The sequence below is a fragment of the Euprymna scolopes genome, chromosome 8 (genome assembly GCF_053919585.1).
Source record: "Euprymna scolopes isolate OS-2025 chromosome 8, ASM5391958v1, whole genome shotgun sequence".
Lineage (NCBI taxonomy): Eukaryota > Metazoa > Mollusca > Cephalopoda > Sepiida > Sepiolidae > Euprymna > Euprymna scolopes.
In genome coordinates, this window is record NC_136489.1 from 111006823 (window position 1) to 111078911 (window position 72089).

Sequence of the window (72089 nt, forward strand, 5' to 3'; positions counted from 1 at the left end):
TTTCAATAAAGGTCAATTAGTTCTCTGTCCATCATGAGCAAGTTTCTTGAGTATGTGATTCATAGAGAAGTGTTTAACAAAATCAACCTTTTCAGTGACAAGAATATCGTTTCCGTTCTCAGAGATCAGTATCTTTTGGGTTGATAGTAATACCATACAGGATGAGTATATTGCGGATAATCTCGTTTCTAGAACAATAGCTCCTGACATATCTAAGGCATTTGATAGGATTTGCATAAATGTCAACTTCACAAGATCTCTAAGGAATAGCTAGAAATATCCCCTCAACCAGCAAATCCGTTTTGTCAGTTTATTAAAGTATTCATTGATAAGCAAGAGTCAAACATGTCTTAATATGGAGTACTGTTGCCACGCCAGTGGACGAGCTTCTCAGAGCAGTTTTCCTGCCTAATACTAAACGAGAATAACACAAACAAATAAAGTCTATTTCTGTCAGTAGAACACAATCCCTTTATTTTCTATTATCACCCGAGCATTAAGTTAGATTTTTATGTTTGTCCTCTAAATATTTTGCTTTCGAAATCTGTTCTTTTTTTACATATCTTAAACTTCTCCGGAGCATCAATAGCTTCTTCAATATATGTTTCTATCTCTTCTATTCAATTTTATACGGCAATGAATTCCCCAGGTATGAGTGATATATTTTGTTTGATATTGAGTGGATATTCAAATTCTACACTTGAGGACTCCTACACCAAGTATATCAGATTTCATCTGTCTCGACGCATCAGCATCTCAAAGTTTTTACCCGTACACAGCTGACCAAACCTGTTAGAGTCTACTTAAACGATAGACCCCACGTTCCTCGGAGAATATGACTTCGTTTACTATTTACCAAATCCACCGTGCTACTATTGGATTATTATGTAACCTCATGTAACAACTTTTTCCCCCAAGGTTTTAAAATTTGTATGTCTTTTCCTTGCCTCTCTTGTAAAATTTATTCGGTATGTTATCCAGATGTGTGTACCGTAAGGCGGGTTTAACCATATAAATTGCACGACTGTATATGTTATTATTACTAGTTCTGAGGTGTTTGTATGAGTTCTCATTTAGTTAAGATCAGAGCTATTTGTGCTTATTATATTGCTTTCAGAATGATGCGGTCAGAGACTGTTCATAGCTATATTATATGGAATTACATTAGATGTTTTTCTCTTTCATACACCCTTTCCCCTCTTAGCTCATTCTAGTTCACTTTTTAAAATACAATCAACAGAGACAACTCGGGAATATGATTCAGTAAGGCCAACACTTAGTGATTGTTTTGATGAGAATTAGGCAGCATTGGACTATGTAAAGGAAACGTGATAGCAAGAACTTTTAGTCAACTGGAAAGCAAGCTGGTTAACTAAGTATCACAGGCATATTATATTAAAAGAAGATTAGCATATTGAATTTGCGTTTAGATCAGTCACTGATATATATAAAACAGTTTTCAACTGTTATATCCAGACCTGGCTAATGCTTCGTTATCATATTTTTCTTACTATCAAATATTTGTTCATTGTAAGATTATCTGCATCTTTTCATTGAGATGCTTGAGATAGTAGATTTTTGTCTCTGAGCCTGGATGATTAGTTATATAATATAATATAATATAATATAACGCTCAATTGAGTATGGTTTTTCTGCATTATAAGCTAATTTAAGTGTTATGGCTTGCAAGAAGCCACAAAGAAAACAGAAGAACCGAATAGAGTTTAAACAGTGTATTACTATACCAACAACGTAAAAAGGTTAAAACTTAAAAGAGTAGTAAATGTCACCGAGCAGGCGAGGGTCGCTCTGCTGTTTAATCCACACCTGGGATCAAAAGGTCTATGGTTTATATAATGGATAGAACAGTTCATTTGGAGGGTGATTCCCCCACAACACCCCCCTCCCAAACTGATTTCCGCGGTTGTGAAAATCAGTATTTCTTCCTTTTGGGGCAGACCACCAAGGGGTCTGTGCGATTCATCTTTCTGCCGGAGCATCTCGGTTCTGACATCCCTTTTGGAAGGTCTATGTCAAAACAGTCATACACAGTTTCAATCGCCTCACAACCGTCCTGTGATGGTTCTTCTTGATCCTTGTAGAAGCGATTCCTAATTTGGTTCAGGTGCCTCTTATGTTGGGACTTTGGGCCCTGAATGTAATATAGCCTATTCTTTGTAAGATCGTGCCCTGTTCCCAAAAAGAAGCGTTATTTCTAAAATGTCTTAAATACACGTTATCTCCGCTGTCAAACCGTTTCGTTGGCATTGTAGAGGTTCTGTTATCTACTATGTGTTTGGGTAGCAGTTTATCAAATACGGATTTTATTTTTCGTCCAAACATGATTTCTGTTGGGAATCCCGCATCTGCTTTGTTCGGATTTCTCGTGATTCTGTAAACCTTCAGAAATTGCTGAAGGGCCTTTTCTGTCGGTTTACCGGACGCCTTTTTTAATGCCCTTTTAAGCCCATCGACGAAACATTCGGCCTGGCCTTTGTATCTGGCGTGGTACTGGGTTGTCGTAATATGCTTGACTTGATATTCTCGCCGAATTCTCCTACTCTGTCGAGGTTAACTGTGTAGCGTTTTCGCAAATCAAACAGTCTACAACCCCAAACCGAGCAAACAATTCCAATAAAAAATTTGTCGTTGTTGCCGCGGTCGGTTTCTTGCATCTTAGTACCTCTGGCCATTTAGAGTAAGAGTCAACTACTATCAGGTGGTAAAAATCTTCCACAGGTCCCGCATAATCGATGTGGATCCTCGACCTTAGGCCAAGCTTTATATGTTATCGGTGATGTTTTTGCTGCCAAAGCACAGCTTTGCATCTGTTCACCATATCGGTAATATCTTGGTCCATAGCTGGCCAATAAACAAAACTTCTCATTAGGCTTTTCATTCTGTTTATTCCTGGATGTCCCATGTGAAAATCGATGATAATTATTTTTGAAGGGTTTGGGAGATGACAACACTTCCACCGTCGCAACCAGAAAAAATGTCTGAACTGGTGTCACCCAGTGCTAATTTCTGCTTTGTGGTTTGAATGAAATTGTCATTTACAGATTAATTTCCTGAAGTGTGACCGGCAGTTCGTGGATAATATTGTTTATCATGTTTTGTTTTGTTTTGTTTTTTTGGCGGGGGGGGGTTACACAGGCATCACCACATTATCAAGGCCAAGAGGCCACTCAAGGATAATGGTTAAAGAGTGTACAGTAGAAAGTAGACAATATAGTAATTAATTCGGTAAATTTGTAAACTTATATGGAACGGCTCATCAAGAACTTGTTTACGTTAGACTTGAAGACAACCATAGTGTAGTCAGTCTGAAAGCAGGGAAACGGAAGACAATTGCACATGCGTGCAGTTCTAAGAAAGAAGCTTTGTTCATGGAATCTACGTTTAGGTTTAAGCACAGATAAAGAGTGGGGGGAATTGTTGATAGTGTTTTCAGCTAGACGAGTGTTTCTTGTGAAAGTTTAGCGAGGGGAGACCATAGACTGAAGCTCAGTCGAACACTTTCCATGAAAATAACGATACCTCAGATACAAACTCGCAACATTTCTTCTGTGAGATAGAGGTTGCAGGGAAGAGAAAAGGAAATCTACGAGGCTACGAAGTCTATTTTGAACTCTATCAAGGCAGGACAAGTCCTTTCTGGCAGCTCCTGCCCAGATGTGGCAACAGTATTCCATCCTTGGACATACCTTGCTCTTATATAGATAGAAAATTGCAATCTACCGGATCGATAGAAAGATCCCACCATTTTTTTAGCGGCCTTGGCAACACATTTGATGTACGTGTTCCATTTCAGATCAAGAGTAACGATCAAGCGCAGAAGCTTGTCTAAACTTGAGGCGTCCTGAAGACGTGGGCCATTCATTTCAATTTCAGATGGGGATCAGAGTGTTGATAATGTAAAGAGAGAAGCTTGGTTTTTATATGCATTAAAAGTAACCAACCACTTCTTTCCCATTGTACCACGTGCTTTTTTACATCACTATTAATACGTACTGCCGCGATTACTGAATCTTCAAGAGGTTCCATTTTGGCAGGAATCAGTCTCGATAGACCGTCTGCATGGGCTAGTTGTTTTGAGGGGAGAAATTGAATTGTAAAATTATAGTTCAGTAGAAGTTCCCCATCTTAATAGTCGGTTCGCATTGAATTTTGGAATTCCTTTTTTATTCAAAAATAGATATCAACGGCTTATGGTCGGTTTGTAGAAAAAATGTCTTCCGTACAAGAACCGGTGGAATTTTGAAACTGCAAATATAATTCCTAGGGCCTCTTTCTCGATCGGAGAATAATTCTTTTCTGCTGGCAAGTGAGTCCGTGGTGCGAAAACAATAGGCTGTTTCGAGCCATCCGGCATTCCATGTAGCATGCACGCCCCGACGCCATATTGACTAGCATCGCTAGCTACTATTATGTCATACTGCGGGTTGAAATGCGCTAGGAATAGTTTTGAAGTTAGGATGCTTTTTATTTCTTTGAATGATGTCTGCCAATCTTCTGTCCACTCGCAGCCGTATCTTTTTTAAGCAATTCATTAAGTGGTGCGCGCAATTTGTGCATATTTGGGATGAACCCTGGTAATAATTTGCCAAACCTAAAACACTCTGCAATTGAGTTATGTTTACTGGTGCCGACATTTCCTTAATAGCGATCGTCCTATCTGGGTCTGGGCGTTTGCCATCTTTATCGATTATCTGACCCAGGTATTTAATTATTTGTAAAGATAACTCGAATTTATCTGCTTTGATCTTAAATCTATAATCTTGTATTCTACTGATTACTTGTCTGATATGTTTTTCATGTTCCTCCTTGCTTTTGCTCGCTATGATAATGTCATCAAGATACGCGATTGCGGTGTCCAAGCCGGACAGCATAGTATACCAAACGCGAGTCTTTCGTATCTGTACAAACCCCGATGAGTGTTAATACAGAGGAGGTTAGCGCTTTTGTCGTTTATCGGAATCTGTAGATAAGCGTCGCTTAGATCGATCTTAGACAAAAAACTTGCCGCCATTTAATTTCGTGAACACTTCTGGACTAGGTAATGAATAGTGAAAATTTTCTAAGGACCCGTTGAGTCCGGTCGCAGAGTTGGCGCAAACACGAATTACCCCGGACCTTTTCTTTACGTAAACTGCCGGAGCATCCCACTCACTATATTCAATTTTAGTCAGATACCGATGCTTTCTATTCTGTCTAGTTCCTGATTTATTTTGTTCAGGGAAGCGAACGAGACATTATGTTTCTTTTTAAACGCCGGTTGTGCGCCAGATTTCAACTTAAAATCTGCGAGCATTTTTGTACATCTCACCACGCCAGGAGTAAATACGTTTGTGAATTCTTTTTTAAAACAAGTTATAAGTTTCTCCGTTTCTGCTGGGCGGGTATTTATTTTCTTGCAGAATGTTGATATAGGAAGATCCCAGAGACGAAACTCCTCCATGCTGTCAGAACTGAACAGGTTCTCACTATCTTTTAGCACATACAATCTTTTTTTTTTTTTTTTTTTTCCCGTAAAGTGACGTTTGTTATGAAATCACTTTCAAAATAAATTTTTGTACCATTAACGGCCGTCACCGTTCTGTTAGTTTTTTACATAGTCGACTTTCGTAATATTTTCCACGTTTTGAGATTTATTATTGAAAGATCCGATCCACTGTCTAATTGGATTTTAATAGCCTTGGCGAAAATGTTAACCGTTACATAGTTGCGTAGATTTTCATCTACGGCGTCCATAGTTCTGGTTTGACGTACACGGCTTCTATTCTGAGTTTTCCTACTGTACAAACTTTTATGACCGATCTTATTGCGTAAATAACATCTTTTTTGTTTAAAATGGGCAATCCTTACCCAATGTATTCCACCACATCTGAAACAAGCGCTCGGTGCTTTTAGTTTTTCTGCGTTTCGGTGGTTAGTGTCTGTGTGCCATTTCGACGGTTTTTTCTTAGTTACTTTTTTATATTCGCGATGCCTGTGTCGATTTTTCTTGCATCTATTTTTATAATTTCGACTTTTTGACAATCCTCAGTCAATTTTTGAAGTGTTAAGTTCGGTTCATTTTCTAATTTTGTAAGGACTCTGCACCTGACTTCCGCATCTTTTCCCAATGTTAACCCTTGCGAAAACACAAGGCATTTAAACTTGTCTGCTGTTAGTTCAGACAACTTAAATCATCACAGTGTTTGTTCACTACGGCTGGCAAAATCGTCATTATCGTCTTTTACCACATTCAAACATCTCCAACGCTTATCGAAAAGAGACGTTTTCGGCGAGAAAAGTTCGGTTAACAAATTTACCGTTCCATTGAATGATAAATCTGCTGTTTTCCGAGGTAAGATGTAATCCACGAATTTATCGTGCTCAATCGTTTCCAATTTTCGTAGTAGAAGTCTGGTTTTCTTTTGATCAGACCAGTTGCTGCAGTCAATATTAAAAAAAAATCTTAATAACGCCGAAAGTACGCTACGAATGATTTTTCCTCTTCCTCGTATTTAAAATTGCCTATTGCGGTCCATATTTTATTCTAAGTAAATGTTGAATTGCTTTCCGCGTTCGCATTATTTTTTTTAAATTTCTGTAAGTAACTCCTCTGTTCGTAATTGACGTTCGGTAACTGTTTTGAACTTCCTTTTGCTGTTCCTCGGTTCGTATTTGACATTCCGCTAACTGTTTTTTGCAATTCCTTTTGCTGTTCCTCGAATCGTGACTGACGCTTTGCGGCATCGATATGCAACTTGTTCAAATGTTCCAACGCTACTTTCAATTCGTCCATTTTGCTTTGTCAACATTAGCAATTTCAAAACGTTCGCTGAATTTTACAAAACCGTTTTATTCTTTCTTATCTCTTCCTCCAGACAATAAAACGAACAGAAAAACCATAAATATATAAAAAGTTCATTGTCTAAAGAAAAAAACTCAAGTGCATATTTTTCTCCAGAGAAAAAAAGAATAACGCCCGATTTTAGCAGCGAAAACCATAAGTGACGAATTCGTTTTCCAAAAGTATAAAAATTTACCTTTCTAATTTCTAAGTCGCGACGAACCTTTTTTCTTTTTGCAAAATTACAGCGCTATCTTTGAAAGTCGTGACGAACTTTTTTTCTTTTCAACTCTTTTTTATTTCGTAATAATCTGCGTTTTTTTTAGTTACCGTGAAACTTTCAGATGTAAGTGTTATGTAAGACACTTCCTTAGGCTTGATAACATTTTAGTCCGACGTCGTTAGTATTTTTAGAATACTATTTCAACGCGATTTTAGATTTAGATTTTTTATTTTCGATTTTAGTATGTCCCTTGAGTCCCATGTCGTCAGTGTTTAGTTTTTTTAGAATACTGTTTTTAAACGTGAGTACGTACCCCGAATCCAATATCGCCAGTGTTATGACTTGCAATAAGCCACAAAGCAAACAGGACACCGGAATAGAGTTTAAAATGTATTACTGGAACAACAAGTAAAAAGGTTACAACTGAAAAGAGTAGTAAACGTCACCGAGCAGGCGAGGGGTCGCCCTAGTATTTAATCCACACCTGGGATGATAAGGTCTATGGTTTATATAATGGATAGAAAAGTCCATTTGGAGGGTGATTCCCCACAACATTAAGTATAATATCTAGAAAATATATTACTTTATATTAAATATCAATAGTTATTCTTTAAACCATAGTTATTCAATAAATAATATACATATACCACTCGGTACGAACCCGACTATGAAAGATCAGATAATAAAAAAAAACATGAATTGATAAGACCTAAAATTCTACCTTGATCACTCTTCGGGGTCCGTGGCGCAGTTGATAGAGACGTTGAATCTCTACGGTTCCAGGTGAGAATTGTCTGAAGATAGCGGTTTCAATTCTATCCAAAGTTGGCTAGGGGCTTACTTGGTCAAAACGTGATGAGACGACAACAACTACGGAAGGCAGTAATTGCTGTGGATGCAGTTAGGAGATTCGGAGTCCCTATCCGGTCGCGGTTCACATCTGACGAATGCCAGAGGAATAATTGTCCGAAACGTCGTAAAAACAAAAAGGAAAAATGAGGATAATAGTCCGCAATGAAATAAAAATCACTGTTCAGTTTTATTTAACTTTCGGTCACCAGACTTTACAAATAACCCCGTGATACCTCTTTATAAACCTTTTTTAAAATATAAAACCCCACCAGTTTTGTTACTTGAGCTCAGTTGGGAGATTCATCGCAATATTAAATTAAGTTCCTTATTATTCTTATTTAAAAATTATTGTTGTATTTATTTAGTGTCCTCTTATATAATAGTACAATTCCAATTCAACTTTATTTTCGTCTTACTATTCACTAATTCTAAAGAACTGTTTAACAATTTCGGGAAATTAGTGGATAATACAACTCTATGGCAAATATAAGAAACTTACAGTTCCTTACTTGTAGTAATGTTTCAAATAGACTGAGGAATTCTTCCGATGATAACCATAAACTATGAGTTATCTTATTTTTAATTTTCTGCCTAAAACTATCTATTTTACTAATTACTCAATGTATGGAATATAGAGTTTAATTGATCTAATGATAGGGTTGTGAATGTCTGCCTTGTGGTTCTTTAATTAAACCCCTGGGACCTTCGGCGTATAAATTTCAATGTTTGTATGCATATTCATTTTAAACACATGTTAAAAGCTTACGAATTAATAGCGTGTATGTTGTTTACATTTACTACTTTAAATTTATTTTCTCATTTCAGTCATAATTAATTTATTATAAGTCACGAAACTGATAAGTCTTCATTGCCTTGTCAGCTGGAACTATTTAATTAGGATTATTACGTATTTTTGTAAATTTCTACTCATTTTATTTACTGCATTTTTATTTAACTTTCTAAGTCAAAGTTTTATACAAATTTGAAGAGGAAATGTTTACCATGATTAGAAATTTAAAGGCTTAATCGAAATGCAAATACTCTAAGCAAATGATAAATGAAATTTACAGAATTTTGTTCAGGTCATAATGATCCTTATTCAATATTTTCTGTTAAGAAAGCAAAAAAATATGACATGAGTTTCAGCTTACTAACTTAATTATGAATGAATTAAGAAAATAGTATGAAGTTGCAAATGTAAACAATATAATATTAAGTACTCAGCTTGCTTAAGATAATAGCTTTTCTCACTTTTTTCTCACAATTAAGTTATGTCTGGAAGGATTTTTTACGATTACTGATGAGAACTTCCCTCCAGATAGTAGCATTGGCAAATTCATAAACAAATACACAGTAAAATGATCAACACAGATTAATAAAGCTAAATTTATTATGGGTTCAAATATTGCAAAATAGATAAATAAAATTAAGGAAAGTGGAAGAGATATCATCCAGAATACTGGTGAAGAACTACTTTATAACTGTAAACCAATTAATCAATGCCATTTAGAAAGTGCATATGTTATTTTCTACGTTGTATATGAATGCGATGTCATTGAAACACTAGAAGAAGAGCATACATACAGACCATGAGTGCAGGTTCAAGGAATTATTCCGTAAATATACATCATCACTGAGAATACCTAACGAAGAAGCGAACAAAAAATCACGAATTTTACCTAAGTTGGTAAAGGAATTACGTAGAAGTAACAATTAACATGAGTTGAAATTGTCAATATTAGGAAGTGTAATAAAATATAGACCAAGGCGACGCAACCCTTGCATCCTAGAATCATATAATATATTTGTAGCCAATGAAATTTTATTTCATAAAAAGAAAAAAGTGCCCCAAAGTTGTTTTCATAGAACCAAGTATGTACCCCCTCTTAAAGCTGACTAGTCAACTAAATTACTAATTTATATACAAATTATTTCTTTATAAAATATGAGGTAGATTGGAAAGTAGAAGTAGGTAATACGGAGATGCTAATATACTAATTATAATATATGTCTTTTTACTCAAATTAACATAGTAGAATTTAGTAAAATAAAATTAAACAAGAAATTAGTAGGTCATTACATAGGATTATTTATTAAAAATAAACAAACCAATAAAGATACAGACTTGATATATCTTGACGCTTGAATATTATTTTAAGAAACCTGGTTAAAAAAACTTATAATTTAAATATTCCATAAATACAGTATAGTGGAACTCTCTTCCGTTTGCCTGTTTCCCACCTGACTACAACCTGGATGTCTTCAAGTCCAAAATAAACAAATTCCTGATGAACGCCCCCTTAAGTAAGGCACTCTATCAAATCTCCAATACTAACAATTACTGCGATAGTATCCGATTGATTGGTATACACTCAATAACATTTATCCCCGAGTGGCTTCCGGGCCTTGATAAGTGGTGACCTCGCTATAAAAAAATTATAATCTAAAAATGAAACCCCTTTCACTGACAACTTAATGAATAAGAATGAGTTCATTTGTTGAGGGCAGTCAATTTTAATTGCATGGAAATATCTGTGTAAATTTCAAAGCTAGTTATGTCCCTTGGATGGTGATTAATGAACACAATTATTGTGATACTAATTAACTCGGGTTGAGACGTGGATGTACCTCTAAATGTAGCTCTAACTAGCTTATAATAGACAACGTTCATTTATTTGTATATGAATACATTTTTAATATATCTCTTTTAAACCCTTTAGCCAGGAGAAAATAATAAACAGTACAAAACTCCTGGCAAAAATAAAAAAAATACCTTCACACTATATTCAAAATGTATAGAATTAGTTTCGTAATCACATTTGAATAAACTCCTCGTAGCTAAAACTCCAGTTAGTAGAATAGATAATAATTATTATTTCAAAAATAAATAATATTTGTCAATAAAAATAACATAATTTAAAGCTGTAAGGAAATAAAATTATAAATAGTTTTACACTTAAAACTAAGATGGCTACCTTAATAAAGAAGTGACGTGAATTAGTTTATGTCTCATTCCTAGAATTATATAATTAAGCTTCATATCTTTCTAAAACAAATCTCCATTATTTCTGATGGATTTACGTCAGAAACATCCAATATTCTCATGAGAATGTTGATTGTTCTACGTAAACAAAACATCTCTGCAAAATGTCTCGAAGTATTGATAAGTTTAAAGCTTCATACCGGAAAAAACATTTAATCTATGGCTAAGATATTTATATTAGTATTATAATAATCTCTGTTCAACGTATACAGTTTTAATATTTAATTGTTACGAATATCTGATTCTTAAACCATTGTGGGCTTTGCATGGCGAATATTGTTTCAGCCTCCTTAGTAATCAATACGAAACGGAAAAGCCACATTACAACAGCGATGCGTGACATTAACAGTTGCTATAAATGTCGGTACTCACATTAAGCCAGACATTAATCTTAGTTTCTTTCAAGTAATGTAGCATTGCTGACTACTCATAAACCATATTAAAACACGACGAATTTACCATGTATATAAGTAACTTTTTAGTTGAGAGTCACCACTTATCAAATTCTACAGGCCACTCGAGGATAAAAGGATTAAGGTTATACTGTAGTAATCGTAAATAGTGTAAATTGGGTAGGGACGGCAGAACAAGAACCTTTTTACGTTGGATTTGAAGAACACCCCTGTTGTATTCAACCGGGAGCAGGCTAGCTGAACAGTATTCCAAAGGCAGTTTTAAGCAACATTAGAAGAGCATATCTGTAAAAATGTCCTGAAATATCCAGTATAATTTAAATCGTGATTTCGTTTATCAACATCTAACACAATCTTATACCCTGCAATTTTTAAAACAGTTCGGAATATGTAATATAATTGCAAAAAAAAAAATGCTTACCTTAGTATCTTCGGAATATGTAATATAATTGTAAAATAAAACATAAATAAAAAGGTTTACCTTAGTATCTTCGTAGTATCAGTTATGCTCACATGAACATTTAATTATTTTGTACATCCCGTAAAGAAAGAAAGAAAGAAAGAAAGAAAGAGAAAGAAGATCAAAATTTATTCCGACCGACAATGATTTTTAAACATCTTTAACTTTGGTTTTCTTTAGAATTTTAGAAATAGTGACTATTACAATAAAGTGGTGGGAGACATATAATATACAATGGATTGACAGCATCATTTCATATAAATTATTCATTGTACACACAAATTTAGCAGGCGGGTTTCGCTTAATTATGTTTTAGTTTGGCAATCAGAAATTATCTCAGGTTTAGTCGACATAGGTTGTTTCCCTGCTGCGATGATAAGTGTCAGTTTGAAGTCAGTTTTCGTTGAAGATCCTATTTGTTGAAACTAGTGTTACTTAAAAGCGGTTTTCGTTGAAGACTTGTAGTACTTATTCTGTTCGTCTGTCGAAGTCAACCAAAGCCTCGTAATTCTCGCTTCCCTTATTTTGTCCTTAAATACTCCCATTCCATGAGCGACGTTTTTGACAAAGTGGGGAGAATTTTGTAGATTGGAAAATTTCAAGCTAAACCTTATAGTTTGCTAGTTTCTTTTTTGTCTTGAAGTAGTCCGTTTTGAAACCAGGCTGCTTCTTACCTTGTCTGGAGCTGTCCCCATATACAAACTTTCCTGCAAGTCGATCGTTAATGTTTTGTGGTTATTTCTATTGATTTGTACTGGTTTATGCTAGTGTTTTCACTGTGCCTTTTATTTAAATTTAGTCGTCACTATTCGACCAAACTTTCTTCTCTATTTAATAATTTATTCTTTAATGAATATCCACCGAAGGAAATTCTCACATGATTGTATTTTCGTTCTTTATTTACTGTTTGTTCTTTGTTAAATGATCGATATTTTTAATCAAATTCGATTTTCTCGTGGAAATTGTCCGTCAGGAATAAATATACGATTGGGCATATCAATCAGACTATCTACGAAATGATTGAAGAAACCTTTTCCAATATATATATATATATATATATATATATATATATATATATATATATATATATATATATATATATATATATATAAGAACACACAAAGGAAGAGGTTGATCCGAAGGTCAACTGGGCCTTTTCCTACTTATTAGCTGATTAGGAAGGGAGCGGTGGAAATTAGGAAACTGGTTGACTAACTAAAACCTTAATATAATGTGCGTATAAAAAACGCAAGACAACCACAACTCTTCGCATAAGCCTAACGAATCCTAGCGTGGATGAAACGAGGAATGTTTTGTGTAGCTAAATTGCCATATATATTTTAATAACTTCCTATATATATGTTTGTGTGTGTATGTATTTATGTATTATGTATGTATGTAAGTATATATATGTGTATGTGTTTATGTATATGCATGCGTGTTTTGTGTGTATGTGTGTATAACCACGTTTGATTAAACAGAGTGTATTGTTTAATCTACTGAATAGTCTTAGTTGCTTACAGATGTGTACTCTAGTTGACCGTTTCAAACTGATAAAAAAGAAACTAAATTTAAAATATATATTTTTCCATTTGTAGTTGCTCTATTCCCTTTATATTGTTTGTTTATTCACAAATTCCTTTTAAGATTTAATAACCTTTTTTTTTAAATAACATTACTAAGTGTACTTGTATTATTAGAGTTCATTCCAATAATATGTGTTACAGTATTCTCGGTTTTTATTATTAATGGTAGTAAAAGTAGGTAAGTAGTAATAGCAGTGGAAGAGGTATTGACAGGAAAAATAGTAGTCGCACTGTCGTAAAATGTGTAAATCAGTATGATTGTTTGTACTTGCTTGGCTCTCCTGTTCGGATTTGTTAAACCAGATTCTTTCTAAAAGAAGAAACTTGACATAGATTGGACCTGAACTTGTCACTATAAGATTATAGTTAACACTATTCCCTTCGCACTGCAATGCCTTTCATTTTTTACACATCGTCTTCATAATCGCTCGTCAATTACATGTCTAAAACAGCGCAAAAAAATGTGTATCGAAGATGTATTTTTTTAATGTATCGTATATAATTTTTAATATATAATATTTAATATATCATATTTTGTGTAATGTTTATAAACAGTAAATAGTATTTGTCTTTGTTGCAATATTTATAAGAACAGATGTTGAGTTTTTTTCCTCAGGCCCATCACCGACCCAGATAATGTATCCTGACGAGTGACGACGCCATTTTTTTGTAAGTACTGTTCGTTCATATATAGAAGAATAGAATTCCGTAATATGAGAATATTCATAGCTCAGCCAATGAAAATTCCCGGAATTTCCGCATGGAGAAATTATTATATTTGGAGCGGGGAAAGGAAAGATAATCGTGTGTTTATGAGTATATATTCCAGTTAAGAAGAATGCCTAAAAACATAGTTATAATTTGTATATATCTTTCTGGTGGCGACTGGGGGTGGTATAAGGACTGTAGATATAGAGGGAAAATATTAACTACTTTCTCTAAAGAGGTTGGCAATTCTTGCGATGCTTCACCTATGATGCAATGTAGGATTTTATTATAACGAATAAATGTGTCTAAAACGACGTTCTAAAGTCACATAAGACAGTGGATAATTGTTTAGACGGAATATTTTTTTTATGTGGCATCTGTTGTTGCAAACCTACGGTAATTTGTTCGAGAGGGAAAATTACTGCAATAAAAATTTTAAATACTGGATATATATAAGATTGAACATTATTTTATTTGTAAATAAACAAATGTATCACCTTAAAATAGGTACAATTATTAATATAAAAGTTTTGTAAATTTCATTTCCGAGCGCCGATCCTATACCCAACTGAGAAAAAACTGCCGGTTATCCATTAGATTTTTGTAGAGATAGCTGTTAGTTTAGTCGAAGTGAAAACTTGTAATATAGAGAAACTGAGTGTATTTAGATGACTACTTATCTATAAATAAATTCCAAACTATAATCGTTCTGCTTATTGATTGCCACTCCTTTTTTTACACAGGAATAACCTTTTATCAAGGCCCAGAGGCCACTCAAGGACAATGGTCAATTGGTATACATTAGTCAATGTGATTTTAGCGTAGTAAACATAAGTCGTGAAATTTTTATAATTTGGATTATTTAGGGGGGGCGGTTCATCAAGAACTTGTTTACTTTGGACTTGAAAACTATCAGATTTTTGTCAGCTGGAAAACAAGCCAAGGAAAAGAGTTCCATAAGGGTGCAGTTATAAGAAAGAAGATTTGTTTATGGAATCTACATTTAGGTTTATGTACAATTTAAGAGTGTGGGGAATTATTGGTAGTGGTTTATGCTAAACGAGTGTTTTTCGTGAAGGTTTGGCGGGGGGCAAAGATTGAAGACAAGCACCTGACATGAAAATAACGATAAAGCAGTGACGGGCTCGAAACGTCTCTTCTGTGGAAAGAGGTTGCAGGGAATAGAAAGAGCATCCCCCATTTTACGAAGTCTATTTTTGAACTCTGTCAAGGCAAGATAAGCTGCTTCTAGCAGCCCCAGCCAAGATGTGGCAATAGTACTTCATCATTGGCCGTTCCTGGCTTTTATATAGGTAGAGAATTGTATCAGGAGTGAGTTATCTACGGGAGCGGTAGAATGGTATTACCTTTCTTCCAGCGACCTTGGGAATGGATTTGATATATGTGTTCCATTTCAGATCGGGAGTAAAGGTCAAGCCCGGAAGCTTGTTAAAACAGGAAACCTTCGCAAGAATAGAGCCATTCATTTCAACTGATGCCAGATGGGCATCAGAGCGTTGATGACGTAAAGATAAAAGTTTCGTTTTAAATGCATTAAAAGTAACCAGCAACCTCTTTCCTCATTGTACTACATGCTCAAGATCAGAGGAGAAACAATCATAGAAAACTTGAGTCGTACTAACAGTATAATTGGAAATTACTTAAGACATCTACCCGAGCATTGCTGACGTAATGACTTAAATAAAGATCTGTCGAAATTACGTGCCGATTCCCAAATTCGCTCCAACTCATGTGGAAGACGTTGGATATTTTATCGGTCAAAATGTGTTAATGATATTTAAGATCAGAACAGTGAGTCGAATAATTTAAGATTATGAATATATTTATTAAAGAAAATTAAAGCTTTTGAAGTATTCATCTGTTTTGAAGATTTGAAAGAAAATATATTATGGATACATGACTTCACCACATATATGTGTATACTTTTTATTTGGAATATAATTTTAAAGAGTTTGAATGTATATATATATATATATATATATATATATATATATATATATATATAATACACGATGACTATTAAGCCCCTTTCCTTAGATTGAACACAATTACAAATGTATTTTCACCCGATGCTTTGTTTGCCTATAGAGCGAAGCTCACTATCCGTTTGTTTGTAGACAAACTAGTAGTTTGACCACTGTGAAAAGCGATAGGCAATTGTATATTTAATAGGCACTTGATGAGAAACATTTGCAGGCACCGATTCGTGGTCCTGTGGTTAGAGCTGCCGACTGTCAACTTGATGATTGTAAGTTTGATTCACGGCTGCAGCAAAGTGCTAGTCTAGCTGCACTGATGAGTTGTGGTACAACGAAAAAGTACTATATGTGGATGCCTATATATATATATATATATATATATATATATATATATATATATATATATATATATATATATATATATATATAGAAAGAGAGGGAGAGAGGAAGAAGAATCGAGATTACACACCCTGCATTCAATTTTTATTTATCTTGGGGCATAGCGCAACGATTTACACCTGTTGAGTTTGTTGGTAAAAGGTGCCTCTAGGGGTTTGCCGGCTATTTTCTTTAAAGCAATATATATATATATATATATATATATATATATATATATATATATATATATATATATATATATATACAAACGTATTATCTTTAGAAGAACAGAAAATAGATAATAAATATTTTTACATGCCTTTTTCTCTTTTCATCAAGACGAAGACTTTACAAGATAGCATCCTAATAAACTTGACGTTGCTCCGAATAGTATATTTCTAATGCACCGGAAAATTAAAACGGTTTTTTACATTCGTATCTTGAAGGGCCTATCATCTGTAGAAAAGTTTTTTTATGATTCGTGCAGTACGGAAACAGAGTCCCCTCCCGTTTACAAATTAGACAGACTACAAAATGAAATTTCCGGCTAAGTAGTTAATTTTTTTTTCATTTAGCGAACCAAGTTACACTGCCGAAGTTACCGGGAGATTCCGAAATTCTTTACCGCGCAAAACAAATGAGTAAGTGTAGTTTCCTGTTAGTGGTTTTCCGATAAGGTAAGCTAAAAAGCGTCAACTCTTAGGTCGACGACTATCGCCTATAACTAGATAGATTGGTGCAAAATTGCGGGAAAATAATTTGTTCTTTCTTTATCATTAGATGAGGATCGGTAAAATGTATTATTTGGATTAATAAGACCATTGTTATTAGCGTGCATTTCATTTTCAAAACTCCGAATTTTTTCAGGTGTAATCTGTCGAACTCGATAATCTGTACAAAATTTCGAACTAAATCTTTTATTTACTCTCTGGGTTCACATGCTCTCATTCAGTCACTTAAGTCTTAAGTTATTTGTTTTCTTATCATCGCATTCAATGACCCATTGTTTAACGGATAAAACACGAAGTGGAAGTGTAAGCAACACTCTTCTGAGGCGTTAAGGTTTAATCCGAGGTTCAAGGTTCAAAGTGTGGACAATATTTCGAATACGATTTCGAATTTCGTTTATTATGGTCGGAAAGTAAACATTATTGGAGAAAGATGAAGCCATTATGGCTGACGACACGAGAGTCCGCTAGTACCGTGGATTAAATAAAACGATCTGTTAGGAATTCCTTTCAGATTTCTGAGTCCAACATAAACATTCGCGAGTTCGAAAGATATATTTCAAGTAGGTAGAAATGTTGTCAGATTAATACTGAAGATGAGAATAGCTGTCGAAATAATTAAAATTTTAAATATTTCTTAGATCTCTCCAGGATTGAGATCAGTGTTTATAATATTAAAGGTATGACCACCTAAGTCGCCTAGATTGCAAGTGCCTTAACTAGTAGCTTTAAATTGTCTATTGCATCCATCGTATTTGATTCATTTTAGAAAACTCGACAATAATGACAGGAAATTATAGGGTTTTTGCGGCTACCATTTGTTCATAATCTTTCCCACTCTGATTCAGCCGAAGGATATATTAGCTGATCAAATCTGTTCGTCCACGTCGATATTAAAACACGAGCTAAATATACAATCTAATAAATAAGTATTAAAGAAAAATAACAGCACTGGTTGTTTTATTGATTTCATTGGATCGGTTACGATATGCAAGCATGTGCACCAATTTTCGTTTATTAGGGTCGGAAAGCAAGCATGATTGGAGAAAAATGAAGCCATTATTTATCAGCAACAAACAGAAAGGAATTCCTGGTAAATAATTTAACACTCGCCAGATCAGACGTGACGAAAGTCATCCATTGAAAATAAACCGGCAATACGATCTAATTAAAATTAAATGAGAAATAAAATATTTCACATTATGAAAACCCTCATACACACGCATACACATATATGTGTGTGTGTGTGTTTGTGTGTGTGTGCTTATGTGTACGAGTGTACATATATTTTCATTTCATTTTTTGTGGTTATTGATTATATATAAAACAATATATGGAAGCACAGATCCAAACAAACATACGTATACCCATCTGAATATATACGTACGCATGCACACACTAACGCCCACACAGTACCACAGACGCACATGCATATATATATATATATATATATATATATATATATATATATAAGAATACATCATTTAGCTTAGGAAAAAATTAAATTACGGTAGGTAAATACATGAAGTTGCCCTTTATAATGCGTGTTTCTTGTATTAATTCAAACATCCCTGTATATATATATATATATATATATATATATATATATATATATATATATATATAGAGAGAGAGAGAGAGAGAGAGAGAGAGAGAGAGAGAGAGAGAGAGAGAGACGGCGGAGAAAGTGAAAGAGAGATAGATAAACTGATATACACATCTATACAGCTATAAACACACACGCACACACACACATATATGTGTGTGTGTGAGTGTGTGTGTGTAATTGCTTCGACCATAACAGCTACTATTACAGCGTGAGCAAAAAAAACGGGCCCCAACTCTAATTAGGCCCCGTTTCTTAGTGTTTTGTCCGTATGAAATGAAACTTTGGTAATCACTAGTTTATTATATTCAAAACATCACATCAAAACACTAGGGTCTTTGACCTTTTTTTTCTCCGTTCTACAGCATATGTTCTAGATGGCCTCTATTTAGCTACGTGCATTTCTTGAGGCGCAGCAACTAGTTGTCCATGACATTCTTACCGACCGAATTGGTAATGGCTCTCATCTCCTCCCTAATGGCTTCCTTGAGTTCCGTGATCGTTCTGGGTTTCCCTGCGTAGACACTGTCAAAAAATTCGGTGGGGGGGCTTAAGTCCGAGCTATGGGGTGCCCACTCAAAATGAGTCTTGAGACTGATCACTCGGCCTCCGAATTTCTCTTTCAGCCAATCTCGGGACAGGTTTGAAATGTGAGAACTTGCTCCGTCCTGCTGGAACCAAAACTTGCTCATGAGCGACGGGTAGATGGTCTGGAGCTCACTCTTAAAGGTTTTGAGGACCTCCACATACCGCTCCTTGGTTTCTGTCACTGCTGCGCCAGAGTCGTCGATGATGATTGGTCCGATGATGCCTCTGGCTGAGATTGCAGTCCATACCGTGCACTTAGGAGAGTACAGGGGCTTGTTGTCTACGTCATTGGGTCTGGAAGACGGCCAGAAAACATTTGTCTTGGAGTTCGCTTTTCCATCAAGATGAAAGTGGTATTCATCTGAGGCCCAAAGGAGGTTAAGGAAACTTAGTGTCTCCTCAATCTTCTCGAGCATCTTGACTGCCATAACCCTCCTCTGCTTCTTGTATGAGGCTGTAAGGATCTGCAGCGTCTATATTCTGTATGGGTAAGTCCTGATATCGTTCACCAGCACTCTCCCGCAATTCTCACGGGACATACCGAGGGACTGACCGCTTACACACAGAGCGTTTCGGACTCTGCTGGAGAGATTCCTTCACTCTTTCGACCAGCTCGGCTGTTCGCTTCTTGGGGCATACCGAGTGGCTTGGGCGGTTCTCTCTGGCAGTGTTGAGGTTCTCCACGATTCCATACTTCTCGAAGTTGTCCACCCAATTCTTAATTCTGCTTTTGGATGGAGCCTTTTCACATTCGAACTGACGCATGAAACTGTCCTGGGTTTTCTTAAACGAGCCTGTCTTGTAGCAAAATTTAACACAGTGTATTCATGTCCCAGCTTCCAATGGGGTCTTGGTGTACTCGCGGTCGTTGATTCTGCCATGTCCTGTAAAATACGGACAATCGGTGAATAAATAATGGAGATACAACATAAAGTGTACACGGGGCCCGTTTTTTGGGGGGTCACCCTATATATAAAAGCCACAACGCTGAATGGACTGTATATATTCAGTGAATGCCCGTAATAGATGTTCTGTGAGTGAGAAACAAAAACAAGCTACGCAATGGATACTGTATTGTACATTTGTGAAAATATTGCTTCTACAGAGACACGCTCTTTTAAACTTGATTTTCGCAATAGACAAAACTAATGAGCACATATCTAAGTTAATGGCCAAAGGGGAAAACTAATGAGCACATATCTAAGGTAATGGCCAAAACCCTAGAGCAAGACCTTCAGTCTGTAGTGGAATGGGGTCAAAAATGTATGGTAACATGCAACACTGCCAAGACAAAGCTCGTTTCCTTTAATAATTACATGAAACCTTACCAACAACGAATAGCCATGGCTAGCGATACTTTACCTGAGAGCACTTCGTTCAAGCTCCTTGGCTAAACGTGCAGAGGAAACATGAGTTGGAATAGATACATCGAGATTATTGCTAAGGCTGCTGCAAAGAAGGTGGGCTCTCTCTATCGTGCTAGAAAGTTACTTACGCCTGAAAGTATTCTGTACATCTACAAAGCCACCATTCGCCCATGTATTGAGTACTGCTGTCACATTTGGGCTGATGTATCTACTACTAGTCTCTCGCTCCTGTACAGGGTTCAAAAGAGAGTAGCCAACCTAATAGGTCCCGAACTGTCATCTAAACCTCAGCCCCTATCCCACCGACGTAATGTTGCACCCCTCTGCCTGTTTTACAAGTATTTTAATGGTGGATCCTCTGACGAAATATAAACCCTCGTATCCCCTCGACAAAAATACCCCCGACAAACCTGACAAGCAGCAAAGTCACGCCCCTACACAGTTGAGATCCTTAGATGTAAGAAAGCCTTTTACTCTAATAGCTTCTTCTCCAGAACTGCAGGAATTCTTTTCCGGTATCCTGCTTCCCCAACTGTACTGACATGCAGAAGTTCAAGTGTAATGTAAACAGACATCTTGCTGCTCAACTCCCTACATAGTATCCCAGCAACTTATATCCCTGATAGTAGCCCCCTACATCAAAGTGGTAACGTTCCTTGTTTGGGGTTAAAGTGTAACAAAAAAATATGCACACATATTTATACACACTCACAGACACACAAACACTCACCACAGACACACACCCACACACACACACACACACACACACACACACACTTCAGTTCCTCCAGCCATAATCGAAACTGAAAGCAAAAGGTTTTGATAAATTTCTTTTTAAAAAATATTATATTATTATTTATGAAAAATATTTTACTGAAGTGACTTAAACTATAGTCGAAACCGAAACCAAATCTTAAAGAAGCATTATTTATAAAATTATATTAAAAAATAGATGACTTAAGTGCTATCAGCTATAATCGAAACCGAAACCAAAACTTTAAACAGTTTTTTGGTTAAATTATTCATTACCAGAAACGGAAGCCAATAAAAATTACACGACTCGGACATAAGCGTGACATTGAAAATAAATAAATAGCACACACGCTATTGCATAAATATAGAGATTCTTGGTAAAATATTTATATAAATAATAAATGACTTGAATGGCATCAGCTATAACGGAAACAGAAGCTTAACTTTATGAAGAATTCTTGGTAAAATTATTTATTACAAGAAATGGAAGTTCATAACAATTAAACGAATCGGATATGAGCGTGACACAGAAAATAAATAAATAACACACACGGAATCATATTAATATATATAGAGTGTTAGGGGAAATTTTTTATAAAGAAATAAATGACTTGAGTCTCATCAGTTATAATCGAAACCGAAACAGAAAATGGAGAATTCTTGGTAAAATTATTAGAAATGGAAGTCCATACCCATTAAATGACTCGGATATAACCATGATACAAAAAATCTATGTCTGCATAAAAGTGGAAATGTGTGTGTGTATGTGTGTATGTGTGTGTCTGTCTGTCTGACTGTGTACATTTCCCTACAAAAAAACTTTACAGACTCGGAATTTGTACGTACGGGGTATCGAGGTTTCGGAACATATTTTAAATCGGTTTTTGGCAAGAAATTTTGCTGTTAAGGGCACAAGGTTCAACGATTTGTCTTTGAAAACTCTACCAACTCGTCTGCCAATTTTGGGTCTAAAAACTTGAAATATTATAAATAGTTTACTTGGAAATGCATCTAACTTTATAATTTGATTTGAGCCCAAAACAGTAGATGTTAAAGGGGTCAAAATTGGGTCAAAGTTCCAAAAAATTTATCTCTAGCAAATAACTCAGCAAATTTTTGGTGTATACATTTGAAATTTTACATAAAAGTTATTCAGACATAGATCAACTTTTTAATCGTTTTTTTTTTCGAGGAAAATTTGGCTATCAAGAGATCAAAGCTCAAAAGAGTTGACCTTTGCGGTCTCTAACAAACTATTAAGCCAATTTTGTGTCTAACCATTTGAAATTTTACATAAAGGGTATTCAGACTTTCAGCAAGCTTTTTAATCAGTTTTGGGGCGAAAATTTTGCTTCCAAGAGATCAAAGTTGAAAAAGTTGACCTTTGCAGAATCTACCAAACTCCTCTGCCAGTTTTCGGTCTAGACATTTGAAATTTTAGATGTAGGTTATGTTGATATGTGACGGACATTTTAATTGGATTTAGGGTCAAAACAATAAATATTAAAGGGTCAAAATTAAGATCAAAGTAAAAAAACAATTTGGACCCTGCGGTCTCTAGCAACTTTTCTCTATGGTAGTTAAGGAAGCCTATTATATAGAAAGGCATTACATACATATGCACACTTTTTAATGTATACATATGCATACATAGTTATGAACAGTACATAGGGCCCGAGCAAAGCCGGGCTGAACTGCTATGATATCTATAAAAGTGAAAATGTCTGTATGTGTATGTGTGTGTACATTTCCCTACCAAATAACTCAATTCTCGAGGTTTGACATAAGTAATATTGAGATTTGGGAAAACATTTTAATCGGTTTTCTGCCAGACACTTGCCAGCGAAGGGGTCAAAGTTACAACGATTTGTCTTTTGAAAATTCTACCAAACTTCTCTGCCAATTTTGGGTCTAAACACTTAAAATTTTAAATGTAGGTTACTTGGACATGGATCAAACTTTTTAATTTGATTTAGCCCCCAAAATAAATTTTATAGGGTTAAAATTGGGGTCAAAGTTTTTTAACAAATTGACATCTGCGGTCTCTATTAAATTACTCAGCCAATTTCTGGTCTAAATATTTGAAATTTTACATAAAGCGTATTCAGACATAGGGCAAGGTTTTAAATTAGTTTTGGTCGAAAAATCGAGCTGCCAATGTGCCAAAGTTCAAAAGATTTGACCTTTGCGATATCTAGCAAACTACTCAGCCATATTTGGGTGTAAATATTTGAAATTGATACATAACGCTTATTCAGACGCGCAGCTATAATTTTAAGCTTTGGAGTCGAAAATTTGGCTGCAAAAATGTCCAAGTTGAAAGAGTTGACCTTTGTAGATTCTTCCAAATTCCTCGGCCAATTTTGGGTCTAAAAACTTGAAATTTTAGATGTAGGTACGTTGGACATATGTAAAACTTTGTATTTCATTTCAGACCAAAATAATTAATGCTTAGGGGTCAAAATTGGGGTACAAAGTTTAAAAAAATGACCTCTGCCGTCTCTGCGAAATTACTTAGACAAGTTATGAATAGTAGGGCAAGTTAGGAACAGTACATAGGGCCTGAGCATAATAAAACAATCAATTCCCTGGAACATGAATGCAAGACAAGATAAAATTATCCAAGCAAGAAAACAGCATGACATCATAGTGAACATGGAGAAGCACAAAGAAAGTATATGATCAGTAACTACAAATACAGTTTTAAAAAATAAATAAGAGGTTTTAAAATTAGAATCAAAGTGATGATAGCAATGACAAAAAAAACACCGAAAGTTTTAGGAAAAATCATCGAAAGTGGTAGGGAACTAACGAGAAACAGCAGTAATAATTAGCGCAAGGAAACTGCTATAAGAAATAAACCCGACCACGAGAATTGAAACGAAAGATACTCAACTTTTATATATACTAGCATTTCAGCCCGGCATTGCCCGGGTGTTTGGGTGTGTGTGTTGAGCAAAAACAAAAGTGTAGTAGGTAGGCAGGCTCGAACTCATACTGCGAAGGAGGAAAAGAACAGAGAAAAAAGCTGAAGTCTTTGCTGTTACGATTAACCCAAAACCGGAAGTGACATAGGTTTTAATTAAGGCTAGACGATCGGAAGAATAGGATGGCTTTCAAAAATATCGGCGAAAAAACGCCCCCCCTGTAGAAAAGTGCCCAGTTTTAGGTAAAGATATTAATGTTTTTAGCCATTTTTTCGATATTTGTCGTCTGAAATATCGAACTTCAAAACGATACTGATCTTGTAAAAATCCGTTGACTCTGTCGAAAGTTTTAGGAAGACATGCAAACAGACATACATACATTTATACATTTGTAACTAAAAATTCTCGACTCAAACCGATTAAAAAGCTTGCTCTATCTCTGAATGCCCTTTATGTAAAATTTCAAATGTTTAGACCAGAAATTGTCTTAGTAATTTGGTAGAGACTGCAGAGGTCAATTTTTTTTTAACTTTGACTCCTATTATGACCCGATAACATTTATTTTGGGGGGCTAAAACCAAGTTATTAAGTTAGCTCTATGTCCAAGAAACCTATTCTAAATCTCAATTGTTTATACCAAAAATTGGCGGAGGAGTTTGGTAGGGTTCTCAAAGGTCAACTCGTGGAACTTTGATCCCTTAACAACCAAATTTCTGGCCGAAAACCAATTACAAAGGTTTTCCCAAATCTCAGTACCCTGTATATCAAATTTCGAGTCTGCAGACTGGAAATTGACAGAGTTATTCCGTATGAAAATATACACAGACATGCACAGACACAGATACACACAGATACGTTCTCTTTGATATATATATATATATATATATATATATATATATATATATATCAAAGTGAACGTATCTGTGTGTGTCTGTGTCTGTGCATGTCTGTGTATATTTATATAAATGTATAAATGTATAAATTGTATATTTATATAAATGTATAAAGTGTATATTTATATAAATGTATAAATGTATAAATTGTTAAAAAGCAAATAAATATTACAGACTGGAATGCTTTAGTTGTCGTCCTAAAGTTAAAAACAATACTACATATTTATTTTCAAACTTTGACTGAAAAAACAAATTTAAGTAGCTTGAGTATGTTGTAGAGCAGACCTCTATTTAATGAAGCCTCCTTCAGCACAATCACCGCCTCAATGTGGATCAGAAATTAGTACCACGCATTTTTCACAATGGCGGCAATCAGCTGGCTTGCTGTTGTAGAAGGATATGATCATGATGTTCTCGACATATGACCAACCTAAGTAGTTCTGCGGGTCCAAAATGGGGGAGGAGGGAGCCAATGGGAGAAGGGTACAATGCCGTAGCATTCTTTATGAAGCCAAGCCTTTGTTTCTTTGTATTTGTGAGCCGGTACCATGTCCTGCTGCCACACCCAGGATCTGCCAGCTTCCATCTGATTACACCTAATGTGGGGATCACCACACCCTTCAGTACATCCAGGTAAACTTTAGTGATGACATTCCAGCCCAATCCATCGATGCCTGTTGATGGTACTTGCAATGGTCCTGTTTTCATAACTTGGATCGTTAGAGAACATGAGTTTTTCAGCAGTGCATATCAGATCGCGCTCGTTGAATGTTGTGTCACTTTCAGGCACGAGGGTAGCCTCCTATTGCTATTGGGATTTGTACACAACTGGCCAACTTGTAAATGATCTTCAACAAAAGAAAGGAAATCGTTTTTCATCAAACAGAAATGGAATCATGGTGTCTTTTTTAAGGCGGCGATTTTATTGTTCATCCCTGTATAAATATATAAAACGCTATCAGTCTCCACTTATACGACGCAAAACGTTTGTTAATGTTCATGGAATATGAAAAGATCAAGGAGAGAGGGAGCACAAATAAAGATTCTACTGAAAAAGTGAGAAGAGGACTAAGAGATTAGGAAGCTTTATCGCCACACAGATCGTAGTGAAAACCAATGGTTTCGACTAGCGAGAAATCAATGGTAAACGGTTGTTGTGATAACACACGTACATTAGCAAAGATATTCGAAAGAGATTCGAAAGAGAGGGCTTGTACTGGAAATTTGTAGAGACGTTTATCACTCAAAATCCGGGAAAACACTACCAGTTTCTATCAGTGAGTAATCTTTGATGATGACCTGTGTGAGAACTCCCAATGATATATTATTTAATTTGAATTCATTATTGAGATGAGTATTATTTTTCAATTTTATTAATTGCGGACTATTATCAAAATCCTTTTTAGTGGTTGTTTGATAACGTTTCGGCCAACTATTCCTCTGGCATTCGTCAGGTGGTAATCGTGACGAGATAAGAACTCCGAATCTCCTAATTGCGTTCACTGCAATTACTGCCTTCCGTAGTTGTAATCGTCACACTAGGTTTTGACTACGTAAGTCTCTGGCCGACTTTGGATAGGATTGAAACCGTTATCTTAAGACAATTCTCACATGGAACTGTAGATATTCAACGTCTTTATCCATTGCGCCACGGGCCCCTGAAGATAGCGGTTTCAATCCTACCCAAAGACGGTTAGGGGTTACTTGGCCAAAACCTGGTTAGATAATAACAACTATGGACAACAGCAATTGCTTTGGATGCAGTTAGGAGATTTGGAGTTCCTATCCCGTCGCGGTTACCACCTGACGAAGGTCAGAGAGAATAGTTGACCGAACCGTCGTGAAATAACAACTAAAACAGATGAGGATAATAATCCGTAATAAATACAATTAACTCCTTATGGGCATAGATTAATTATAATAAGTAAAATAAAGCACTATGAACAGTTTTTCGTCAAAGTCCTACAAGATTTTGATGAAACACACCTTAAATAATAGGCATCTTTGTAGAGAAAAACTAATATCTTTCTAGTATCAGTAATACTATAACTGCTACTTTTGGTGATATTGATAATTTTAAAAATAAACGCTTTTCAACGAAACAGATTCAGTAAAATCATAGAAAATCCCATATGAAAACGGCAGAAAATGTATCATTAGATGCATTTATGTTTAAATAAAACATAACCTTCTCCCAACAGCTCTCAAAGAAGCCATGGTCATTATGACTTTTTCCCAAATATCTATTTCTCTTATAACTAGGTAACTAAAAATAAATGTCCATGAACGAGTGTGTTTCTGGGGCACAGTGAATATGAAACCATACATATGGTCTGATGAAGCTATCAACCGTTTTAGTGTTTACATGGGTGATATCTTGATTGACATCCCATCAGCTTGAAAATCCAATCTGAAAATCAAACTGAGATTTGTATATAACGAGACGTTGTGAATAAAGGGGTTGGGATCACTTAGACAAACATGTTCCACACTGGACTGAAGGGACACGTAATAGCACGCCACATTTCATTCACAGAAATATAGACTCTGTATTGTTGAAAACATTGCATGTTACAAGCAAACCAGTCACTTGAGGAAACATCCAGTCCGAAACATAAAGGTCTACTGGTGATTACAAGAATTCCTTAATGAACATAGCAGTGTAAGCTTGCATAAAAATTAAATATATAGGGGGCATATCTGAAAGATTAATGTTATCCGTTAAATTGGGCTCATCTATATGTTATTCAGTCTACAATTCCAAAACACGTAAAAGTCATATCTAAAAGATAACGCCAATTTAATATCACCAACCCGCAAGTTGAATCATCTCCTAACAATAATAAAACATAATCATGGTTAACTTTGGCTTACACAGAACGCTATAAACGAATATGTATTTAAGAAGTCACACAACATTTCAAACGCAACTCTAAAATTAGTTAATATCGAGAGTCAATATACGCAACGAGATACTAATTACAATAACTGTAATACATAATCAAATAAAAGACAGATAACTATTGTCTGGATTTCAGCTCACTATGACCAGATGCTCAAAATAAACCTGCTGAGAAATTCGAAAATCTCGTCGTATAACACATTCCGTTACTAATCTCTTCAATAAAATATTCAATAAAAATAGCTTAAATTTAGTATACAGTTGTCGGGAATCTTAAGAACTATGATATAAATCTCAACTGTCTATTTAAATGTGTGTATGTATGTATGTATGTCGAAAACTTCCGCAGAGCCGAAGGATTTTAATGAGATCGGTATCATTTTCAGCCTCGACGTCTCGGACGACAAATGTCGAAAAATTGACCCAAAACATTAATTCCTTTTTCCTCAACTGGGCAGTTTTCTACAAGAAGGGTCGATTTTTGCGCGCTATGTTTTCAAGTTATCGTAGCCGTTGAATTCACTTTACCTAATTTTAATGTTCCGAAATTCCGGCTGCGTCAGAGAGTAGCGGTAAGATGTCAGATTTTCTTTCATTTCTTCTCTGCCTTCGTATCACGGGATCGAGTCTGCCTGCCTACTACATTTTTTTATATTTTTAAAGAAAAAGAAAGGATATTTGAAAAAATATAATTTTTTAACTTAAAATATTGCAGCATTAAGTATTAAAAAATTATCAATTTATCATTATATATAAATTATTTGCTGTAATATTTTATATTATAAATTTATTATATTTTTTTTTACGAGAAGATCTTGTTTTTTTTCTTTTCCAGTTTCCACACCTAGTCTATTTTTCTAAGTTTAGTCACACCCATATTACTTTTCATGCTCGCATTTTTCTATGTAATCCATGATTTTTCAGGTTTTGCTTTAAAATAATATTTTCTTTTTTGTGTTCAATGCATTGTCAACAAAAAGAAATAGGACCAACTTATTAAATTTGCGTTGACCAAAAAAAAGTGGTAGTAGGAAGGCAGGCTCGAACACGTACTGCGAAGGAGTAAAAGAACAGGGAAAAACATGACGTCTTTACTGTTAGGACCACCTCCAAACCGGAAGTGACGTAGATTTAAATTAAGGTTAGACAATCGAAAAGAGGGGATGACTTTTGAAAATATCGGTGAAAAAAGTGGAGGGTGAAGAAATTAATGGTTTTAGCCAATATTTCGGTATTTCTCGACTGAAGATCAGTATCGTTTTGAAGATCAACCTTTCAGAAGATAAATATCAAAAATTGGCTAAAAACATTAATATCTTCACCTTCAACTGGGCACCTTTCTACGGGTGAAGGGGAGTCGATTGAAAGTGCCTGTCTGTGTACATTTCCCTACGTAATAACTCTGTCAATTGTAATTCAACAGACTCGAGATTTGATCTACAGGTTAGTGCGATTTGGGGAAATCTTTGTAATCTATTTTCGGACAGAAATTTCGCTGTTAAGGGGTCAAAGTCCAACGATTTGACCTTGGAGAACTCTACCAAACTCCTCCGCCAATTTTTGGTCTAAACACTTCGAATTTTAGATATAGGTTCCTTGGGTATGGATCTAACTTACTACCTTGATTTAAGCCCAAAACATTAAATGTTAAGGGGTCATAATAGAGGGCAAAGTTTAAAAAATGACCGCTTCGGTATTTATCAAATTACTCAGACAATTCCTTGTCTAAACATTTGTAAATAGACTCGACACTTTTCTACTAAGGGGGGGGGACTTTTTCGCCGATATTTTCGAAAGTCATCCTCTCTTTTCAATTGTCTAGCCTTAATTAAAACCTACGTCACTTCCGGTTTGGCAGTGGTCGTACCAGGAAAGACGTCAAGTTTTTTCTCCATTCTTTTCCTCCTTTGCGGTACGGGTTCAAGCCTGCCTTCCTACTACCACGTTATTTTACTAAACATACACCTCCAAACACCCGGGAAACGCCGTACACCCATGCAATTCCATCTATATATCTATAAAAGTGAACGTGTCTGTGTGTGTGTGCGTTTGTGTGTCTGTGTGTGTATGTGTACATTCCCGTACGCAATAGCTCTGTCAATTTTAAGTTTAAAGATTTGTGTCGAAAATTTGGTTGGCCAATATATAAATGTATGTATGTATGTTTGCATGTCTGCCTAAAACATACATACATAAATACATACATACACACATTTATATATTGGTAACTCAAATTTTCGACTCAAACCGATGAAAAAGCTTGCCCTATCTCTGAATACCCTTTATGTAAAATTTCACATGTTTAGACCAGAAATTGTCTGTGTAATTTGGTTGAGACCATAGACGTCATTTTTTTTTAATTTTACCCCTATTATGACCCATGAACATTTATTGTTTTGGGCTCAAATCAAGTTAAGTTAGATCCATGTCCAAGGAACCTATATCTAAAATTCCAAGTGTTTATACTCAAAATATCTTTATATGTATGTATGTATATATAGATATATATATATATATATCCTTCATTTATTCACATAAATTTAATAAACGAAAGTATAGATGTATGCGTAAACTTTAAGTATTTACTTCAAAAGTGCTCAATACGTAGGTAGAGCTAGTTAGTAATTTATAAAATATATATGGCGATTAAGCTGCACTGAATATTCTGCGTTTCATCCAACTATAGGATTCGTCAGGCTTATGCGCGAATTCTGTCATTGCTTCTTGTTTTTATATATGTTGGGGATTTCTAGTTGGCCAATCAGCTTTCTAGTATCCACCGCGCCCGTTCCTATCAGCACATGGGCATAAAATTAAAAACAGAAGAAAAAGAACTATAATTTGGTATACGACCCCATACAATCAAATGTTAAAAACAAAACTTGGCAAGAAATTTCTAGATCTTATTGAAAAACACTTTCCCGCAACCAATCCCTTACACAAAATCTTCAATAAAAATACCTTGAAGTTATCTTACAGTTGTTGCGAAAATTTAGAGATGATAATTAAGGCACGTAATAACAAAATACTAAATGAAAACAATGTAAACAGCAACAAAATAAACAATAAAAAAGTAGACACCATGACAGAAATAAAACCAACACTAGCAGAAATAATAATAATAATAATAATAATAATAATAATAATAATAATAATAATAATAATAATAATAATAATAATAATAATAATAATAATAATAACAAACCACCCCCGGACAAGAACAACCATACCATAAATAAAAATACTAATAACGAACAAGATAAATGCAATTGTAGACACCGCACACTTTGCCCAGTCCAAAATAAATGTCTAACAAAAAGCGTAGTTTATCAAGCAACAATATTTGCGAAAGAAAACCCGAATAACAAGAAATATTACATAGGCATGACTTCCTTAGATTTCAAAACCCGATACTATGACCACAAAAGCACATTCAAACATAAAAAACACCGTATAAAAACAACACTAGCGAATAAATACTGGGAACTCAAAGAAAGCGGACATTCGCCGGTAGTCGAATGGAAAATAATGAGACAAGCTACCACATGCAGACATTTAGACGACCCATGTAAATTATGCCTCCATGAAAAATTTTCTATCCTGTACTTTAAAGAACCTCAAAATCTATTAAAATGTAGGCGGGAAATAGCAAACAACAGTGTTCACAAAATAAAACTTACTCTAGGATAGCGATACAAAATAGCTTTAAAACTAACAATAACAATAGAAAACAAACAAATAAATAAATTAAATAAACATGAATATGCATAAACGATCACACACATATATGTATATATATATGTATATATGTATATATATGTGCATTATTGTGTACACATAGGTATATTATATGTATAAAAAAAAAGAAAAAAAAGATAACGGCCACTTAAAACCACTAACCTAGTTCTAAAACAGATCCTTTGTTTGATAAAATGCATGCCCATTGGCTGATAGGAAGGGGCGCGGTGGATACTAGAAAGCTGATTGGCCAACTCGAAATCCCCAACATATATAAAAACAAGAAGCAACGACAGAATTCGCGCATAAGCCTGACGAATCCTATAGTTGGATGAAACGCAGAATATTCAGTGTAGCTTAATCGCCATATATATTTTATAAATTACTATATATATATATATATATATATATATATATATATATATATATATATATATATTAGCAGGCTTCCTGGAATTGCCCGGTCGTAAAATTCGCTTAAATGTAATTATGTACTAATGCAGATGTATTTATATAGTAATTTTTGAAAAAAAAATGAAACGTGCACCACCACCGAGAATCGAAATCAAAGTATTTAGCTTACGATTGACATTTTTCTTTTGACTGAGCTGTGAAGACATGTTTGTTGCAAGGCTAAAAATTAAAACATGAACCAGTAGCTTTTACGTTACGCATGCATATTCTAATCCCGTCATTCGACAAATTCCATTTTTTTTCATTTTTACATTTGGCCCCGATATTTTCTCGGCTAAAACAAAAATATAATATTTCGCATTTGTTCAAATTACCTATATATTAAGTATCATTTCTCTAAGTCAAGAAATGACAGAGGAGTATGGTAGGCAATAGTTCTTTTAAAAATATATACGCATGCATTAATATATATATATATATATATATATATATATATATATATATATAGAAACAGGTTTGTGTTTATATAAACATTTTACGCCAATATAAATCATGTAGAATATCTGCATGGACATTATTACGGGTAATACTTAACTCATTATGATTATCTAACGAGAAAACCGAACCAACTTATAGGGAATATTTCAAATAGATTGTTTAAACGAATATGCAAATAAGCATGAACTTTTTCAGATGAATGCAATTCCACGACATATATATAACAAAGTCGTATTTTCTTATTAAATAAATAGAAAAAAGGGGGTTTAATACGAATATTAATAAAAAAAAAACAAATATATGGGAGTATATATATATATATATATATATATATATATATATATATATATATATATATATATATATATTAAATTAAAAAAATAAGGGCGTAAAAAGTGGTATGGTTAAGAGTACATTTATAAATATAAAGGATTAGTTGTTAAAACTGGAAAAAAAACACAATATATTCTAATAAAAATGACAATACCTTTATAACTTACAATATTGCAGAATTAATAATTTTTAAAAATTCAATTTACTATTATATAAACCTTAATTGTGCTGCAATATTTTATGTCATAAATTTATATTTTTTACTAGAATATCTTGCTTTTTTATTTTGCCACTTTTAACAACTATTCTTTTTTCTTTTCTAAGCTTAATATAAACCATATTACTTTCCGCACTCGCATTTTTTCTATGTAATCCATGATTTTTTTCAGAACTTGCATTGAAATGATAGTTTCTTTTCTGTGTTCGATACTATACGCATTGTCAACAATCCATAAAACATTAATACCAACTTCTTAAATTGACTAAATTAAAAAAATCAAATAAAACCCGTATGTAATAAATAAACAGAAAGAAGGGACAAAAAAGAGAGAAACAGAATTAACAGGCGCCATCGTAAGTGAAATTTTATCAGCCCTAGCACGACAAAGAGCGTCACTTTTGTTAACTATCTCTATATATAACCCAAATAATATGGCACGTGAGCGACGTTTTCGCTATGATTTATGAAGGTGTCGACGACAGAAAAAGTTGTTATGGTAACCAACAACTAATCAGAAGAAGTTATCTCTAAAACGTCAATGTTAAAAAAGTAGCTATGATTACCAAGAGTCAATCAGAAGAAACCGTCTCTCATGTTCATTACTAATTTTGAGGATTTTTGAGCAGGAGTAATTTTATTTAATTGGAATTCATTATTGAGATGAGTATTATTTATTAATTTTATTTAATTCTGACTATTATTATCATCTTCTTCTTCGTTGTTATTTCACGACGTTTCGACCAACTATTCCTCTGGCATTCGTCAGGTGGTAGGAACTCCGAATCTACTAAGTGTATCCTCAGCAATTACTGCCTTCCCCGGTTACCACCTGACAAAGGCCAGAAGAATAGTTGGCCGAAACGTCGTAAAACAACTAAGAAAAAGATGAGGCTAATAGTCCGCAATAAATAAAAATTAATAACTAATACTCATCTCAATAATGAATTCCAATTAAATAATATATATACCATTCGGTACGGACCTCACTATGGAGGTTGTTTGTTTGTTAGTTTTTGTTTTACAACATATCAACCCTTTTTAGGTTATTTAATGCCGAATCCAAAGATATATTTGTTGTTTTCAAGTCGGTTTCTATTTAACCCATAGTTGGGACCCCAACAGGTACTACCACTCCGGGTCAAAGTGGACCTGGGAGCAATGGTAATTAAAGGGTGGCTCCACACCCCCCAAAGCCCACAAGCTGGGGCCTCACCACTGGATATAGTTTAAGGTCATATCCAGGACCCCCATTGAGGGACTTTTACCCTCTGCAGGGGGGCAGTCGGCGTATTCTAATGCCCCCCGCACTATGGAGGATCAGATAATAAATAAACATGAATTTGTTAGACCAAAAATTCAACCTTAATCGCTTTCTGGGCGCAGTTGATAGAGACGTTGAATCTCTACGTTTCCAGGTGAGAATTGTCTGCAGATAGCGGTCTCAATCCTACCCGAAGTCGGCCAGAGGCTTATTTGGCGAAAATGTGGTGAGAGGATAAAAACTACGGAAGAATGCAGTTGGGAGAATCGAAGTTCCTATCTGTCTCGGTTACCACCTGAAGAAGGCCAGAGGAATAGTTGGCAGAAACGTCGTGAAACAACTTTGAAAAGGATTAGTATAATAGACCGCAAGAAATAATATTAAGCTTTAATTTTATTATAACTTTGTTGTTTCATGGACGAAAATGGAAAATGTTTGTTTCAAAATAAAGAGGAGAAGGTGACTCATGAAATGCAAAAATTGTTGGAAAGTTGGTCGCAAAATGAGTGAGTGATGAAGCTTTAAAGTAGTTCTAAATGAGTAAAGCTAAACTTCATCATATATCCAAACACTACCGGGTTTGAATTATATATATATATATATATATATATATATATATATATATATATATATATATATATATATATGTATGTGTGTGTGTGTGTGTGTGTGTGTGTGATTATCTATTGATATTATTAAAACTTCTTTCTCGTGTGAGTGTTATACTCAGTAGAATATATACGTATCAGTACACTTTGATGTATTTCCTGTTCGGTGCTGTAGATTCTATCTCTCCGGAAATTTGCTTCTCCTCGGATTCCATTTCGGCTGACGTATCATCGTCGTTTATGTTAAATAGGAGGCGCCATTTTCATCTTAAATACAGATAGGATTTATTTTAATTTCATATAGAGACGAACAGAGGTTGCCCGGATTTACCCGGCTGTCAAATGACGCACAAAAGGATTTATTGGTGTCCACTCTATATGGCAAATACACGTTGATTTGAGGCTTCTGTAATATTTGCTGAGGTAAAGTGTAAATTAGTCACGTGTAAATTAAATCTTTTATACTAATGGGGAAGCGATTGTTAAGGTGTGAGTGCAATTAGAGGATAAGAGTTAAAAACTGCTGTTTGGATGGTGACCGTTTTTACGTAAGGATTGTAAATAATTGATTTAATGGACGAAGATTTCTTATGTTAATTATATTCTCAAAGAAGATGGCACTGTAAGTATTTGTTTACATTAAGTCTAATGACCACCCTCCCAGGGAAGCAGATTCATGATGCCTTGTTCCACTAATAAGATGTTCTAAGAAGTAAACTTAGTTCATTAAAGGTCTGCTTGCTTTTTTTAAATTTTTACTAGAGAGAAAGAGAGAGAGAGAAAGAGAGATAAAGAGAGAAATTACCAAGGTTCTTCGTAGTTGCAGCGGTCAGATGTTTACTTGTACACCATCATAGGAATCCGAATATTCTATTATAGGTATTAGTTTGTCCAGGATTTTACTGGTCAAAATCTTTCTAAAAAAGCAATCACCCGAAGTTTGCTAACATCCGAAGTAAAAGCGAGTTTTGTTGAATCATCTGGATTCGAACTTGAAACACTACGATCACTTCATTTAACTACGATCACTTCACCTCCCTATACATGTGCTGAAGGTTTTACAGAGCTATCAGGGTATTGAGCTTAGTCCAGCCTCTACAATCCTCATTTTTATGCAGCAAAGATAGGCTAGCAACAACTCTTGTGTGCGAGACGAGAAAATATATTTTCGACAAGTTGTGAAGATGGCGCTGTATTCTGTTAAACATAAAACAGGGTGCTCTAAATGTCACCCTCTCAGTTATGACTGGACTAGTCCATCTTGCGACGAATCTGGTTTTTATGCAGGTAAAGGGTTGCATCAGGAATCGGATTCTTTCTTGACCGATGAGAAACAACCAACCATTTTTCCATGCGATGTTTGCAAAAGATTGCACGTAAGTCTTCTATGTCAGATACCAGTCAAAAGTTCGCCCTGTGAGCTTATCAAAGATTGGAGCTTTTGACGAACGGAGACAGGGTAAGTTTTAAAGGCTCAATTTTTTTTTTTTTAACTCTTATTCCTTATTGTACAATGCGCTCAGATGGGAGAAAATGAAAAATATGAACATCGATTCCCTTTTGAAGATATCAACAAATCACTTCAGAGTATTATTTGCAGCATAATTTATGGAGATAATTAGTGTGAGAATTCAACCATGCAGAATATAATAACTCTCAGGAACGGTATAAATATACCAAGAGGTACCACTCTGGGGCGTATCTCGTAGGACGCCAGCCGAGGTTCAGACTTCGGCAATCAGTCAGAGAAACCGGAAATTTCTCTGGCGTTTTAGCTTTCAGACTGGAACAACTATTCTGGATACTCTAGGAGGTCTATTTTTCTAGGCTTTGTTTTCCAACGTTCGACATGAGCAAGTTTATTACCTGTTGTATAGGGAACCCTTACAAGTGAATGTCGGCGGATCTAATCTTTTAGGTGTGCTGCTTATGTTTTCCCATCATCCGACCTTGTGTCCAATTCACTCAGAGTGGGAGAGAGATAAAGGCTGTATCATGTAGGACGCCCTATTTGTACAAGTGATACAGCTCTCGTTTAACGTGTATTCTCTTCTATTGTAAAGCCTTTTTTCGTTGCTGACAAATTTTCTTTTATTAAAGGTCACCCTGAACATTTTGATACATTTATTTTTGTAATCATCACTCTGCCATTTTTACAAGTATTTTGCTGAAGTGTACACTGACGAACTAAAAGCTCTTGTATTTCTGACTAAAGCGATAAGTAGCAAAATCCCACCCCTATATTGTAGAGACCTCTAGATGCCGAAAAAAAAACTTCTACCGTCTTTTAAATATAAAATACTTTTACAACTATGTATATCTTTTTTTTTTTAATTAATCTTCTTATCAGCTTGTTCAGGTAGGGATGAAGTATCCTACAAAATTCCAAGCATCTACTCGCGCTTACTCAGATATGCAACTTTCAATAGTACAGTTTTGCTTTCGGTTTCGATTCTAGCTGATGTCATATTTTTTGTTTGTTTTTTTACTTTTGAAACCCCGATCATATAATATATATATATATATATATAATATATATAATATATACGAAATTTTGACGAATTAAAATATCATATTTAAGCGTATTTTGCGATCTGGCGCTAGTAGTTACATATGCAAACCGACTCTAACTGTCCCTTTTAAGTGCAATTATTTGAATCTCTCTTGCAGATGGTTCGCCGGTTATATTTGCCAGGCATGTTTAGAAATTCTTTTTAATGGGGTCAGTTGCTTGTATATCTACTGGTGTCATCCTGTAATTGAACTCTTGTATGTTCAAGAAGATTGTATTTGCTTTATAACCTCTGTAATTTTAACAGATGCGACACACGGTGTGAATAAACTGCGTCTTGAAACGCACCTTATACCTGTCACAAAGACCGTATTTTACAGTTTAAATGAGGCAAGTGTTTACTGTTCGAGTGGTTTTGTTGGCTATAGCACTTTACTCAAAATCTGCTTAATCATTTGATAATGCGACACAACGATTGTCATATTCGCCGCTCCACACACAACCGTAGCATTGCCTATGAAAGAAATTATACAAAGCCAATGTCATAGATAGGTGAAGAGAATTTCCGCCAAGGACTCAAAAGATAAGTGATTGCTGCTGTCTTGCTATTCTAGTTGACAAGATAACAAGAACGAATCTATTGTGCATACATATCCTTCTAATCTGCGCGTGTAGCAATGACAATCATATCTCAAAAGAAAAGCGTAACAAATGAAGAAAGTTATAGAATTGTAAGTAGGTGGATCGCCATATGAATTACGTGGATGCAAAAATTATATCAAATAAATACGAAGAAAATATGTTATAAATAATTATTATTTTATTATTTCCATACGTTGTAGATTACGCTTTCTTGCAAGGCCGCATTTATAGAGCTTACATTTGCGTAGGTGTGTCACGACATCATATTGAAACGAATTATCTAAGAGTCAAACTAACAACAGATCTCGAATCCGCTCCTTCCAACAAAAGTCCTTATTGATATCGGAAGTTAATGAACTTTCATTAAATAAATCAGTATTTAAAATTATGTTACGTAAAACAACATTCAAAACAAAATTTATTTGCTTTTAGGGTTTCACGGTATGTAACGTTGTCCGGCAACCAATACGTTGTAACCTCAGTCGAAAAGGAGACAAAATAAAGTCAAGAATTTCACCTCGTTTTTTTTTTGTTGTACAACAACATTTATTTTCGCATGTTTCGTTACCACTGTGACATGAGATTGTCTTCTGGAACGTGTTTTCTAACGTACTCCACGCCTATATCCCTAACGTGATCTTTTTTTTAAGTATTTATTTTTTTCTACTGGTGATGTTATTTCGTATACATTTACTTATTTGCGCCAATGCTATGTTTTATTAGAAGCTAACCGAACACTATGTAATATCATTTAATCTATTATATAAAGAAGTATATAATATATTATACAAAGTCGAGATATATCTGTGTTTGTATATCTCTTTTTTATTTGTATTTTACTTCAGTAAGTTTTAAGAGATCAAGGGGCTCCTTCCTGGAGCTAACACTTGATTCCGTTATGATTTAAATTTATATCCGAGGGCTCTTTTAAGAATCGAGACTGTTCCCTTTATGGCTGCTATTTGTATTTCATTACAGCTTGGTCTTCCAGGGATTGCTTCTAAGTATTTATGAAGATTCTTTTTTATTAAGCCAGTTGCTCCTATCACAACCGGTATAATGTTTATTTCTTTCAGAGACCATGTCGTTTTTAGATCATTTTTAGGTCCTGATATTTTGTTATCTTTTCGCGTTCAGCTCTCTTAAGGCCGAAATCATTTGGGACTGTGACATCGACAATTAGTGCAGTTCTTTCAGGCTTGTTCCATATAACAATATCTGGTTTGATGTCATTGTCTTTTATGTATCTGCCTGCCTGTATGTCTTTGTTATAGAACACGGTCACATTTCTGTTTGATGTTATTGGTGGTGGTTCATGTTCCCAGATGTTCGGCGATCTGTCAAGTTGCATCTCTTCCCAGTGTTTGTGTGTGTGTGTATATATACGGCATAATCACGTTAACACACTAATTTTCATTAGATCACCAAAGGTAAGCAACGCTGAGCCTGGCTAGTATCATATTGGTGACCATTTGGGAATTCTAGGCGCTGTATGTTCTCTCCGCTTATCTCGGCATTATTTCCAGTCGTCCTGAACTTTTATTTGCCACTGGTAATTAACAATGCCGATTCAGGAGAGGTGTGGTTGGAGATTGCGCAAATCTAGCCAAATACATTCCACGTCCAGGCACCTTTACAGTGGGTATCCATAATCTGGCAAGACTGAAGGAAGTTACAATATAGGTCCGCCAAAAACTTTTGTACTGCGTAGCGAATATGTGCCAACTTGGCATCGTTAGAAAAAGCGATCTCTCGGACAAATAATATCCCAAAATTAGAAAAAATAGTCAAATATTTCGTGTATGATTTTGCTTTGTTTCAAAGGAGTCACTTAAATACTGTTTCTTTCTAAATAGTTTCAACATCCGTGCATGCGTCAAACATAGTTCTCGGAATTAGTTCAAATACAAGAGTTCTCGACGTGTTTTCGTAATCAGTGCTGTGGCCAAATGGATGTAAACGTTGTCTTATAATCATTTGTTTTGAGGTTTACGCAGGCCTTTTTTCCATTAAAAAAGTTTTTTTTTTAAAAAGAGGGGTGTAAAAGATTGTTTTGTAATTTGTTCTATTTACTGGGATTTTTTTTTCACCGGCGGCTAAATATATTAAAACAAAAAACAGTTTCTTATTTCGATTTTTTAACTGCCGTATAAATCAGCTGAGTGCTCAGTTTTTATTTAAAATAAACAAAAATTCCAATCTAATTACGATTCTTTACTTAAGACACAAAAACCATTCATTCATTTTAATTTTTTTACAGTTTAAAAATTCTTTAATTCATTATTGCAAACGACAATTTGGGACGCTAAAACAACACAAAAACATTAATAACCATCAAGAAGCTGACGAATTGCAGATTGAAATGTTTTGACGACTTTTCAAAGAAACTAAGTTTAAGCTGACCAATTAAATACTTACTTTTTAGATGTTTAAATGAATATTATATTTAAGTATTTTTAATTTTACATTTCTTTTACATTTTCAAACTTCACTTTTTTAAATTTAGTTATAATTTATCTGCCATAATTTTATTTATTTTACAAATGGTGCTTTCAATTCTAGTCATATATTTTTTATACATAAAAATATCATAGCTTAGCAGATTTTACGATCACGGACCCTACCTTAGCTGTCATAATATTGTTTTTTTTTTCTCGATGAATATGCTCTTTAAGTGTATTTTACGACCGGACAACGTCTTCCTCGCTGTCACATTTTTTTTTACGACCGGGCAACGCTCCTCACCCCGCCCCGTTTCACAATATTTTTGCTCCCCAACTTTCACTATGTTTTCGACCAGGCAACGCCGCCCCCGCCCTGTTTCAGAATTTTTTGACGACCGGGCAACGCCGGGCGCCTTTACGCTAGTTATTATATAAATCTTTAATGTCTGTGTGCGTTAGTATGGCCGCTAAATTTTTTCTCATCCACAGCGTACACGCACGAAGATGACATTGTTAGAAAGAGCGATCTCTCCGATAGAAATTATAGAAGAATTGGAAAAATAATCCATTGTTTCGTTTGGAAATATCGTTTTCTTTAAAAGGGGAGGGGGTGAGATAAAACCCTTGCTTCTGCCGTGATTTGGAAACCACGTGTGCACTAATCGTTGTTAATTTGTTTCGTTTTAAATAGTAAAATTTGCGAAACTATAATGTCTGTGTAACCGTGGTCACATCATTAAAAGCGTTCGATTAGAAACTTCAGTTATGCGACGATGCACTCGGCACGCGTCATTTTTCTTTTTCTTTTGCTTATAAAATTTGGCTTTTGATTTTGCTTCTAGTTGATGGCACCCGGGTCTCTCTTTTTTTTTTACTACCGGGCAACGCCGCCTCCACCCTTGTTCCTGTTGGCATCCCTCCCCTCGCTTTTACAATCTATAATTTTAAAGCAGATTCCACAACCAGCAACGCCCCATCTCCGCTGTCAATTTTTTTATCTGGCAACCCCCCTTCCTTGGCCCCATTTTCCCAATTGCTTTTTAGTTTTTTAACGACCAAGCAACATCGGACGCTCCCGGGTTGTATTATTTAAAAGGAAAATTGTTTTATGAGAACTGTATCAAAAATGATAAATATTCACTAGTATTTTAAGTGTTAGTTTTATTCTATAAAACAATAATAAAACGATAAATCTCTTCGAAATGTAAGAATATTCCCACTTCGACTCATTTTAAGTAGGTCAAACAATGTATATGCGTTTAATTCACTGTCCTTCAGACTAAGGGTTCTCGTTCAGCATTAACATTTTAAGATTACATAAGATTCGAATATCATACGAGGCCATTTTATCGTAGTTTTATCTATAATGTTTTAGTTATTTCCAAGCCGACATTGATCATTCCCACAAACCTTTTTTTAATTAAAATAGATGTAAAAATGTTGACTTATAATCATGATTATAAAATGTAATAAAGTAAATAAGAAATCCGGCATAGACGGGTACTGTAACTAATTATTAATGTGCTAATCACGAGAAAAAATTTAATTATATTTTATTAAATACGTAAATGTACTTCTATCTGCTAGAAATTTCTTGTGGAACATACTTGGGTAGCAAGCATGTAGTTGTAGATGTGTTAAGAACGGAAATGTTAACGTAAAGTGACTTATGTATGACAAGTGTTTGACCTTCATAACTTAAAAAAAAAGCAACGTATAATGACAAGGTTTTGACCTTCAAATTTTTAAAATGAGGCATGTACAATGACAATTTTTTGTGGAAGCTAAAGTTTATAAGCGAAATAATATGAAGCACAATACACCAAACGAATATTTTAATGGGGTTGTGTTGTATGACAAATCGAACGACCAGTCATCAAACATAGTGTAAACAACGAAGAATTCTGCATCTTGTAAGGAAAATATAAATGGTCTTAATCTGGCGATTTCTTCATCTAATATACCCAATATATTAGATGGCATTGTTGTATTTTCACCAATGGAAGAGGATAAATAGAAAGTTCTATATGTTGCATTTTATAGTCAGCGCGACATAGAAATTGTGTTTTTACGTAAACAACGTCATAGACAATAAACAGAAATTTAATAAAAAACAAAAACAAAGGAGAAATGAAATGTATAAATACTGTATGCCTTTGGGCAATACAGATTGCAGCTTTTGCACCCGGGTATAAGGTAATATTATTTGTTTGCTAATAAGATAAAGAACATATAAAGTCATGTTTGCAATTAGTGACAGCAATTATAGATACATGAAAAAACACGTTTTTCTTTTGATAAAAGCGTGTTACTTTATTACATCCATTTCCATGAGGATAAACCTTCTGTTTACATTTACCGATCCAATAAAGATATTAACTTGAAGAATATTTGAATATTTTTTCGTAGTTCATTCTTATCAAACTCTTTACATACGATCACCATATTAGTCTTATTTTAAATTCCTGGTATGTTCATTGTACGCGTTGTAGACACACGATAGTATTTATCGTTGCTCGCATCAGTGTTCATTACTGATTTTCCTGCATACTTTTTGATATTTCCATAAAGGTCATCTAATTTATTGATTCCAGGTGGGGAACGTGTTGGCTTGGGCCTGGATTGATTGATAGTCTTCCTCATTTGCGAAAGCCACGTCGACTTCTAAATTGTCTGGATACCTCTCGTTTTTTTCCATTTAGCTAATCTGCTATTCGTTTGTTAAACAGATGTGAAAAAAATGTTTTTAATAGTCTACTAAAATGCTCTTCATTGCAAAACTGTAATACAGACGAAGTGGGTGTTTTCTATCATTGCACGTAGTTTAGAGCAGCTAACACGCAACAAAAAGAAAAAGAAAATTATAATTTTTTTTGTGTATTGTTTTATATCTTTATTTTTGTAGATTTCTACATATTTGAGATGAGGAATGGTTATTCGTATTAGAAAGATGTATCAGACTATTGTTTCCACTTGTTATTTATATTAAAATTAGATAACAACAACGATAACAAGAAATAGTCGCTGCAAGAAGTGTAAGTATTGCGGTGGCAATTGTTAAAAGTATAAGCCTGAATATTCGTCCGATGTACTGCATAAATTATGATTACAGTTGTCCAACAGAAGAATATATTGATCTTGAAAGCGAACAACGAGAAAAAGCATTTTTTTTGTCTGAAAACATGCACGAAGTATTGGCTTAAATTGCTGCCAAAGAAGAATCGCATGCTATGGGTAACACATAAATTTGTGATTACCATATATCATGCAATATGCTAAATGGAAAAATATCGATTAGTTCTTTTATTAATCAACATTGTTTGCATTGCAAAAGTGGTTTCGCTAATGATCCAATCTGTAATCGCCAATGTTTGATTAATGATTTTTAAAAATCGAAATGTTCATGTAAGCAAACAATACAGTCTTATGACATATTTTTTAATGATGTAAACTTATTGCCCGTGTTTCATGTTTATGTAAATTCTAACATAGCTAATGTGTGTATATATTAACGGAAATAACTTTGTTTTATCTGCGTGTCAAATATGTTTAACATATTTAATAATATCATGATTTAATTTAAATTTTATGGTAAAGTTAGGAAAGTGTATATGTTTACAAACTCGCAAGATTTCTTCCTAATAACTGCTGTCAGGGATAATGATAATGAAATAAATAAATTATTTTGTAGACTAAAGGCACATTGGGAGGGTTAGATCATGAAAGAGATGTATAATAAAATAAAAGATACACAAAGAGTGAATTACAGAAGTGAATACCGGGAAAGTAACAGTAAAACCACAGGTAAACATAGGTAACAAGTAGGGCTCTGACAAGAGAATATTCTTTTCATTATTTTGACTCTCGAGTATATATCAGTTAATATCTTGTAGGTCTTTATATAGACTGATGTGGTTCTCGATTGATTAACTGAGTCTAACACTGTTTTATATATACTCGAGAGTAGAAGAATGAAAAGAATATGCTGTTGTCATAGCCCGAATAATAAGATAAGAAAAAGAAGGCAATTACAAAGAAAAGGCACGTGAGAGATAAACATTGGCTTAGAGGAAATGATGGATAACTAAAAGGTGACAGACCCAAGGTAAAGGAAGACACAGAAAGAGAGAGAGAGAGAGGAAGAAAGAGAAAGGGGGAGAGAAAGAGAGAGATGGAGAATCAATGTGGACAATAGCGATAAGGAAAGATAATGCGAGAGATAGACGCGCAGGAATATCCAAAAAGATAGAGAAGTTAAAAATAATAGAAAATGAGATAGAAAAAGACGACACCAGTTTAGATCAAAAAGGAGTAGATAGGCTCTGCCATACTCTTTCATTTACTATAAGCCAGTAGAAGAAGTGAGGCTGCAGGGACTCATCAGAGACGCCCAGTGCTTAGCCTTGTTTCCTGACTGGGGAATGAATGCCGTCTCCCACATTTGCCTTATTTCCTTCCCGTACACGTGGGCATCTTGGGAGTGCTTGTTTACTATACTTGCTAGCATGATTGGATTGGTCCGCTCCTGTCGGACAGGTTTGAGGGTACCGGTTTCACAGTTGCTCGTTGATGTTTCTGACTGACAGCACAGGAGCCCTAACTCTTTGGTAGCGCTTAGAGCGGCTGCTCTATCATCAGTTATATAATATTGAGATGTTTGTAGTGCCATGTCGGGCATGGAAATAGACCCTGAACTTATTGCCCGTGTTTCATGTTTATGTAATTTCTAACATAGCTAATGTGTGTATACTCGAGAGTAGAAGAATGGTGGGCATTTCCGAGACCATATTCCTCTGGATGGGGAGTCAGCTGATGGTCCACTTGTGTTGCATGATAGTTGCTATGCACATTCGTTTTGCCTAGCACCTCACCCTAGATCTGAAACTATGAAATAAAATGAAATGACAGTTCAATCCAAGAAAACGTTCGAACCAGACACACACTCAAACAATTCGCCTCCTCTCTTGAGGAGGACTTAGACTAACTTGGAGGATGCAGAATCATTTCTCCTAGCAAACTCCCTGGATATATTAGCGCTATGTGAAACTAATTTACACTCGTCCATCCCATCTAACATCTTTAAAATGTCTGGTGATCTTCCACTTTGTCGTAAGGACTCCGACAGACACATGCACGGAGTCTATATTCGTAACACCCTCCCCATATCTAGGGAATCTAAACTAGAATCAGGTAACCAAACCTTCATGTGCTTTAAACTTACTTTAAAACATAGCGTTAGCTACCTGTATTCTCTTTATTGCTCTCCATCAACCCAGGACCGTAGTATACTCAATCATATCTCTGACAGCATAGATGTAGCACTCTCCCTTGACACTAGCGTCCAAAATACATGTATTTGGTGACTTTATCGCCCACCACATAAATTGGCTTGGCTTCTCTAACTACACTGACACAGCTGGTAGCATCATCCATAACTTTGCTATATCCCATTCCCTGACACAGTAACATTTCAGAAACGTCTCCTAGATCGTCAGGACCAGCAAGCCTCACTTTTGGATTTATTTCTGACAACTGTTCCTGATGATTGTGTAACAAATACTCATTGCCCACTCGGGAATGCTGATCATGCTGTGATAATGATAGACATTACTCTAAACTTCGACCCCAAGTTGATGAATCGTTGCTCAAATCGACAAGGTACTACAATAAGGCTGACTGGGATGCAATTAGAGATCACATCAGAGACGCCCCATGGGGAAATATCATTTCTCTTCCAGCAGAACAGTGCGCAAATGAGACTACTGAATGGTTCAAAGCAGCAGTCGAAGCACATGTTCCTAAACGGAAGTTCTATAGTAAACCCCATTCTCCCCAATGGTGTACTTCTACATGCGCAGATGCCATTGCTCAGAGGCAACATGCATACCGTAGATTTATCCGGCAAAAGTCCTGTATAAACAGACAAAAGTATATAGAAGCTAGAAATAATTGCAAGAAAGAAGTAGCAACAGCTAAGAGTAAACATACTGAAACCACTAGCAAACGCATTACAGCGCAAAAATTAGGAACTCGTAATTTCTGGAAGATCTACAACAGTGTAGTAAATAACGGGCAATCGACAATACCCCCACTATCAAACAATCTTGAGCTTGTTTGCAATTGAGAAAGCTTACATGCTTGCCCATCAGTTTGCCTCAAACTCTACCTTGGACGCAGCAAGCCATACTCTCCCTAATTTTCCTTTGCGGACTGAAACCACGCTAGATGATCTGAAGATCACGCCTTTCCAAGTACATGATATTATAAAAAAAAAACTAGACACCTCAAAAGCATGTGGACCTGACCTTATCCCGGCTGTGCTATTAAAAAATGCTTCGCTGGGGTCGGTCTTGTTATCTCTAAACTCTTTAACAAATGCCTTAACGAATTTTGCTTTCCTGCCTGCTGGAAAACTGCTTCTGTGATACCAGTTTACAAAAACTCTGGCGAAAACACTGACCCTTTATATTATCGCTCAATTAGCCTCCTCCCTCTTTTAGCCAAAATATTTGAGTTCTTAATTAATCAAGCTCTAGTCCACTACCTTACGGCTGCTAAACTTCTATGAGACCACCAATATGGATTTAGGAAAGCCCGTTCTACTGCAGATATTTTAACTGTAATCTCTGAACGTTTATATCAAACACTGGATTAGGCAGGAGAGCGAAGGGCAGTAGCCTTTGATATATCTAAGACTTTTGACAGGGTATGGCACGATGGTCTTCTGATGAAAATTTAATCGTATAGTATTACTGGACGAATGCTTAGCATAATTAGATCCTTCTTAAACGAGAGAAGAATCCAGGTTGACCTCGATGAGCATACGTCAAAAGAAAATTTGATATAAATGCTGGTACCTCAAGGATCGATTCTTTGACTATTGTTATTTCTGATATTCATAAATGACTAACCTGATAAAATTGTCTCTAAGATGGGTATATTTGCCGACGCCACCACGCTCTATAGCAGGCACGTGGGGAAAACTAATGAGCAGATATCTAAGGTAATGGCCAAAACCCTAGAGGAAGACCTTCAGTCTGTAGTGGGCTGGGGTCAAAAATGGATAGTAACATTCAACGCTGCCAAGTTCGTTTCCTTTAATAATTACATAAAACCTTACCAACCACCAAAAGCTATGGCTAGAGTTATTTTACCTGAGAGCACTTTTTTCAAGCTCCTTGGCTTAACGTTCACAGGAAACATGAACTGGAATAGATACATTGATATCATTGCTAAGGCTACTGTAAAGAAGGTGGGATCTCTCTGTCGTGCTAGAAAGTTACTTACGCCTAAAAGTAACCTCTACCTCGACAAAGCCACCATTCGCCCATATATGGAGTACTGCTGTCACATTTGAGCTTGTGCATCTGCTACTAGTCTTTGGCTTCTGGAGAGGGTTCAAAAGAGAGTAGCTTACCTAATAGGTCCCGAACTGTCATCTAAACTTCAGCCCCTGTCCCACCGACGTAATTTTGCAACCCTCTGCCTGTTTTACAAGTATTTTAATGGTGGATGCTCTGACAAACTACAAGGCATCGTACCCCCTCGACGTAAATACCTCCGACAAACCCGACAAGCAGCGAAGTCACACCCAAAACAGTTGAGATCCTTAGATGTAAGAAAGTCTTTTACTCTAATAGCTTCTTCCCACGAACTGCAGGACTTTGAAATTGTCTTCCGGTATCCTGCTTCCTCAACTGTACTGACATGCAGAAGTTCAAATGTAATGTAAACAGACATCTTACTACTAAACTTCCAACATAGTACCCCTGCAACTTAAGTCTCTAATAGTAGCCCCTACATCAAAATGGCAACGTGCCTTATTTGGAGTGAAAGTTTAATAAAAAAAAGCGAGATCGAGAGACAAAAAGGAGAGGAAGATAAGAAAAAAAAAGAGAAATATCAGTGATATTAGAAAAAGAGAGGAGTTGAAAAAGATAAAGTAAAAGTCAATGCGATATTTCAGGTTGACAAGGAAGTTCTTGCGGTTTTTAACTTTTAAATTCAGATGAATATATCTCAGCTCAACCAAAAATTTATTGATCGAAATAAGCACCATCAGAATCAACACACTTTTGCGAACGTAAAACAAGTGGAATTATGCCATGGCACTTAAAGTCGTGTTTTCGTGGCAATGAAGTCGATGAAGGCATTTTAGATATCGCTTAGGTTTTTGAAGCATTTCACACGCAGAAAGTTGTCGAGATGCTTGAAAAAGTGGTAATCAGTAGGAGATATGTCTCGAGAGTATGGTGGATGAGGCAGATTTTCGTAGTCCAATTCGTTCAACTTCTGCAGGGTCGGTTTAGAAACGTGCTGCCTGGTATTTCTGGAGGATAATTGCGCCTTTTCAAATGATTAATGGTGGGTGTTGTTGGAGAAGTTTCTGATCCATTTCATCCATTTCTTTGCAGTCTTTTGCCGTAGTAATGATTTCGCCTGCATTCAAAATACTGTAATAGATGAGACCGGTCGCAGACAACCCAACAGTCAGTATGACGTTTTTTTAGTGCAAGTCTGGCTTTGGGAAGTGTCGTAGAGATTTGTCGGTGTCTAATCTCTGAGTTGAGCGTCGCCGGTTGTTGTAAAGAACCAAGTTTTCCTTGCAAGTCACAACCAACTCCAGAAACGGGACATTCTTATTGCGGAAAGGAAAGTAAGATGACACTTCATCACAGCGTTTCTTTTGGTTGTCGTCCAGTTCATGAGGCACCAATGTATTAAAAATTTTTTTCTTTTGTCTTTCCGATCTCATTCAACTTGTTGGAAATCGTATGCGTTACGCCAAATTCAGAATTAATTAATTTGCGTTGGAAAAAGGGAAGTAATTTACATTTAACCTAGGAGTTATTTCCTGTTAAGTTATGAGATTGTATTTCCCTGTTTGAATTTCATAGATGAAGATGACTGTTTTATGTTTACAAAAATCAAAAATATGGTCAACTTTCAGGAAAATTTTAACAACTTAGAAACTTAGAATATTTTGTGCATCATAAGTAGTATGTCACCAAACCCTTCGCCGGCAATATTTTTTTTTTATGTAGTACTTATAATCCCGGCATTTCCAGGCAATATATATATATATATATATATATATATATATATATATATATATATATATATAGAGAGAGAGAGAGAGAGAGAGAGAGAGAGAGAGAGAAATAGATAGAGAGAGAGATAGAGAGATGTAGAGATAGATAGATAGGTGTGTCAATATATATATATTGACACACCGTTTTTTTGGCAGATCACCGAAGTTAAGCAACGTTGAGAGTGGTTAGTACTAGATGGGCGACTATTTGAGAATTCTAGGCGTTGTATGTTTTTTTTCTTTACATGGGGGTCATCACTTATCAAGGCCCGAAGGCCAGTCAGGGATAAGGGTTATTGCGTGTACAGTAATTAATGAGATAGTATCGTAGCAATCATTAGTATTGGGGGTTTTGATAAAGTGTCTTACTTAAGGGGGCGGTTTGTCAGGAGTTTGTTTATGTTGAACTTGAAGACGTCCAAGTTGTAGACAGGTGGGAAACAGGCAAACGGCAGAGAGTTCCACTGGCGTGCAGTTCTAAGAAAGAAGCTTTGCTCATGGAATCTACGTTTGGATTTAGACACAGATAGGGAGTGGGAAAATTTATTGACAGTAGTTTCAGCGAGATGGGGGTTTCCTGTGAAATATTGGCGAGGGGGGACGAGGAATTGGAACTCCGACGAGCATCTGCCATGGAAATAGCGACAAAACAAAGACAGGCCGGCAACATCTCTTCTGCGGGAGAAAGGTTGCAGGGAAGAGAAAAGGGCATCTCCCACTAAACCACGAAGTCTATTTTGCACTCTCTCAAGGCAAGATAGGCTGTTTTAGCAGCTCCTGCACAGATGTGGCAGCAGTATTCCATCTTTGGACGTACTTGGCTTTTATAAAGATAGAGAATTGCATCAGTAGTGAGATATCTTCTGGGGCGGTAGAAGGATCCCACCATTTTCCCAGCGTCCCTGGCAACAGATTTGATGTACGTGTTCCATTTTAGATAAGGAGTAAAGGTCAAACCCAGAAGCTTGTAAAAACATGGAGCCTCTCCAAGACGAGAGCCATCCATTTCAATTGATGCCAGATGGGGATCAGAGCGTTGATGATGTAAAGAGAGAAGCTTGGTTTTGGATGCATTAAAAGTGACCAGCCACCTCTTCCCCCATTGTACCACGTGCTCAAGATCAGAGGAGAGAGAATTAGAGAGAACTGTCATTTGCGGCCTTTGATTTATTGCCATAGATGTTCGTGTCATCAGCATAGATGTTAAAGAATGATTTAAGTATGTGTTTTGGGAGATCATTGATGTAGATCAGGAAGAGAGTTGGACCCAGAATGGACCCCTGAGGGACTCCAGCATTAATACTGTGGGCCTCTGATTTCTGCCCATCAACCACTACTCTTATGAACCTATCAGAGAGAAATGATTTAATGATTGAGAAAACATTTCCAGTAATACCGTAGCTCGAAATCTTGTGAAATAGGCCCTTATGCCATACCTTATCGAAGGCCTTCGACATGTCAAGAGCAATTGCCCTGGAAAGAAAACCTTTGTCAAGAGATTCACTAATCCTGTGAGATATAACCGTTAGCACATCTGCTGTAGATCTTGCAGAGCGGAAACCATATTGCGTGTCACTAAGAAGGTTGTTTCTGTTGAGGTGGTTGACTACTTCTTTATTTAATATGGATTCCAACAACTTACTCATGACACACAGGGGACTTATTGTTCTGTACTGAGAGGGCGATAACTTTTCACCTGAATTCTTAAATACAGGGCATACTGATGAGGTTTTCCAGGGTGTTGGAAAGCACTTTTCCGTAAGGCAACGTTTAAACAGTTTTGTAAGTATGGGGGCAAGTTCTGGTTGGAGCTTTTTCAGCACTATAACTGGAATGCCATTAGGGTCAGTTGCTTTACTGGAATCAAGGTTCTTGATTAGCTTGGCGACCTCACGCACAGATATTTGTATGTTGCATAGCGTGTTGTATGTTATAGGAGGACATACAGGGAGGTGATGGTCATTGTCGCTTAGGGTAGAATTAGCTGCAAAGTTCTTGGCAAATAGTTTGGCCTTGTCTGATGCTGACGAGATGACCTCAGGTCCATTGATGATAGTTCTGATAGAACGCACACTTCTGTTCAAGATCTTGTTTGCTATTTGCCAGAACTGGTGGGAACCAAGCCGCTGCTCAGCTACTTTGGATTTAACAGACTGAGCATATGGCTCTCTTGCATGTTTTATTACTCTTTTACAGTGGTTGCTGGCAGTCCTGAAAGCAGCTTTAATCTCAGTACATCTATTACGTTGGTAGCTATAAAAAAGTGATTTCTGTGCGCGATGGCAGCTGCACATTCAGGGGAAGACCATGGCTGGCTGTTAGGTTTTTGTTGGAAATTTTGGATGGTATGAATCGGTCTATGCCTGTAATTAACCATTCGGTCAGGTCTGATACTATAGAGGACACATCCTTTTTAAACATGGAATGCAGAGGTATGTCAGATATGAATGTACGGAAGCTATCCCAGTCAGCCATAGTGTATCGATATACAGTACGGTAGAGAGGTACGTCTGAAGACTTATTACATTTCATAAATATCTTAACTGCTACAACAGAGCGGAGATAGAACGGAACATGAACACAGCTCAGGGGAAGTTGTGAGGAAAAGGTCTAGAAGGCTTGCATATTGACCGGGTGTATCGGGCACACGGGTGGGTTCGTGAACAATCTGAGTGAGGCCATAAGCAATGGCAAAATCGTGACAAAACCTCCTCTCGTCATCGGTTTTATTTGAGTGGGCCAGCCATTCCACATTATGGGCATTGAAGTCACCGCAAATGTGAATGTTAGCCGAAGCAGACAGGATGTGGTCAATTTTCTAAGATATGCACTTAAAGATAGTAACGCCACTGTTGTGGGGGCGATAGAGGGCAAATATAAATGCAGTGGTGTAAGCTAGTGCAACCCGAAAGCACATGTAAGTTAAATTAGGGTCTTCCCTGGAGATATCCCTACCACATGGAAAGCCATCTTTGATGTAGGCACATATTGGGGGTCAGATTAAGATGCTAAGTTGTGTGTTCTCCGCTCATCTCGGCACTGCTTCCAGTCGTCATGTACCTCCAATTGCTACTGGTATGCAATAATGTTGACTCAGAAGAGGCGTGGTCGGTGATTGCGCAACTCTTGCCACATAAATTTCACTCGCAGCTGCCCTTACAGTGGGTATCCATAGTCTTTCAAGACTTACAGATTAATTTGCGGCCACCGCTTCCGTAGTCAGGGGGTAGAACTGCCGACTGTCATCACGACGGTTCTAGGTTCGATCCTCAGCTTGGGATAGGTGTTAGTCTAGCGGCACTGATGAGTTGTGAAACAACGAAACAGATCTGTATGTCGTTGACTAAAATATATTTTATAAAGCCCCCCTCTTGGATTGAGCACTATCGTAAATAATCTCACTCGCCACTTAATTTAGCTGAAAAAATGCGAAGCTCGCGTGTTGTTTACAAACAAACGTTTGAGCCCTCTACGAGCGGCGGACGGATGTTTATTTAAATAGACATTCGGACAGATTAATTTGCGGCCACCGCTTCCGTAGTCATGGGGTAGAACTGCCAACTGTCATCACGACGGTTCTAGGTTCGATCCTCGGCTTGGGATAGGTGTTAGTCTAGCGTCACTGATTAGTTGTGAAACATCGAAACAGATCTGTATGTCGATGACTAAAATATATTATATATATATATATATATATATATATATATATATAACTACTTCATTTACTCACATAAGTAGCTTAATCACCATATATATTTTATAAATTACTATATATATATATATATATATATATATATATATATATATATATATATATATATATATATTTGGTCTTTACTCTAACGTCATCTCATACATTTCCCACATTTTCTATATTGGAACGTGAACAAGTTTCATTTGACCTCTCCCATAAGTATCTAATCGGTGCAAAACGAATCAAGCAAATCACAATGTTGCTAATAAACGTGCGTTTACTATTTAAGGATATTTCATGTTTCTATATCTATTTAGCCACCACATTATTCAGTAATTCCATTATTAAGAATTCTCTTTGGTTTTATTCAACACCTTTCCTTTCTCAGATAATCTTGGTAAGTGCACTTAATGGCTTTCATGGTATTTTGCCCATATCACGACTGACAGATTTCAACTCCATGTTGGAAAACGGTTATCTTCTCTGTAAGGTCATTCCTGCTTCTTCTTTTCTTCTTTCTTCTTTTCTTCTTTTTCTGCTTTTTTCTTCGTTACCATCGTCTTCTGCATTTTCTTTTTCTTCTGATTCTGCTTCTATGCCTACGTTTTCTGTTATTTTTCTTTTCTTCTTCTAATTTGATTCTTCATCACCTTTTTTACCTTTTACTTCTCTAAATCTATTTCATAATCATTATCATAATTTCTTCTTTTTTCTCTCCTCCTTATATTGCTTCTCTTTTTTTGCTTCTGATATTTCTGTTACTTCATTTTCATCCTCTGATTTTTAGTCTGCTTATCCTCGTTCTTTTGCGGCTTCTTAGTCACCTTCTATTTATCTTTTTCTGTATTTCCCATTATCCGTTTTCTTCGTTGTTTTATTTTCTTAAATCTTATTTCTGTCTTTCTTCTGATTTTTATTCTTCTAAAACTACTATGATTATTATTCTTTTTTTTTTTTTCGTTTTTTCTTTTTTTTTTTCGTTCAATCTCTCCTGCTTCCCTGGGTATTTTTCTTGTTTATCTTCTTCAGTTAATAATTTTACTTGTTCTTCTTTTTCTTCTTTTTCTTCTTCTTCTTCATCTTCTCCTTATTCTTCTTCTTATTCTCCTTTTCTCCTTTTCTTCTTCTGCTTCTTCTTCTTCTTCTTCTTTTTTCCTGTCCTATTTTTCTTCTAAACACTATACTACTACTACTATTACTGCTGCTGTTGCTCCTCCTCCTACTACCACTACTACTTATTTTCCTTCTTTTTCTGTTAGTTCTTATCCGGTCACATATTACGAATGAGCAAAACAACCAACTTATCATGTGGGTCAAAAGCGTGTACTTTCATAACACACATCGGGTTCTAACTGACAAAAATGAAAAATAGGCCTTACTAACATTGCGCTAGCATAAAATAAACAGAAAAGAAGAATCGCAACTAAAAGGATGGAGCTGAGAACACTGGCGACGCTTATTATATATAAAATTTCTTTACATATAATTCCTACCCAATCTCTCGCTGAATCTATCTCTCTATTTTTTCGCATCTTACTTTTAATGTTTATCTCCAGCTATCTTGTTTGTCTTCTTCTATTAGGTCGAAGAGAAAGTTCTTACGGCATTTTTATTTCAAATGATGTTCTTTTTCCAATAAGTGTTCGTAATAAAATATTTATTTTGTTTATCATTTTAAAGAGCGTTTGTCACTCTATTTAATCCTTTCAAAGCAATCATGTTTTCTTTTCATGGAATACAAGATGGAATTTTTTTTTTAATCCGTACAATTTTCTTATTTCAATTCAAGCTAGGCAAAAAAAACAGCTGAAACAGCTCGCAGTATGAACAAAGCATTTGCGATGCACAGCACAACGGTGATTTAAGAATTTTGAGAGTCTTGAAGATGATTGGCGTAGTGGTCGGCGATGAGATGTTGACAATGATTGAAAATGATTAAAAAAAACAGATTGACCCTTTTGCCTTTTTTGGGGGAGCTGGTTTCCCACACATTAAAAACGACCTCGTGTCACATTTTGATTTCATTTGAAAGCAAATAAAAACTAATAAATAGAGAAAATGATTTTTATATGAATATCAATGCACCCCCCAAATCAAATTTATATATATATATATATATATATATATATATATATATATATATATATATATATATATATATATATATATATATATATAAGTTTCGTGGTTCAATTTTAAATTTTGAAAAACAACATATAGAGACATATATTCGATTTAAGATCATGTGCTACAAAGAAAAAAAATCTTCGTTACTTTTCTCTCTCTGTTTCCCCTCTCTGTCCTGCTCTAAGCAAGTCTGACGACCTAGTCCACAAACTCCAAAATTCCATCATGACAAGTTTCAAGAAAAAATACACGATAAAACCCGGATCTGAAACTTACAACGTAGACCCCCACTACCATGTCTCCTTCTCCAATATCAGGGGTCTACGTTCTAACCTTCCAGAGGTTGAAGCCAAATTACAGGAGACTAAACCAGACCTTTTATTTTTAAGCGAAACTGGAATTGGACAGACTATTTCCCTAAATGAGTTCGTAATTAAAGGATACTCTAACCTAACTTCCAAATCTGACCCCCAAGATCGCCATGGCATTGGAATGTGTGCCTATATAAAAGATGGCTTTCCATGTGGTAGGGACATCTCCAGAGAAGATCCTAACTTACCCTATATGTGCTTCCGAGTAGCACTAGCTCACACTACGGCATTTATATTTACTCTCTATCGCCCCCATAACAGCGGAGTTACTATCTTTAAAAGCATATCTGAGAAAATTGACCAAGTTCTATCAGCATATCCTTCAGCTAACATTCACGTATGTGGAGACTTCAATGTTCACAATGTGGAATGGTTGACCCACTCAAACAAGACCGATGATGAGGGGAGATTGTCATGATTTCTCCATTGCTTATGACCTCACTCAGATTGTTCACGAACCCACCCGTGTGCCCGACAATGACGGCCAGTATGCAAGTCTCCTAGACCTTTTTCTCACAACTTACCTTGAACTATGTTCAGTTTCCGTTCTGTCTTCTCTTGGATATTCCGACCACTCAGTTGTATCAATTAAGAGAAAAATGAAATGTAATAAGTCCTCGGACGTACCTCTCCATCGTACAGTATATCGATACACTATGGCTGACTGGGATAGTTTCTGTACATCTATATCGGATCTTCCTCTGCGTTCCATGTTTAAAAAGTATGTATCGTCTATAGTATCAGACCTGACAGAATGCTTAATTGTAGGTATAGACAATTTCATACCCTCAAAAAAGTTCCAGCAAAAATCTAACAGCCAGCCATGGTTTTCTCCTGAAAGTGCAACTGCCATTGCGCACAGAAATCACTTTTTCCACTGCTTCCAACGTAATAGATCTATGGAAACTAAAGCCGCTTTCAGGACTGCTAGCAATCATTGTAAGAAAGTAATAAAGAACGCAAGAAAGTTGTATGTTCAGTCCGTCAAGTCCAAATTAGCTGAGCAGCGGCTTGGTTCCCACCAGTTTTGGCAAATTGCAAACAGAATCCTGAACAGAAACGTGTGCTCTATCCGAACTATCATCAATGGACCTGGGTTAATCTCGTCAGCATCAGATAAAGCCAAACTCTTTGCCAAGAACTTTGCAGCCAATTCTACCCTTTGCGACTAAACCGCCAACCCCCAATATTTCCTCCTGTATCAGAAAACACACTATGTGATATACAAATATCTGTATGTGATGTTGCCAAGATAATCAAAACCTTGATTCCAGTAAAGCAACCGGCCCTGACGGTATTCCAATTATAGTACTCAAAAAACTTTAACCAGAACTAGCACCCATACTTACAAAACTGTTTAAACGTTTGTCTTAAGGAGAATTGCTTCCCATCACCCTGGAAAATCTCATCAGTATGCCCTGTATTTAAGAATTCAGGTGATCGTTAACCCCCCCTCTCAGTACAGGCCAATAAGTATCCTGTGTGTCATGAGTAAGTTGCTGGAATCTGTGTTAATATAGAAGTAATCAACCATCTCAGCAAAAATAACCTTCTTAGTGACACACAATATGGTTTCCGTTCTTCTAGATCTACAGCAGATGTGCTTACGGTTTATCTCATAGGATTAGTGAATCTCTCGACAGAGGCAACTTTCTAGGGCAATTGCTCTTGACATATCAAATGCCTTTGATAGGGTATGGCATAAAGGTTTACTTCACAAGAGCTCCAGCCTATGGTATAACTGGAAATGTCTTCTCAATTATTAAATCATTTCTCTCTGATAGATTCATAAGAGTAGTAGTTGATGGGCAAAAATTAGAAGCTCACAGTATAAATGCTGGAGTCCCTCACGGGTCTATCTTGGGCCCAACTCTTTTCCTGATCTACATTAATGATCTTCCAAATCACATCCTTACATCATTCGTAGACATTTTTGCTGAGGATACTACCATCTATGGTAGCACATCTAAGACAGTAAACGACCAAGTTCTCTCCGATTCTCTCTCCTCTGATCTTTATCACGTTGTACAATGGGAAAAGGAGTGGCTGGTTACTTTTAATGCATCTAAAACCAAGCTTCTATCTTTACATCATCAACGTTCTTATCCCCATCTGGCATCAATTGAAATGAATGGCTCTTGTCTTGGGGAGGCCTCAAATTTTTACAGGCTTCTGGGCTTGACCTTTACTCCTGATCTTAAATGGACTACGTACATAAAATCATTTGCCAGGGACGCTGGAAAAATGGTTGGATCCTTCTATCGATCCAGTAGATATCTCACTGCTAATGCAATTCTCTATCTATATAAGAGCCAGATACGTCCAAGGATGGAATACTGCTGCCACATATGGGCAGGAGCTGCTAGAAAAGACTTGTCCTGCCTTGATAGGGTTCAAAATAGACTTCGTGGCCTGGTGGGAGATCTTTTCTCTTCGCTGCAACCTCTATCTCACAGAAGAGATGTTGCGAGTTTGTCTCTGCTTTATCGTTATTTTCATAGAAAGTGTTCGACTGAGCTTCAATCTATGCCCCCCTCGCCAAACTTTCACAAGGAACACTAGACTAGCTGAAAACATTATCAATAATTTTCCACACTCTTTATCTGTGCCTAAACCTAAACATAGATTCCATGATCAAAGCTTCTTTCTTAGAACTGCACGCCTGTGGAATTGTCTTCCGTTTTCCTGCTTTCCAGCTGTCTATAATATGGTTGTCTTCAAGTCCAACGTGAACAAGTTTCTGATGGAGCCGTTTCACTTAAGTTAACAAATTTACCGAACTTCCATTACAATCGATTACTATATTGTCGTTTTGACTACTCTACACTCTTTAACCCTTATCCTTGAGTGGCCAATCGGCCTTGATAAGTGGTGACGCCTATGTAAAAAAAAAAACAAAAAAAAAACGAATAATAATGGACAACCCAGGTTGTATCAACTTCTCTTTTCGTATAATTTTCTACATATAATTATCCGCAACCACTCAAAAAACTATTTTCAATAATTGTGCCGAAAAGCAAAATTACGTCCATTCGCAGCTCAACATTTTGCAAACTGCATTTCATTTACTCGGATGATATGATCCATTGTTGAAAATTAATGGATTACGGAAATTAAAATAACCCCTTCTATATATTCCTTTGTCAAGCAATAAATTCTAATATCGAATATATGCCTCTCTATGTTTTTTTTTTTTTCAGAATTTAAAACTGAACCACGAAACTTATATATTGCTTAAATTCTTAAATATTGAGCTTTTCCTTTTTGGCTAGGATCTCATTGAAAGTATTACTTCATGTAATATCTATCAGGATTTTTCTCTGAATTTCTATCAGTGTTTTATCTCGCTTATATATATATATATATATATATATATATATATATATATATATATATATATATATATATATATATATATATATATATATTAGCAGTTCAGCCCGGCATTGCTCGGGCCCTATATACTGCTAAAGTTACCCTATGTGTGAATACACGTTAGGTAAGATTGCAAATGTTTAGACCAAACATTTTCTGAATAATTTCATAGAGACCGCCAGGTAATTTTTTTCCAACGTTGAGCCCAATTTTGACCCTTTACATTTATTATTTTTGTCGCAAATCAAAATAAAAGCTTTGCCCATTTCCAAAGTACCAACATCTAAAATTTAAACTGTTTAGAGCCAAAATTGGCGCAGTAATTTGTTAGAACCTGCAAAAGGAAACGATTTTAACTTTGACCTTTTGGTAGCAAAATTTTCGCCCCAAAACTGATTAAAAGGCTTGCTGCGTGTCTGAATACCCGATATGTATAAATTTCAAATTTTCAGACCCAAATTTGGCTGAGTAGTTTGCTAGGCACCGCAAATGTCAGACCTTTTTTTAACATTGAGCCCTTGGCAGCTTAAATTCAAATCAAAACCGATTAAAAGGTGTGTCCTATCTCTGAATACCCTTTATGTAAAATTTCAAATGTTTAGACAAGAAATTAGCTGTGTAATTGTGTAGAAACCGAAAGGATCGTTTTTTTTAACTTTGGCCTAAATTTTGACCCCATAACATTTTTTGGGGGGTGCTCAAATCAAATTAAAATGTTTGATCCATGTCTAAGTAACCTACATTTAAAATTTCAAGTGTTTAGACACAAAATTGGCGGAGGAGTTTAGTACAGTTTTCAAAAGTCAAATCGTTGACCTTTGACCCTTGCAGCTAAATTTCTGGCCGACAACCGATTAAAAGGATGTTCCTAAATCTCAATACACCTTATGTAAAATCTCGAATCTGTAGACTTAAAATTGACAGTTATTTGTTAGGGAAATGTACACACACAGACACATACACAGACACTTTCACTTTTATATATATATATATATATATATATATATATATATATATATATATATATAGTGCAACTTTAAAAATACGAGAGTCGTTCCATAAGTAATTCATCCTAATATTTGACTAAAAATATTGAATAACTATAGAAATACGAGTGGCACTATTAAAACGTGTGACTATTTGTGATGCACAATTTATTTTTATACACAGGCAACACCATTCTCAATTTATTGCGGCGATATGGTGGTGGCTGTGCATAGGCGTCCGGGGTGTCCTTTGTCTCTTGCTGAAATCGACAAACCCTCTACGTTACAGTGCTGTCATCAACGGCATCGGCTTCGAAAACGTTAATAGGCGCCGGTGAATGTTGATAAGTTCGGTTTTTTTTTCTGCGTGGAAAAATTTAATTACGCATGTCTGCCATGAAATGGGTTGCTTTCTAGCAGTTTCACACTGTCAATATCTACAACAGAGAGATAAACGTTTCATGTCATTAAAATTTTGTCATCATAATAATGTCATTTGCAATTTCCTCTCATCCATTCGGGGGTAATAAAAATATCAAACATCGCTTAATATTAATGGCATTATAAATATAACACAACTTTTAGTCAAATTAATCCTAACTGTATAGCATTCTCCTCGCTTGATATACTGGATACAATGCTGTGCTAACAATTCGACAGTTATTCATAGAACGATTTATCTGTTGGCTCAATATTATATAAAGTACTGCTATTATTTTTTTAATATTTCAGACCAATCACTTTTTATTCAGCATTTCATCGGGCGTGCAAACAGCCAGTAGAATCTAGACTATAGGATTATCCCGAAAGCATTTCAAATTTAAATATATTCTTTTTTCTTTATTCTTTCATCGTTGTGATAGACGTGTGATATGCTGCATTAACTCGTTTAAGGAGCAGCATTCTTTTATGTATTTGTTGTTGCATTTCAACTGGTTCTACCTTTAAACGCACCAACAATACAATCCCTCTTTCCTTTTTTTCCAGAATAAATGGATACCGTGAATTAGACGTTTCTGTTGATAAGTTGATATAAAAATTTAAAAAAATACGAGTAAAAAAAAAAAATCGAAAATCAAAAAGTAAAAGAAAAGATGGAAATACGTGGCCAAACAGAGTTTCGTTATTATTACTGCTTCCCAGTTGTTTACAATATTGTCGTGTTCAAATCTAATGCAAATAACTCTATGTCCATCCATCCTCTTACCTAACAACCATTTAACCTTGTTCTAGAGTAGCCTCCGGACCTTGATAAGTGTTGAGCCCCAAGTAAAAAAAAAAATATGTTTATGTTAGCCGACATCCAAATATTACGTTGATATCAAAGACCCCGATCAATCTTTGCTAAATCCTGACTAGAATTTGTAATTAAAATTGAGATTAACTCTCAATTATAGCAGATTGCTAGAGCACTGTCATGATACACAATCTTATTAACAACCTGTACTACTTTGTAATGCACATGTTCACTATGATAAACATTTTAAAAACTCGCGACATATATATATGTGTGTGTGTGTGTGTGTATGCATGTTTGTATGTATGTATGTCGTATACACACACACACACACACACACACACACACACACATATATATGGGTGTGTGTGTGTAGAGAGAGAGAGGAAGTGGCAGAGATAAAAATAGATAAAGGAAGAAGGTAGTAGATAGATATATACATTGCCAATAAGAAAAAAAAACAAGTAAATTTAATAAAGCCATAGATATTCCCCAAAACTTTCCCAAATCGGAAGCTTCACTGGAAAGAAATTATCGCCGACGAAGGATGCAACGAATAAAAAAAATACATCCTTGCAACAAATAAGGCAAAAATCAAATTCACAGGGAGGAGAAATAAAATAGCAACATCGATTCAGCTACTTGGAAAGTGAAGCAAAAAATATGAAAAACCGACGCGAAACAAGTATGAAAAATGAGAAAAATCACACGAATAAAATCAAAGCAAATTGTAACTATTCACTCCCTGGAAGTCCTTAAACAGACTATTACCAGCGATCACTCACTGGGAATTACCTGTGTTGTTTTGGGGAGTCTCAGTGATAAGTCTCCCTAAAATTTCAATGCTTTTTACCTCGCTTAATCACTTCAGCACATGACAGTACGTTACCGCAACAGCCGTTTATATTTATCTCTGACAACTGTTATTTGCTCTCGCTGGTGTTAAGGTGTCAACATCTTCCCTAATTTCTAAGTCCTGTTTGTGTTATCTCTCTCTTTCTCTCTCTCTCTTTCTCTCTCTCTCCTCAGTACTTTAAACCCTTTGATGTGACATTATTATTATTATTATTATTATTATTATTATTATTATTATTATTATTATTATTATTATTATCATTATTATTATTATTATTATTATTATTTTCGTTAACTTCACAGTGTCGTGATACTTTAGGCTGTTTGTTTTTGTTTCACTCAAGAGCAAGCTTTTACACCAAAGCTAGTGAGCATAGTTAATTAGATGGAAAACACCTGGCGTTAGATATTTTATGTGCCAAGCAAAACTGACTTCTGGGGTACAATGAGGCTGTACTTGATTCCCAAGGAGTTCAACTGTTTCTCAAGATTATTTCGAATTGTGACTAACGCACCTATGATAGTGGAATTGTTCTTATTCTACAGGCTAGCAATCTCCACCCTCAGTTCTCCGCCCTCAGTTTCTGATAGTTCGTATGTTCTCATTCTTTCTGCTTGGTAAGTTAATGTCGTTTGGGCACGCCACATCGATAACCTGGCATTTATTGGTCTTTCTGTGCACAAATACAATATCCTGTTTCCTGTGAGTTGTCTCTCCGTAACATTGAACCATTAACTTCTAGATTATTGTTATTATTATTGGTGGTGGTGGTAGTAGTAGTAGTAGTAGTAGTAGTAGTAGTAGTAGTAGTAGTATCAATCTCATTGTTATTTATTATTGTTCAATCCGGTAGGTTAATTTTGCTGGATAGGATACTATTGTGATAACCATTATAGTGCCCCCGCAAACGAAGTGTAATGTCTTTTAAAATGGTACGATGATGAACGAATATATATTACAATAATCTCCAAAAGCAATATCTGATATGATGGTGTCCTGGCGACGAAAAATATAATACACTTTTTTTTCAAATGATGAGGTAATGCGTGGAGGATTGTCTCATGACAACAATCACATAGTCGGCTGCCCATTCAAAATGGGATTTGATTGCCTGGATGAGGCATTGCAGGGGTACTATTATGACAAGAGAAGAAATACTACATTATCCATAAGATAAGATATTGAAATATAGTACATTGGTCATTAATAATATAGACGGACAGATACTAAGCTTTCATTGATAATAAATTATTATTGGCTCACAAGGAGCTTTCACACAGGTCATAAAGGATCTCGCCTTGAGAACAACCTGTGGTGTTCCGTGTGAGCTGAGTGACAATAAGTCCACCCAGGTTTCAAGCACTCTCCACCCTTTTCGATAACATTTGCAAATGAATTTGCATTATCGCAACAGTTCCTTACCATTAGTTTCTCGGTAGCAGCGGGTATTGGTCTCCACTGGAGTTTGAGTGGCAATAAGCCTCTCCAAGGTACCAGTTTTCTTGGCATTTGTTTAGCGGAGGTCTGGCCGGCGATTATTATTATTATTATTATTATTATTATTTAACAAGGATTTATATGCCATGGCATCCTAACAAGAACACATTTAGCAGTGTTATGTATATTACACATTAGAAGTAGCATAGTTAGATTGTATTAGAAGAGGAAAGACGGTGGGAGAGGATTATTAAGTGTTAAAGATTGTGTTAGTGTTGAGAAACATCCGTGAAATTGTAAGGAGTGGATGCTCAAAAACGAGGCTAATCAAGTTGAATTGGACGAAATCTAGAAGGAGTATGTAGAACGTATGAATAAAGAGCAGAGGGATTGGCTGAAAAAGGATGCACGGAAAGTTCTTCCAGGATGAAGCCATTATTTGTACATCACAGGAGCAAGCACAAAAAAAAACACGACTGTTGAAGGAAAGGATGTTTCTGCATAATGCCGAATTCGTGGAAAGATTTCCGTGTCAGTTGTGCACCTTCCAGTAAAGTGTAGTGAATTGGCTCAAAAATAGTACCATAGAAGGCACTTTCGCGTGGGGGGGTACAATACACTGTGAGGTTTGTAGATAGTTTGGGGTAAAGTCTGCTGGAAAGTGGTTTGGGAAGGTACTTGTCAATGCAGGAAAGCTTTTTTTTAGCAGCAAATGATAGTTGGATATACTATTACATTTTTGACGTATAGAGAATTCATATACTTACTGGGTCGGTAGAATTATTCGAAAACGTTTTCAGCAAACTGAAGAATTTATATAATGTAAGTCTTTTACTTCAGGTTTGTTGTTCTAGTAGCATAACAGAACATAAGGTTTCATCTAGATCGGAACGATTCGTTTCATTTCAACTTTGATTAAAAGCGAGGATCAAATAGTTGATGGTGAAATAAGGAAAACTTAATGTTAGAACTACTGAATTTAAAAGCCACATTTAGACTATTGCGGCAGGTCCTCGGCCATAGATATGTGAGAATCAGAAAGAGCTATATCAGTATTGCTATTCAAAATGTTGCAAAAATGATTGTATTACAACACTATCACTGGTGTGTGATTGAATCACGTGTTACACTAAATGTCCTAGAAACGGTCTGATAACGATGTGAAGATGGGCCAGTCATTAAGGTATGAGTATCAATAGGAAAAGCATGTTGGATGTGGCTGTGTGCCGCCTTCTTCTCAAAGGAAAACGTCTTGACCTTTGCTGGCATTCGGGTTGGAAACCTCCATTTTCCTTACGGTCGCTTCATTCTTTAATACAGACATTTATGGCAGACACGAAAAACAAACAACACAACACAATCGCAATATACATGAAATAAGTATTAACTATGTATTTTATAAAATGTATGCAATATATATGTATTACAATATTAACATACAATTCACATATCCTGCAATTGATTTTCACCATTACTTCATTAAAAATTAACTAACCTTTCTTAACTAGTGTTGAGAGAGAGGGGATGACCCCCACCTCATTTACGGAGAGACAGAAATATGCGTGCTCACCTCATGGCAGTCCGGACAGAAAGAGGTCGATAAAAGAAAGGAAATTATGGGGGTTGCATTTTTCTTTGTAGGCCACCACCTACGGCCAAATTAACACTTAGCAATGCAGGTGGGGTACGTTAACAACTACCACAACCGGGACACTAAGATATATAGCCACAGTATGTGTTAATATCAACGAATGGTATATGATGTAGAGGATTGTTTTTGACGATCAGCTTCGTTTCAAAATGGGCCTTGGAATCACTCATATTTCGGATTACTACAACAATTAATTGTTCTTGGCCTTCGGGACAAGATCAAATACGGATCACGCTTTCTTCGATTGCCGCGAACTCCGCCAGTACTGGTCGTATGTCAGCAGAGTGACGGCTCGCATCGATCCTGAGCATCCTCGCCCAATTACTGTATCCAATGTTGTGGACAACGCGAGGCCGCCGTGGGACCGGGAAAGAAAAATGGTCTACGTTACGATCCTGGCCGTGGCGAGAATGGTGATTTGGACGTCACGTCTGCAAGGTTGCCGGGGGGTGTTGTCTTTTTCTGATCAAGATCTGATCGCGTTCTTTAAACACCAACTACGGGTGAAGATCAGATGTGATAGAAGAAGGCTGCATCGCGCGGCATTTGACGGAAGATGGATACATGTGGCAAGTCTGTGTGTACGAAGAGGAGCCAAATTTGAATACGTGTTCCCCGCCTAGGTGTGGAACGCGCAGTTCTGTAAAGTAAAATTAAACAAGTAGTCTCTCAGCTAGCTGAGTGTGTGTTCCATCCCTCCCCGATTAGGAAGCCTCCAAGATCCCCATCCCCTCTTACCTGCAATTTTTGTTTTCACCCCTTCCTCTAAATTTTACCCATCTTGGAGAAAAAGAAATACAAACTAACCTCCATCCCTTACCCACAAAAAATTTCTTTTCTCCATTCACCCCCATCTAGAGGGCATCCCCACCTAGAGACTGACCCGCAGAAGCGAAGTTCCTTTTACAAACCTAGTGGAACGGGCAGTCTATCAACTAGACGGGGTTGGGAGGGTCCTACTAATCACCTTTTGTTTTTTCTTCCCCCGCCCTCGACACAAATTAATTATTGTACCATTTTATTGTTATCTTTTTTGTTTTTACACGTCAATAAAAAATGTTTTAAAAATTGGGAGTTACTAGGACGTCCCCCAATATGAAAGGGTGAATGCGGTATTATGGTAAAAGAAGATACTAGGTGGGAGAAACTTTTGACTTTGTTTAGTTCTGGAGTGACAAGGATGACCAACGACCCCCAAAATCCCCCCTTTTGAGTTGGCCATGTGCCTAAGTTTTTTGTTCATCGTTAATTTTGACTGTATTTTTTTAACATGAATAAAAGATTTAATATCTCAAAGTGTAGTATCTGTTCCGGCAGATACTGCAAGCAAAGACCCTATGTGGGGGCGACCCCATAGATAAGACCTTGGTCAATGTAGGGGAAACCCTTCATACCAATTGTCACTATCCAGCTCCCCTACTCCCCGGGGAGTTGGTCCCCATTTCCCCTTCACTCCTCACATTAAAAATCGGCCTTGTGCCTAATTTGCTCGGTGGGGGAGCAAATAAATACCATCTGTTCCGGCAGATACTGCAAGCAAAGACAATATGTGGGGCGACCCCACAGATAAGACCTTGGTCAATGTAGGGGTAACCCTTCATACCAGTTGTCACTATCCAGCTCCCCTACTCCCCGGGGAGTTGGTCCCCATTTCCCCTTCACTCCTCACTTTAAAAATCGGCCTTGTGCCTAATTTGCTCAGTGGGGGAGCAAATAAATACCTCAAAGTGTAGTATCTGTCTTCAGATGCTGCACTTGTATTTCTTGTTCTCTTTCGGTGGAGGAGAAATCCTTCACGACTGAGACAATTTTTATTTTTGTACCTTTTCTCCACGTTAAAAAAAAAACGACCCTGGTGTCTAACTCTGTCCCGTGGGAAGGCATAGTAAATAGGTACTACAACAATTAATTTTAAAGACTTATCCGAGTGAAAGCCTTTTATTCTTGAAAAGGAAATTTACAATTATTCCATATTCTACAAAGCGTTTAGAGCAAACTTTGTAGAGAATCCAACCGAATACTTTTTATATATCTAGAACTACCTAACTAAAACGGAGACACCCATCGATGAATAAAACATAAAGAAAACCCGCTGATTTATTAAAAGCAACGATCTAAAAACAATACAAAAAAGTATTAAAACACCAAGGAAGAAGAGCACTAGCCAGAAATATACTGGAATAGTGCGGAAAATACTGAAACATTAGATAAGTTTATTACCACCGAAATCTCAGAAAAAATATCAGTATTCTTTACAGTGAATAATTAATGGTACGCGTGGGATGCAATGTAATTTGCAATGGTTATCGACATAGATAAAGAACACTTGATACCTTGAAAGACTTATTATCATTCAAACTCGAACAGACGCCATCGGTTATTATAACTGTGTAATCAGTAATGATGCTCCAAAGAGAAGCTCCAGATTTTACCAATGATAATAGAAACGCAATTCTTATTGCCAGCCTTACAAAATAACGCGACCAGAGCGAAGATAGATAAGAGCGATGAGCACAGAAACAAAGGAATGTTATCGCCAGTAATGAAAAATTAAAACGTATAATATCCAATGAAACATGTAAAATACAAACAAACGGTCCAAGCAACCAAATCGTATGTAATAATGATCAACAAATTGGACGCCAAACACGTAAAATAGTATATTTTTCAGGGCAATAAGACAGATGAAAAAATTAAATAAATACTTAAAGTAAAATACGTTTATAAGCCAAATCATAACGCAATATTATGAAAATAAACAAATATTTACTTGTCTAAATAAATATTTCGGCGATATACTCCATCCTCAAAATTTTATACATTTTTTCTTTCTTTTTTATCGTCATTATGTTAAATTAAGGAAAAACAGTTAGTAAAGAATCTGCGTGTTTTTCTGTCTGTCATGTTATTTTGAAATGCTGGAGAAAAACGCTTGGCGTACGTGATATAAAAGTCAGAGTTGTGTTTTCCTGGAGAGAAGCCTTGTTTTAATTTTAAAATAAAATACGTATAAACTACGTTTATAAGCCAAATTACAACGCAATATTATCAAAATAAACAAATATTTACTTGTCTAAATTAATATTTTCATCGTGGAAACACAACTCTGACTTTCAAATATGTAAAGTTTTCTAGATATATTTTAAAAATATATTTAAAAGATATATTTAAAAAATATATTTAAAAGATATATTTAAAAAAAATATCGGACGTGAAGAAAACTTGTAATAACTGCAATTTTCAGAGCCTTATTGAGATTACCGTGAAATATAGGAATGAAGAGAATTGACTGCATACATTATACTACAGACAAACTTTGAAGAAAAGCTAAACAATGTTCGAGTGTAGAAACCCACTTGCATAACAAGATAAGAGCGACTAGTCGTAAATAAGTTGAATTAGAATAATGCTGAAACAGACAGACAGACAGACAGACAGACAGACAGCATTATGGAAAGAACATTACAAGAAACCAAGTTAACTTGAACCGTAAAAATCGACGCTTATAAAAATTAAAAGTTAATAATAATTTCACATCCCCTATCACCACAAGCAATGCAGAAAATAAAGTGCAAGAGAAGATGAAAAGGGGTGGAAGGAAAAGCACTACCCAGACATCTAATAAAATACTGAGATACTTCAGAACATTATTACTAGAACAATTCCAGGGTAGTTTAATGGGCATTTTCAACGAGTAATCAGTATAATAAGCTGTTGCACGAATATAAAATGAGTAGCAAAGAATATGGATGGAAACACAGAGTATTCAGTTCTTCTTCTTCTTCTTCTTCTTCTTCTTCTAATAATAATAATAATAATAATAATAATAATAATAAGATTAATGATGATGATGATGATAAATAATAATAATAATAATAATGATAATGATAATGATAATGATAATGATGATGATGATAATAATAATAATAATAATAAAATAATAATAATAATAATAATAATAATAATAATAAAATAATGATAATAATAATAATAATAGGCACGAGGTTATTTTAAACGAGAAGAAAATATATTCGTACATAACCGGTAATCTGGATTGACATGAACATAAAAATATGTTTCAGTCGAAAGCGTCTTCATTACTAAAAAAAAAAAAAAGATAGAACAGATGATGTGTACTATTGGCACTACTGAGTACAAATAATAATTATCTTGAGTGACAGCTGCATAGAACAATACAATCAGAACCAACGTTGCCAAAGCAAAAAAATAGACCAAAAATAAGAAACAATAAATGTAGACTATCTTGGCAAAGAGACGAAATAGTAAACGTGAATTCACTAAATTAGCCCCGATAGAATTCCAATACTACCTCGACTGGAATAATAGAAAATTTTCACCAGCTATGCCCAAATACCTCCACGGCCTCGTTGATGCCTTGGTAAATGCAAAGGCGAATGGAGTAACTCCTGATAAAAATCTGGTTAAAAATTTCGATAGACAGATGGTGAAGCGCTGCAACAGCATTTCGACAACTCCTGGAGCTACGCTGACTCCAACTGCTTTGGGTTGCCTTTCCGTTAGACCTTGTCTGCAAGGCAGAGAAAAGGGACCTTGGTAACTGTGAAAACCTAGATCTCCTTATCACCCTTGCAACAGAGGGGACAATTTCAGCTTCGACTATTTAATCACAGCAGACGCTGCAGTACACCAGACTAGATGATAAACGTCATTGTATTACCAGGCAGAAGGTTTCCATCATATCATGATGCAACTAGTGCCCGGAAAACTCGTACCGGGAAAACTCGTACCCGGAAAAATGGTTTGTTTTTACTAGGTAAGAAAAATTGATCCATTATTGAATAAATGTAGATTTGAAACACATGTTTTGACCGTTCTTTAAGGAGATATTGTTTTAATAGCAACTACGCACCCCCTTAATATTTAAAAAATTATTTTTACTTGTTTATTCTTGTTTAAAAAGTAAACTTGATCACGATGTCACGGAGTTAAGATACGATAAACGAAACCATATATTTATTTTTAAAAATACTTTAGTTGTAACACTTTTTGCGTTATTACGGAACAAAAAAAAAACACATATTATCAAAGAAAGCAGATATTTTATTCAGAAGAATTAATTTAGTTTAAACAATTATTGTGTTATTACGAAACAAAAAATAAAACACGGTACTTATGTATTTTTGGTACCGAGCTGAAAAAATAACGTTAATATTTCGAAAAACATTCTTAACATAGTGGAGGGTATTTTGAAACTATTCTGTGCTTCCACCTAACAATTTAATAAAAAAGATATCGTGAAAATTGAATTTAATATGGAAAAACGCTTTAAAAATCGTGCGGTACCAAAAATATATAACACTTTTTGTATTATTTGATCATGTAACAATTTGACAATACAAGAAGTGTTTTCTTTTTCTTTGTTTCATAATAACACAGGAAGTGTTAAAAATAAGGTATATTTTTATAATAAATGTATGATTTCGTTTTTCCTGTCTTCTGTTCGGTTTCCTTACATAATCAACCGTATCCGCTTCCAGTGGCTTGATATTTTTTTTTCCGAGCGATGATTTTGGACATTATCTAAAAATATAAAAATGTATTTTCTTTTGGAGGGTGGGGGCTCGTTTAACACTATGCTTACCTCAGTATTTTCTTTAATTTTCTATCTTTGAGAGATTACCGAGACTCCTAAGGCGTGATTCTCTCATGTTGGAGATTTTTTGTTCAAAAGTAACACTCGAGATACTTTTTTTTTTAAAACAACAGTAAACAAGTAAAAATATTTTTTTTAATATTATGGGATGGGTATTTTCTTTTAAAAACAATATATCCTTAAATAACGGTCATAAAATGTGTTTTCAATCGATATTTATTCAATAATGGACCAGTTTTCTTACCTAGCAAAATGAATGAGTTTTCCGGGTACGAGTTGTTCCGAGTACGAGTTTTCCGGGGACGAGTTTCCCTAAATTCGACACAACTACCTGGTAAAAGTGGTCAATTGTATAAGTATGCAAACTATATAAGAAGGCAAGCTTTAAACATTTGTACAGACACGAAGTGTATTGAAAAAATAAATCACAAAATCGTCTACGCTATGGTATGAAATAGACAATAGATCGGATGTAAGAAACTCGGTGCGATAATGGTCGATTGTAATGTAAGTAAAAACTAGCTACATCGTAAATTGCAGCGCCCTATCAAGACACGTAGGTAGGATGAGAGTGGTCGAAACACAAAAACTGAGCAAAAACACGAGACTTACCGGAAAACTTAAAGGAATCTGGAATAAAAAAAAACATTACTGTAATGCCAGTAATTGTAAGAGTACAGAAAAATCCCGA